The sequence below is a fragment of the Bufo bufo genome, chromosome 2 (assembly GCF_905171765.1).
Source record: "Bufo bufo chromosome 2, aBufBuf1.1, whole genome shotgun sequence".
Lineage (NCBI taxonomy): Eukaryota > Metazoa > Chordata > Amphibia > Anura > Bufonidae > Bufo > Bufo bufo.
This window is the reverse complement of record NC_053390.1, coordinates 468,722,763-468,794,851: the sequence shown is the minus strand read 5'-3', so window position 1 is coordinate 468,794,851 and position 72,089 is coordinate 468,722,763. Positions and strand designations below refer to the sequence as shown.

At 43.4% G+C, this 72,089-nt stretch overlaps 2 protein-coding genes across 2 annotated transcripts in view; both read right to left on the bottom strand.

The window, feature by feature from the left end:
* The window catches only part of LOC120990934 (protein-lysine 6-oxidase-like), an 11,139-nt gene extending 3,826 nt beyond the window's left edge, over positions 1-7,313 (bottom strand). Inside the window, exons 1-5 of the mRNA XM_040419825.1 lie at positions 7,211-7,313; positions 6,478-6,586; positions 951-1,088; positions 712-868; positions 424-519 (exon numbers count right to left, since the gene is read on the bottom strand). Coding sequence (XP_040275759.1) covers positions 424-519; positions 712-868; positions 951-1,088; positions 6,478-6,586; positions 7,211-7,313 — 603 coding nt within the window. The remainder of the gene's footprint in view (positions 1-423; positions 520-711; positions 869-950; positions 1,089-6,477; positions 6,587-7,210) is intronic.
* Positions 7,314-43,422: 36,109 nt separating this feature from the next.
* On the bottom strand, positions 43,423-52,641 carry NMRK2 (nicotinamide riboside kinase 2). The gene is made up of 8 exons (XM_040420424.1): positions 52,501-52,641; positions 50,693-50,783; positions 50,395-50,443; positions 50,124-50,283; positions 47,613-47,684; positions 45,788-45,894; positions 43,695-43,780; positions 43,423-43,612 (listed from the first exon to the last, which is right to left on the bottom strand). The coding sequence occupies exons 1-7, from the start codon at positions 52,527-52,529 to the stop codon at positions 43,695-43,697; spliced, it is 594 nt and encodes a 197-aa protein (XP_040276358.1). The 5' UTR covers positions 52,530-52,641; the 3' UTR covers positions 43,423-43,612.
* Between the last annotated feature and the right edge of the window lie 19,448 nt (positions 52,642-72,089).

Sequence of the window (72,089 nt, the reverse complement as noted above, 5' to 3'; positions counted from 1 at the left end):
AGGGGTTAGTGAGGACCTGGTATCTCTCCTAAATTGCCTGTGATAGCAAGTACTTTTTTCAATTCTGCAATTCTGGGGCATCTTTTCTCAAAACTCTGCATTGGGCCATTCCTCTGAATTAGTACATATCTTAATGAAAAGGGGATGAAAACACCCACCCAGGAGGAATAATAGAGTTATGGCACAACTTATTACAGTAACATAATACAACATAATACACTTGATTAAAGAAGTATTTCAGTGTATTATATGAGCGATCAGATTTGCTGTTTTTTATACATATAGATGTACTCCAAAATAATGCCATAAAAATACTTGTCTGACAAAAACAAGCCTTCATACAGCTATATCCACAGAAAAACAAAAAAGTTATGTCTTTTCAAATGCGGAGATGAAAAAAAAAAATTGCTGTCTATTACTCACCTTGAGAATATATTTTCCTGGGAGTACATCCGTAATATCAATCCACTGACAATCAATGTTGGCATGGTAAGTGTCATAACATCCTGGGCTCAGTCCCTGGAACATATATGTATAAATATATATATATATGAGCATGGCATTATGAGTGTATTTGGCCAAATGCGGTTAATTACATTGCTTCATATATCTTTTGATACAATAAGGCCTTTTTGAACACACAGCCATAGGTATAATGTATAAACTAACGTATTTGTTTTTCTAACTATAAATTCGGCAATAGTGTATTACCTGGGTGTGTGCTGTACAGGCATATCTTCTCCTTACTCCTAAATCACAGGAGGTATCCTCCAGACAGAAGCTGGCCTTATGACCCTCTGCCACCTTTTGATGGGTCGCTGAGTCCAGAAGGTCATAATTACTAAAGGAATCCATGCTGTGATAATGCCTTTTAATGAATAAGACAGGGAAACACATTACTATAATAAAAAAACTTACTATCGTATGTTCCAACAGTAATAAGTACTCACTGGTGGCAGCTGTGCCATTCCCATGTGTGCCTTGGCTTCACTGGTAAGAAGTCTGCTGTGCCACGGTTTTTAACTCTTTGAGGGAAACGAAGTAAAACTCTAGAGCTTATTTCTAAAATACCTGGTGAGTAGGCTGATCTAGAAAATAAGGATACGATGAAGATAATGAATCCCAATGAAACACTCTTTCAAGGGGTTTTCCAGGTGTTTAACACTGATAACCTATCTATATACCTCCCATAGAGGCAGACCACATTACTGCCACTAGAGAGAGCTTAGTACATAGAGACTACAGCTTTCAATAAGTTCAGTAGTAACGGTATACATTTCCATGCACTGAGCTCCACCTAGTGGTGGAGGCAGGTAGCCAATTTTATAATTTACTGTGTGAAGTAGAAGATTTATCAATGTATTTATGCCTCAGAATGCGCTCCATATTTATGTTCTACTTTTTCCAATATAAAAGTCTGATAAACTGGAGAGGCAAAATGACTTTTCCTTAAAAATTTCTTCTTAATAAAAAAAAAAGGAAATTCATTATTGGGAAATTGGGAAACAGGGTGAGGCAGGGGGGCTATACTACTATGGGGCGTTATTGCGACATAAGGCCTCATGCACATGACCGGTGTTTTTTGCGGTCCGCAAAACGGATTTCCGTTGTTCCGTGATCGTGACCGTTTTTTCTTCCGTGGGTCTTCCTTGATTTTTGGAGGATCCAAAAAGGAGGACATTAAGGAAAAAGTCATTTTGGTGTCCGCCTGGCCGTGCGGAGCCAAACGGATCCGTCCTGACTTACAATGCAAGTCAATGGGGACGAATCCGTTTGACGTTGACACAATATGGTGCAATTGCAAACGGATCCGTCCCCCATTGACTTTCAATGTAAAGTCAGGAGTCCCTAATATACCATCGGATCGGAGTTTTCTCCAATCCGATGGTATATTTTAACTTGAAGCGTCCCCATCACCATGGGAACGCCTCTATGTTAGAATATACCATCGGATTTGAGTTAGATCGTGAAACTCAGATCCGACAGTATATTCTAACACAGAGGCGTTCCCATAGTGATGGGGACGCTTCAAGTTAGAATATACTAAGAACTGTGTAATAACTGCCCCCTGCTGCCTGGCAGCACCCGATCTCTTACAGGGGGCTGTGATCCGCACAATTAACCCCTCAGGTGCCGCACCTGAGGGGTTAATTGTGCGTATCATAGCCCCCTGTAACAGATCAGGTGCTGCCAGGCAGGAGAAGGCAGACCCCCTCCCTCCCCAGTTTTAAATTCATTGGTGGCCAGTGCGGTCCCCCCTCCCTCCCCTGTATTTACCTGCGATGTCTGTGACCGGCCGGGCGCTCCTCCTACTGGTAAGTGACAGGTCTGTGCGGCGCATTGCTCATAGCACAGACCTGTCACTTACCAGTAGGAGGAGCGCCCGGCCGGTCACAGACATCGCAGGTAAGTATATGGCCACCAATGAATATAATACTGGGGAGGGAGGGAGGGGGGCCGCACTGGCCACCAATGAGCTAAATACAAGGGAGGGAGGGAGGGGGGACCGCACTGGCCACCAATGAATTTAAAATTGGGGAGGGAGGGGGTCTGCCCCCTCCTGCCTTGCAGCACCTGATCTCTTACAGGGGGCTATGATACGCACAATTAACCCCTCAGGTGCGGCACCTGAGGGGTTAATTGTGAGGATCACAGCCCCCTGTAAGAGATCGGGTGCTGCCAGGCAGCAGGGGGCAGTCATGTACACAGTTCGTAGTATATTCTAACTTGAAGCATCCCCATCACTATGGGAACGCCTCTGTGTTAGAATATACTGTCGGATCTGAGTTTTCACGAAGTGAAAACTCAGATCTAAAAAGCTTTTATGCAGACGGATCAGCGGATCCGTCTGTGTGAAAGTAGCCTACGGACACGGATGATGGACGCGGATGACAATCTTGTGTGCATCCGTGTTTTTTCACGGACCCATTGACTTGAATTGGTCCGTGAACCGTTGTCCGTCAAAAAAATAGGACAGGTCATTCCATTTGACAGGAAACACGGATCACGGACACGGATGTACAATGGTGCATTTTCCGAGTTTTCAACGGACCCATTGAAAGTCAACGGAACAACGGACACGGATGCACACAACGGTCGTGTGCATGAGGCCTAATGCGGCTTTCATTATCATGGGCTTTAAATAGGTAACATTTGGTATTAGCAGTTTATGTACTCAGTATTAGAAAAAGCTTTCATTTTAGAGATTGAAAGTTAATAAATACAGAGTATGTGATATTAAAGGGAACCTGTCAGTGGCAAAAACCACCCCAAACTGCCAGCAGTACCTTCAAGTAGCCGGCAGTGTGTTTCTAATGATGATTTTCTTCCTGCAGTCAGATGCGGCTTTGCCGAACCGCCAGCTGTCAGTCACAGGAGAAGAGGCAGGGAAGGGGGCGTGGTTACCTTGACTTGAAGCAAGGAAGCCGCTGCCCGCTTGACTTCAAGAGTGACTCGAAAATAGCGCGCTCAGGGGATAAAAGATCGTTTTTTCCAGCTTTTACCACATTTGACTGCAGGAAGAAAATCATCATTAGAAACACACTGCCGGATACTTGAAGGTACTGCTGGCAGTTTGGGGTGGTTTTTGCCGCTGACAGGTTCCCTTTAAAAAAGGCAAAGAAATAAGTCCTAGGGATCAACACTGCTTGAAAGCTTATTCTCATCTATTGCTTTCATTGCTGAGATGGGAATAAACTGAGTAAGGCTGGATTCATGTCTCTGTATCGGAGATCTGGTGCAAATGCCGGCTGTTGGCTGGACAAATTACCGTTGCACGCAACAGTTTTTGTCCGTCCGTAAACTGGAATCTATGCCGGGAATCTGCTAGATCACCGCCATACTTCATTGCAATCAATGGTTATCCAGTGGTAAAATAGAGGATCCGGCAGATTGCTCTGTGCCAAAACAACCTGCCGGATCTACTAACTGAGATGTGAATGAAGCCTATGGCTAATTTCACACTAGTGCTTGTCAGATCGAAACAGCCTGCTGGATCTCTTTGTATCCAGCATTGCTGGAAGCTACAGGGATGCTGTCCACTGCACATCAGAGCCTCTGATAGTAGATTAATGCTAAATTGCATAGGAAGTCATATTATACTGTTCATTTTAGAATACAAAGGTTAGAATTAGGTGATCAGTTTAATAAAAAATATATATATAATCTGATAGACCATTAAACCTTCATATGTGTTCCTAAAGACGTTGCATGGGGGCCCTGACCCCCATTTCTGTCATTTGCCCATCATTTAAGTCTAGGGGAACCCACAGCCAAAAGAGCTGCTTTATATTTTGGCTGTTTCTGTATGTCCAATAGACTTTTTACCCCTCTATATAATAACAATGCCACAGGAAGAGAGCACATGATGTCTCTCAAAATTCACTATTCTTCGGTCATGAAGCTTAGGCGGTGTGCTAGCTCTCTTCTAAGAGACCAACTGTGTATGGAGACTTTTTAGCAATGCTCAATGAGGAAAAAAAAAATATGCAAAGAGGTATCTCCCATGGAAAGAGAACCATCTCATTAGTGCCACCTTCCAGATGCGGATCCTTAGGAGTCAAAGTCTGACTTTTTAACAAGCCTTGGATGGATATTTGACTTGGCTATTTTCCATTTTTATGTTCCAAGGCTTGTTAAAAAGTCAGACTTTGACTCATAGAGAGCCATGGAGGTATTAAAAAACCAAGAGCCTTATTTATACATATCAGTCCTTTAGGCTGAGTTAACACGGGCGAGTATTCCGCACGGGTGCAATGCGGGAGGTGAACGCATTGCACCCGCACTGAATCTGGACCCATTCATTCTATGGGGCTGTTCACATGAGTAGTGATTTTCACGCATCACTTGTGTGTTGCGTGAAAATCGCAGCATGCTCTATATTCTGCGTTTTTCACGCAACGCAGGCCCCATAGAAGTGAATGGGGTTGCGTGAAAATCGCAAGCATCCGCAAGCAAGTGCGGATGCGGTGCGATTTTATACGCACGGTTGCTAGGAGACGATCAGGATGGAGACCCGATCATTCTTATTTTCCCTTATAACATGGTTATAAGGGAAAATAATAGCATTCTGAATACAGAATGCATACTAAAATAGCGCTGGAGGGGTTCAAATTTTTTTTTGAAATAATTTAACTCATCTTAATCCACTTGATTGCGGAGCCGGCATCTCCTTCTGTCTTCATCTTAGCTGTGTGGAGCAACAGGACCTGTGGTGACGTCACTCCGGTCATCACATGATCCATCACATGATCCATCACCATGGTAAAAGATCATGTGATGACCGGAGTGACGTCACCACAGGTCCTGTTGCTCCACACAGCTAAGATGAAGACAGAAGGAGATGCCGGCTCCGCAATCAAGTGGATTAAGGTGAGTAAAATTATTTTATTTATTTTTTTAACCCCTCCAGCACTGTTTTACTATGCATTCTGTATTCAGAATGCTATTATTTTCCCTTATAACCATTTTATAAGGGAAAATAATACAATCTACAGAACACCGATCCCAAGCCCGAACTTCTGTGAAGAAGTTCGGGTTTGGGTACCAAACATGCGCGATTTTTCTCACGCGAGTGCAAAACGCATTACAATGTTTTGCACTCACGTGGAAAAATCGCGCGTGTTTCCGCAACGCACCCGCACATTTTCCCGCAACGCCCGTGTGAACTCAGCCTTAGTCTCGGAGCTAGTCAATATTCACTAAACTGAAATTAGCCATTTTTATACCCTAATCTGGAATTCTATTGAACTGTCAAATTCATGTCAATTTGTGAGTTTAAACTTAGTGAGGGAAATTTATCAAGACGGGTGTTCCCATACGCCAATCGTGATTCGTGTGCAGATGCCTCTTAATAAATTAGATGCATGTCTGCCCTGACGTCTGGCACAGTCTTCAGCTATAACGTATGCCAATTTCTGGCATAAGTTATAGTAAATCTCCTGGGCTGCACTAAGGAGAGAAGCTTAAAAAGTAAAATTATTGTGCACACATGGCTTGTGGCGTAAAGACAATAGTAAATGTCCCTCATTGTGTATTCTAATTGATTCCAAATCTTAAACCTCTGACCACTTACAGTACACATGACTGTGTTATACATCCATACCAGTTCTGTGTGGATCCAGAATAAAGTATTAATGTTATACCATGGTGATATCCATGTGTCCAAGTGATGCTATATTTTGCCCTGAGATTTTATATATGTAGTCTTTGAAGTTTTGAGTGAAAAAATCCTGCACGCTCTATTGGATGGAGGCTGACTTTTCTTCACAGGAATGAATGTAGATATAAGAAACCTCAATATATTTTTTGCAACTCTAAGCTACAGGTAAATGAATGGGGAAAAAACAACTTAAATGTTTATCTGTTTCCATCGCCCTACAAAATTTTGAATGTGTATAGACACATTTGGTGAATGAGGGCTTACTGTTTCCCTACAGCAGCACAAAAAAGAAACTTTGACCATGCATTTTCTCACACCTGGCTAAACAGTTTTCTTCTGCTGCACACTGAAGACTGTACAAAGGAACCCTCTGGATATACGTGGCAGTTTGGATGAAAAGAGCATCAGGAACCAGATCAGGAAGTCCTATGAATGCAGAGGTAAATGAGTGCAAAATACACAGCATTTGTAACAATCAGCAGTACATTCTTCACCAGAAATGTTATGGTATCCTTCGTTTACTGTATGTGTTTTTTAATTCTAATTAATGTGTTCCAAAAATAAATCTTGCCTATTTACGCATTAACATTGCCCACTGATCAGCCTGTTTGTTTCATGGAATAATTGCACCAAAATAGTGCTAAACAGCTGAAAACCAAGTATTCCTTATATCTAAGTGTTGCCATTTCATGATCCCACAGTTCAAGATCATCATGCCCAAAATAGGTTTAAAATGTTCCTGAACATATAATCCTTTTTTGGTTAGCAAGACTGTAGTGCTCTTTAGATGACCAGAGGATCTTCTGTGGGACCCACACAATAATTGGTCTCAGGAGGACTGTACCATTAGATCATTTGTAAGATGAAATAGTTCAGTATAGCATAACTATATTACTGTTCAGTTAGCATGATGTATAGTTACATTTGCACATCACCCAAGCATAGTGGTGCTGCTGTTTTACAGCATTTGGGTCTATTGGCCATCTGCACCCCCTATAGCTACTGCCACTCATTCTATGTATCAGTAAACAGTTAAATGACTCATCCTACCATATTGATAGTGTCTTGTTCCAGGTCGCCTGCCTGTTGGGATCAAATTGGACTGTACCACATTCCTACTTCTGTAAGGGCTCCTGGGTTCATCTCCTGCCATTCCCTGTATGGCTGGTGGAGACCATAGTGGGTGGATAGGTGTCACTACTTCACGAGAAATGTCATTTAAATTTGCAGGGGTTACATCTCTCTGATTAGAAGTTGTGCCTAGAATAAGTTCACTATGAGTGACATCATTCCTGTTGGTAACAGTTCTTTGAGCAGGAGAACTTCTCTGTAGAGCTTCATTCACTTGTGGAGTAAGACTGTGACTTATTTTATTAGGCTGCAATGGAGTTATTTCATTTCTCCATGAATTAGTCCATGGAGCATCCTCGCTTGTTAGTACAGGACTTCCCTTTGTTACAGAGTTTCTTGGCGTAACCATATTCTCCCTAGCATCACTTCTTTGTGTAGGTATTCTTTGCATGGCTTCATTCCTCTGCGTACTGGTTGCCTCTGTGAATCCAACCTGGTAAGTAGTGGGTTGCAGTTCTCCTTTGACTAGTGTTGGATATACTCGTGTGGCATCATTTCTCTGGATCATTTCCCTGATATCACTTCTTTGTGTTGTAGAAATTCTTGGCACTTCCTCACTTGTGGAAGTTCTCATTGTAGCATCATTCCTTTGAGTAGGAAGCTGAGATACTACTCGGTGTTGGTCAAAGATGCCTTGTCTACTATCACTGCTTGCATCTCCTTTCTGTGGTCCAGGATACCTCCTTGGGTTAGCATGATTACGAATCTCAGAGATGTAGAAAGTACCGACTCTATGGTCAGAGCCTGAACTCTGGAGGCTAAAAATTCTCCCATTAGACTCCCAGCGAAATCTTCGACGCCAGGAACCTCTTGGTCCATCCTGATGTGCTCCACGAGAGAAGAGCAGTAGAAGCAATGGAATGAACAAAAAAGGAGGCATAACTTAGTAAAGTGGAGCCAGACCAGCAGATTCCCTTTCTTGATATTTCTTCCTTGAGGCTACACTGGTCATCTATTGATCTGTTTAATACTGCACTTGGACTTCCTCTCAGATCTTTTTGTAGTTGATAGTTCCTTGCAATCGTACTTGTGAGGGGTATTGTGATTCATAGGATCGCCAGTCCTCAGATATATCCTGTAAGATGTAGTTATTCTATCTTCTTGCACATAATACTGTCTTTTCCTTTGTGAATGTAACCTCTTAACTCACAAGTCCACCACCTCCTCCCTCTACAGATAACACCTCCTTTCTCTCATGCTCTTATGTGGCCTCCTCTCCTGTCTTCTCTGTACACACATAACACCTCTACAATAAAATGTTGCACTTCAGTTTGAAAGGGCTGCTAAAGTAAAACACATAGTAATCCAATTTGAAAATGTATCGCTCAACATAATAGATCTTCAGCAAGATACAAGAAGCTTTTTAGTCTATATGTCATTATATGGAAAGAGCTGGTCCTCTCTTCAGATTCCCCAGAATGACAGAACCAAAATATTCTCTTCCAAATGGAGTAATATATTAATATAGTTACCCCTCGATAATTCATTCAATTAATACATTTAATGCGTGGGTTTACAAAATCTCATTTTTAAATTGAATGGTGGTAACAAATTACTGTTCTGGTTTGTTGTAAAATCTAGATTAAAGTTATACAAATCTAGGCTGTTCATCAAACAGCATAACCGTTTATTCTTAGTTTTAAATGAAAAGCATATCAATTCTCCCCTAGAAGTATTGTTGTGAGAAAAAAATACCCAGTGTGTGACATATAAAATGCAAGGTACAATAGGGACTTATAGCAATTTATTGGTATTATATTATAAATCCATCCAGCACAGACCTATTACGTTATGTTTACATGCTGGTAATTCTTTTTCATTCTGTGCCTAAATTCTGATAGATATTTGCTAACATTCTGTAAGCAATGCATGCGAAGGAGGTAAATATATAGAATAAGACGGCTATGTTCACAAGTCCTTAACTATTTTTCTGGAAATAGTGACAAAACAAATTCAAATCTTTGGGATTTTACAGTGAGGGCCATGATTTCCAAATGAAAGAAGGCCAAGAAAAATGCTGAATCTGCCCAGACTAGCTTGCCATAATTTCTCTTAAGGGGTCGATGTACATCACAAGTAAGAAGTCAGAGAGCATGCAAGATGCATTAGATATTTCTAACCCCACAATAAAGGATTGCTTGTTCACTGTTGGAACTTATAGGACCAATATAATTTCTTATCTTCTGATAGGATTATCTTCTATGGCCCAGTCTTACAGTGGGTGAAGGGAACATATAAAACAAGAAGAAAGGGAACAATAAAACATTATGAGGGAACAAACTACTACAGGAACTAGTACTGAATTTCTTTGAATGGTCTTCCATACACCAAGTTTTCTCCATTAGGGGATTATGCTCAGTAGTTTGTGTCACAAATCATACAAAATTATTTTTTAACTTTTTGTTCTAGATAGCACTATTCAAATAACTTTTTTTTACTCATCTCTGCTGCAATTTTGATTCATCATGAAATGGTGGTTTTGCAGAATTTGTGTGGCTACTACTGACATGGTAAAATCGAAAATCTAGTTAGCTGTAGATGCAGTGACCTGGGAGGGGAGAAGGAGAAGACAGGATTGGCCGTGGTGGAGAGAATATGAGTAGTAGTAGTAGTGACAATAGATGTCGTCACTCTGTCTTCACTGATGTGAGGGGCATACCCTTTCTTCCCCTTGGGGCACACCCTGGTTTTGGGGCTCCTGTCTGATGTTAGGTGGGGTTCACTTAGTGTAGGTGAGTTTTGAAGTGCAAGGCAGGGCTCCCTCAGAGTACTGGGGAGAAGTGATGATGTGAAAGTGCACAGTAGTAATGCAAGGCAATGACGATGCTGGTTTTGTGGGTAACCAGTCTTCTGTACTTTACTGAAGAAACTTAAGCAGATATTTTTCACTTGCAGAGTTAGCTGTCTCTTTAGATTACACAGTTTTCGGAGTATTCCCAAGGCTGTATATGGAGATATAGGCCTTACAATGAGTACCTTTCTGAGCCTCTTTCCAGCTAATCCAAGCAAACTTCCCAATTTGGCCAAAGGGGTGCAAAGTCTCTCTCACAATAAACTCTCACTCTCAATATAGCACTACAATGCCCAACTGTGGGGTGTAGTCTTTTAACAGGTGGTTAGTCTGTCACAGCAGTATGGCAGTGTGCCTGAAATGTTTCCCTAACCAAATGCAGTAAAGTCCACAGACTCAATACATACCTTACCTTGGACTGATGTTTTGTCCATGCACTTTCCCTCTGTAATGGCCCTCAAACTTCTGCAAAGTCCAATGCTTCTTTCTCCCTGAGCCTGACACAAGTTTCCAGTCACTTTTCTGGTCAGTCTCAGCATGCAGGCTGGTGTAACCCTGTTTGCTATGGTTATGTAAGGCTAGCTTCAAATCCGTGGTGGTGGTTCACAAAAAAAAAGATGAAATACAGATGCATGCAGCGTTATTTTGTCTAGCAAAGTGCCCGTATTCATTCTGGAAACCCAACAGATTCCATTATACTGAATGGGATCCATCATGCACTGGCAATGTCTGGCATATGCCGGATCCAGCGGCTCTGGTATTTTGTAACTATGCTGAAACAAAATACCAGAATCAGTCTACAAATGTACATGTAGGCTATTTAATATAGGTATTGGATAACTTTGTACTTAAAAAATGCAGTGAAAGTTCAAAACGGTGATCCGTTTTAACCCAACTTTAAGTTTTCAAATATCTGCTGATTTTCAGACTCTGCGCCGAACATCTAGGACAATTTACAGTACAATGCATTTGAATGGGTTTTTTAAAACCCTATCCACATTATGTAGCAGATTTATGGTGTAGAATTCTTTTGATGGAAAGAAAAATTTAACATGCAGCGCTATTCCCAGCACCAAAACAATTGAATCCTCAATGGAACTCTGACAAGTTGAAAGTGTCCACGTGGCACCAGTTGCATCAAAAATCAAAAACAGTCAATGTTAAATATATGCAAAAATCTGTGGAGAGATCTGGGATTGAATGCATGCTCTACATGTATTTTAACAAGGAAGCATTTGTACTGCAGTTCTACACTTATGTAGGAAATGTCTTATGTACCTATTGTGCATTACCCTTTATGCATTTTTAAGGGACTGTATTTTTTGTCCAGCTGCCTGCAGCACTGAATAGACTAATCGTATTCTATGTTTACTGACCTTTTCACAATGTTTGTTCACACTTCTCTATACACACAATTCTTTTCTCTAAGAATCTGCCTTCCTCCCTCAGTCGGTATCTCACCATCCTGCTAACTTTTTTAGTCTACGTTGGCTTTGAAAAAAGGAATTGTAGAAATGTTCCTAGTTCTACAACCTTTAGTATAGTGTGACAGGTCTTTTACAGTTGCCGACTTATTTTTACAGACTCCTCGAATAGTTTAGTTGCGTCTACTGCATATATTGTTTATATGATTTATTATTCCTTCAAATTATAGTTAGAAGCAAAGCATAGAAAAGCAACAGGATTTTATTTAAAAAGTATATATTATGACTTGCAGGAGGCACTCCATCACATGGCTGCTTTTTAGATGAACTACTGCTAAAGTTTTGCTTTTTGCCAGCCATACCTTATATAAATGTCTGTCTTTGCATCAGAGGAGCGTGGATGGATGGTGGACAAGATCCGACACTGGCAGTACTGGCTCTCCATCTTCTCCGTGAGCGACAGCTGGCATGTCACTTGTGAGGTACGACAGAAGGGTGGCCATCTTTGATTAGGCCACGCTCTATTTCCTGCATATCACCAGCCACAGACTTGAACTGCACACTTATAATGCCAATTCACGCTGATCATGCCCTCTGCTGTTGAACTCCTCATCTCGCTGCCTACATATCCACAGCATAAATCAAGACCATTGGGTCCAGTATTAGGGGGCATAAAGCATAGGTCCCAACCTGAGACAAGATTTTATGGGACTTGGCCTCAGTTTTTCTTATTTTGGATCAGCAGACTGAGGTATTCATACAACCACTGTTTTGTTGCCTACTTATTCTTACAAACAGATATCCCTAGTTTTATTCAGGAGCATTAGACTGAGTTGCTAAAAGTAAATTATTGACTTTAAATAACATATTTTCTTATTGAAATGAATCTATGATGCTGACCACAATCTGGATATACTACCAGACAGAACTTCCTTGTATATTATATTATTGACCACTAGGTGATGCTGCTGCGCCACATAACTGACAACTGACTTTTTATATTACTGAACTGTACTTTTTTCTCTCTTTGAGGGGACATTCTTCTCATTTCTAAGACGACCCTTCTACAACTTCTGTTTTACTTATATTTTTCTTATGGATCATTTCATGGATAAGGCCAGCTCTTTTAACAAGGGTAGGGGGACCATCAAAAGGAAAGCTGACAAAAATGCCTCAACTTCCCCAGGTCCTCTGGATGATCTTGCAGCTGCGAGAGCTATTTCTGATTTTATTATGCCTGCCACAGATGCACAATTTTCAATCATCACTGAATAAAATAATCACTCAAGTAACGGATCATGGGAACCGCTGACAGAAGTTGAACCAATGGTCACTAATTTAGAAGATACTACTCATACTCATAGATCTCATCTTGTTGATGCTGCAGGTACTATTAAAGGGGTTGTGCAAGAATGGTGGGGCAGTTAGCAAACCACCCACTTGGCCGGACTTGGAAAGATGTATTATATTGCAGAAAGCGGGCACCACAATGTCAATATGAAAACTAGAGGGTGCTGCCCATGTGCACAAGCACACATTTTATTGATATCCAAAACATGAAAACACAAAAAAACATTAAAAACCATTAACAGCAATATTTCATGAGAAGGAGAAGGGTTGAGTTGCATTTAGATTTTTATTCCATCCAAAATAGTTATAATGACATGGCCAACGTTTAGGTCCCACCCAGACCTTGTCCATCCAGTTCAGCCTGTTATCCTGCAAGTTGATCCAGAGGAAGGCAAAAAAAAAACTTTGTGAGGTAGAAGCCAATTTTCCCCACTTAAGGGGAAAAAAATTCCTTCCTGACTCCAATCAGGCAATCAAAATAACTCCCTGGATCAACGACCCATCTCTAGTGGCTATAGCCTGTAATATTATTACCCTCCAGAAATACATCCAGGCCCCTCTTGAACTCTTTTAGTGAACTCACCATCACCACCTCCTCAGGCAGAGAGTTCCATAGTCTCACTGCTCTTACCGTAAAGAATAATTTTCTATGTTTGTGTACAAACCTTCTTTCCTCCAAACGCAGAGGATGTCCCCGTGTCACAGTCACAGTCCTGGGGATAAATAGCTGATGGGATAGATCTCTGTACTGACCCCTGATAGATTTATACATAGTTATTAGATCTCCCCTCAGTCGTCTTTTTTTCTATAGTAAATAACCCTAATGTTGATAATCTTTCAGGGTACTGTAGTCCCCCCTTTCCAGTTATTACTTTAGTTGCCCTCCTCTGAACCCTCTCCAGCTCTGCTATGTCTGCCTTGTTCACAGAAGCCCAGATCTGTATACAGTACTCCATGTGTGGTCTGACTAGAGATTTGTAAAGTGGTAGGACTATGTTCTCATCACTGGCATCTATGCCCCTTTTGATGCAACCCATTATCTTATTGGCTTTGGCAGCAGCTGCCTGACACCGGTTTTTACAGCTTCGTTTGTTGTTCACAGAAATTTCTAGGTCCTTTTCCATGTCAGTGTTACCCAGTGTTTTACCATTTAGTATGTACGGGTGATTTGCATTATTCCTTCCTATGTGCATAACCTTACATTTGTCAATGTTAAACCTCATCTGCCACTTATTTGCCCAAACCTCCAATCTATCCAGATCCCTCTGTAGTAGTATACTATCCTCTTCCGTGTTAATTACTTTACACAGTCTAGTGTCATCTGCAAAAATTTATATTTTACTGTGCAAGCCTTCTACAAGATCATTAATAAATATATTGAAGAGAAAAGACCCAATACTGAACCCCTGAGGTACTCCACTAGTGACAGGGACCCAATCTGAGTGTGTACCATTAATAACCACCCTCTGTTTTATATTACTGAGCCAGTTACTTACCCACATACAGACATTTTCTCCCAGTCCAAGCATTCTCATTTTATATACTAACCTTTTATGTGGTACAGTGTCAAATGCTTTGGAGAAGTCCAGATATACGACATCCATTGATTCGCCGCTGGCAAGTTTAGAACTTAATTCCTCATAGAAACTGATTAAATTAGTTTAACATGACTGATCCCTCATCAAGCCATGCTGAGATGGCGTTATTTGCTTATTGTCATTGAGGTACTCAAAGATAACATCTCTTAGAAAACCTTCAAACAGTTTAGGCTACTTTCACACTTGCGTTAGGAGCGGGTCCGTCTGGTGTCTGCACAGACGGATCCGCTCCTATAATGCAAACGCTTGCATCCGTTCAGAATGGATCCGTTTGCATAACTGTTTATTTCAGATCTGATTTTTCACTTTGGAAAAATCAGCATCTATGACCACAAGTGCGGATTCCCAGTAATATGACCAGTGCGGCCTCCCCCTCCCTCCCTCTTCAGTATTAAATATGACCAGTGTGAGCATGCGGTGGCAGTGTCTCGGCCTTCTGGGTGATTGCCGTGACATGGTTGCCACGCATGTTGTTGCCTGCGGCAACGTGTAGCTTTCTATGCTTGTGTGTGCACTTCCCCTTTAAGTGGCTTTCTTCCCTTGTCTGGTGTTGGAAGGGTTAACTCCCTTCCTAGTGTTTTGTTAACACTGGGTTTATGTGTGTGTGTGTGTGCCTCTGCTGGATGCCTGAAGCTGGGGGGTACTCCAGCCATGGTGTATGTTGGAGCCATCCTCCTGGTCTTCATATTCCATCTGTCCAGTGAGGGCCACCCTTGTGGTCATAGATGCTAGATGTTCTTATGGTGTCTCACGTTTATTGCAGCTATGGGAATCCTGGGTTCCTGTGTGGTTTGTGGTGTGTGCTGTGTCCTTTTAATGTTGGTGTGGACACCAGCACTTGTGCACGGGTTCCAGTCAGTGTGTGGCAGGTAAGTGTGTTACTGGTTTCACTTATCTGCCATCTCCTTATAGCTGTATGTGTTCCCTTCTCCTTGCAGCCTGGCCTCAGATAGAGACTCCTGTTCCTCCATGACTGGGATGAACAGGTTGTCTCTCCCCTGCTCCTAAGTGAGGGATTACCAGGGCGGGTTACTAGGGTTTCTAGGAATCCTGAGTATGATATGAGTCGCCCTACCATCGGGGTCCGCTCATACAGTGAGGAATCAGGGAGAGGATTAGAGACGCGGTAGGAGGTGACCTGCTCCCTTATTACTCCTTTTGGCCAGGCTGATCCCCTTTACTCTTTGACACCGCACGGTGGGGGGTTTCTCCCACTCCCGTCGTGACAGTACCTCTCACGATTAGATTTTCGGATGCTTTTAAAAAATATCCCATTTTGTTGCTGTATTTTTATTTTTGAGGACTTTGTCCGAGTTAGTTAGGCCTATGGCCTCTCTTAGTTGGCTAAATTTAGCTTTTTTGAAGTTTAGTATTTTTGTTCCTCCCTGAAGAAATACTCTTTTGAATGATAATTGGAAGGTTGTTACTTTATGGTCACTATTTCCCAGGTGTCCCCCAACTTGCACATCTGTTGTTCTGTCAGGTCTATTGGTTAATATTAAGTCCAGTATGGCCGTCCCTCTAGTCGGGTCCTGAACCAATTGGGAAAGGTAATTGTCTTTGGTTATTGCCAAGAACCTGTTTCCTTTATGAGATATTCAAGTTTCAGTTTCCCAGTCTATATCTGGGTAGTTGAAGTCCCTCATAATAACCACCTCATTATGATTTTCCGCCTCGTCTATCTCGTTTAGTATTAGATTTTCTGTGGACTCTATTAGGTGGTTTATAATAAACTCCTATTAGTAATTTATTATTGTTTTTGCCTCCATGTATACCCACAGTGACTCCACATGTTCATGTCCCTCATTTATATCTTCTCGGACTGTGAGCTTTAGAAAGGACATTACATAAAGGCAGAACCCTCCCCCTCTCCGGTTTTGGTGATCCTTTCTAAACAGACTGTAACCTTGTACATTACCTGCCCAGTCATAGCTATCGTCCAGCCATGTCTCAGTTATTCCCACTATGTCATAGTCCTCCTCACACATCACTAATTCCAGTTCCCCAGGCTTCTGGCATTAGTATACATACATTTAAGAGGTTTATGTATATTTTTTACCCTACACCTTTCCTTCTGAACTGTTCTAGTCCCTCCATCCATTCCTCCCCAGTCCCATTACCTTGTCCCCGGTCTCTATCTGCACTATCTTCCCACCCTCTAACGTAATTACCCTCCTCCCCAGTCCCTAGTTTAAACACTCCTCAAACCTTCTAGCCATCTTCTCCCCCAACACAGTTGCCCCTTCCCCATTGAGGTACAGCCCATCACTACGATAGAGCCTGTAGCCAAGAGAGAAGTCAGCCCAGTTCTCCAGGAACCCAAACCCCTCCTTTCTACACCAGTTCTTGAGCCACTTGTTAACCTCCCTAATCTCCCGCTGCCTTTCTTGTGTGGCTCGTGGTACCGGTAGTATTTTGGAAAATACTACCTTTGAGGTCCTTGCCCTAAGCATTTGACCTAAATCCCTAAAATCATTTTTAAGGACGCTTCACCTGCCTCTAACTTTCTCATTGGTTCCGATATGGACCATGACCGCTGAATCTTCCCCAGGCCCTCCCAGTAATCTGTCAACCCGATCCGTGATATGTCGAACTCGAGCGCCAGGAAGGCAACACACCGTTCGACGATCCCGGTCTGTGTGACAGATCGCCCTATCTGTACCCCTAATAATTGAGTCTCCCTCTACCAGCACCTGTCTGGCCTGCCCTGCTCTCCTGGTCCCCTGCTTCCTGGAGCTGACATTCCCCTGACTGGCAGAGGAAGTGTCTGGCTGTAGCAGTGCTCTCCCTGAACCAACATCCCCCTCATCTGCCAACCTTGCAAACTTGTTGGGGTGGGTCAGATCAGGGCTTTCCTTCCTGGTACTCTACCCTCTACCCCGCTTTCTAACTGTTAACCAGCTAGCTACCTCACTTTCCTCAGCCTCCTCGCTACCACCCTCCCCCACATCTACCCAATAGAGTGCTTGCTCAGTGAGCAGCAAACTCTTTTCCAAATTGTCAACGTTTCTCAGTTTTGAAATTCGCCTGGTTAGATACTCGATGTGCGATTCCAAACGGGCAATTTGCTCACATTTTTAACAAAGATACGCACCCTCAAACGGCTGTTCCAGGACTTCATACATTAGACAAGATGTGCACTCGACTGCGCTGTCAATAATGGAACACATACTAAATAGGGAATTACGCAAAGAAAAGAGAAAAATACAATATAGTGCAGTAATAAGAATCTAACTTACTGTAATCCTCTCCTAAAGTCCCTGAATCTCAAGTCACGTAATCTAAAGTCACACACTTATCGAACACTCACAAACTCGCGTTATTTTCCTGCTTGTATAAATGCAGATCTCAAACCAGCCTGCTTTTTTACCCCTCTGGCTTCAAAGGGATTCATCACGGCCTAAATACACGTATAATAGATTTACATCATAGTGAGTCACGCAGGACTACAAGGCAAAATAACTCAAGAAATCAGAAGTACAAAATCAGCATACGTTCAAAGTGTGATAAGCCGTTACATACCTGCATACTGTATAAGAGCTTCCCTGTGCCTCCCTACACTGTCTGTAGTGATCACTTACCGCTCACACAGGCATCGCTCCTGGTTCATTAGTCAGCACACTGGGAATGCAGCGGGGAGGCTCACTAACAGCATCACACTGGTCAGTGAGCATATAGATAGTGAACAAGTCCATATTTTATAAAAAGGGGTAATGTATGTATACTTTATAAACACATAAGACTCTTTTCTTGACCAGGCTGTGAGGGAGCAGGGCAGGCAGAGGCCCGCAGCTCCTGCACAGCCCATGTCTTCTATGCTAAAAGAAGACGGATGTCCCTTAGGCTACTTTCACACCTGCGTTCGGTGCGGATCCGTCTTGTATCTGCACAGACGGATACGCACCGATAATGCAAACGCTTGTATCCTTTCAGAGCATTATTTTTTTTTTTTTAAGTCTAAGTCAAAACGGATCCATCCTGACTTACATTGAAAGTCAATGGGGGACTGATCTGTTTTAAATTGCACCATATTGTGTCAGTGAAAACTGATCCGTCCCCATTGACTTACATTGTAAGTCAGGACAGATCCGTTTGGCTCCGTATCGTCAGGCGGACATCAAAACGCTGCAAGCAGTGTTTTGGTGTTCGCCTCCCGAGCGGAATACAGGCACAACGGAGCCAAACTGATGCATTCTGAACGGATCCTTATCCATTCAGAATGCATTGGGGCTGAACTGATCCATTTTGGGCCGCTTGTGAGAGCCTTGAAACACCAGTGTGAAAGTAGCCTTAGCAAAACTCATTTGAAAGGGTGCTGCTAAGGGACATTTCAGCCCTAGTTTTCTACTAAAAATAAACATTTTCCCTAAAAAAAAGTATATTACAAAAATGTTCCCTGTCAATATCCCTACACATTAGCAACAAAAAAAACTCTCTAAGGCTACATGCACACGACCGTATGACATCCGTATGCCATCCATTTTTTTTTTGCGGATCCATTGTAACAATGCCTAAAATGGACAAGAATAGGACATGTTCTATTTTTTTTTTTGCGGGGCTACGGAACGGACATACTGATGCGGGCAGCACACAGTGTGCTGTCCGCATTTTTTGCGGACCTATTAAAATGAATGGGTCCGCATCCTGTCCGGAAAAAAAACAGAACAGACACGGAAACAAACAAAGTTTGTGTGCTTGTAGCCTAAAGTTAAAGTTACAGCAGCGTCTATGGGGTCTGTAGGCTCCATTCGGCTCAGTTATGTACTGAATCTGTTCTTTCTGTTGTTCTACTCCTATAACGGAGCAGAAGAACGGAAAGGATGAACACTGATGTGAACTCAGCCTTACTGGCGAATGACCCTCCTGTTTTTTTACTTCTTGAACCCCCAATCACAAGTCCTGAGTATGATAGCACTCTCATGCCTCCCCTGTATTTGAATAGGTAGGGGTCCATGCAATAAACCTTCACCATCTCATGGGGGTTATTCTGGGACCCAAAGTAGTGTGGAGTTAAAAAAAAAAACTTTGGTAACAGCTTTGCACAGGATGGACCGAGGAGTGTGGAGTGAGATTGGCCTTTATGTTATTAGTTAATTATTTGGTTTACAATTCTTTTTCTTTGCTTAAGATTTCATGTGGCTGTGATGACTCCACTGCCATATCTCCCTCGAGGTGTTCTCGGGTGTTCATCTTGGTCTAGGGGGATATTGTCTAAATTCAGACATGGTGTCCCTTAATACAACCACGAGGATCTCTATAGCCTTTCAGGCTTCCCCTAAGTGAACTGAGCATATTAAAAGGAGAAGGCCCTGACTATGGATTACTTTACAATTAACCATGGAGGAGTGACACGATTTATCAGATTTGCCCTGCTGATCAATAAATCTGCCAACTTAAAGGGGATGTCTCACATCAGCAAATGGCATTAAGTTAATCATGTATAGAAAGTTAATACAAGCCTCTTACTGATGTATTGTGATTGTCCATATTGCTTCCCTTTGCTGGCTCGATTCAATTTTTCCATCGCATTATACACTGCTCGTTTCCATGGTTACGACCACCTTGCAATCCATCAGTGGTGGCCGTTCTTGCACACTATAAGAAAAAGCACCAGCCTCTCTGGGGGCCAAGACTGTGGGATCGCACACAGGCCAGTGCTTTTTCCTATAGTGTCCAAGCACAGCCACCACTACTGGATTGCAGGATGGTTGTAACCATGGAAACTAGCAATGTATAAGGTGATGGAACAATTAATCCAGCCAGCAAAGGAAGTAATATGGATAATAACAAGCTATTTGCTGAAGTGAGACAAAACCTCTTTAATATTCTAATGTTCCAGAGATGACTCTACCAAGATATCTTGCTTGCAGCCTAATTTCTGTGTTATTGCTATCCTCTTCATTTATATGCTGTATGACACTGTACTTTACAAATGGTTTTGTCAAGTTTGTTTAATTTAAAAGTTAATAAAACTGTTTAAAAACATTATTAAGAGGAGTTCAACTCTTAGTAGCTTTGGCCCTACTTATGCCATCACAAACTGGAAACGCCAGTATTGATAAATTTGCCCTTATTGAGTATAAATGTTGTTACCTGGATGTCTGTATAGCATTTAGGTGTGTCCATTTGTTTCAACTTGTTCTTTTGAATGAGTCTTAAGGTGGAAATGGACAAGAATGGTGCATGCTGCTATCATTGGTCCATGCCCAAAACTTCAGTGTAAATTTCACCATTTATTTTAATGGGTCCGTCTGCTATGCAGGTGCATTCCAGATAGTAGATGAAAATTACTGTTGTCTGAATCACGGTTTACTCAAGTGAATAAATATCCTGTATTGACTTAGGGTCAGTTGCGTGCCCCCCCCCCCCCCCCCCCCATACTTTAAAAAAATTGTACCCCCTCACAGTAGTATTGCCCTCATTGTACAACCTTCACAGTAGTTTTGTACAGATGTGTGCCCCCTCACAGTAGTTATGCCCACATTGTGCCCTCTCACAGTAGTTATGGCTACATTGTGCCCCTCTCACAGTAGTTATGCCCTCTCTGTGCTCCTTTCACAGTTGTAATGTCCTCTTTGTGCCCCCTTCACAGTAATAATCCCCATTGTGCCCCCTTCACAGTAATAATCCCCATTGTGCCCCCTTCACAGTAATAATCCCCATTGTGCCCCCTTCACAGTAATAATCCCCATTGTGCCCCCTTCACAGTAATAATCCCCATTGTGTCCCCTTCATAGTAATAATCCCCATTGTGTCCCCTTCATAGTAATAATCCCCATTATGCCCCCTTTATAGTAATAATGCCCACTGTGCCCCCTTCACAGTAATAATGCCCACTGTGCCCCCTTCATTGTAGTAATGCCCTCTGTGTCCCCTCCATAGTAGTAATGCTCTCTGTGCCCCCTCCATAGTAATAAAGTTCTCTGTGCCTCCTCCATAGTAATAAAGCCCTCTTTACCTCCTCTGTAATAAAAAAAAAACTAAACAAAAACACAGTAACTACTCACCTTGTCCCGTTCCTGAAGCTCACATACAGTGGATATAATAAGTCTACACACCCCTGTTAAAATGTCAGGTTTCTGTGATGTATAAAAAATGAGACAAAGATAAATCATTTCAGAACTTTTTCCACCTTTAATGTGACCTAAAACAAACTGAAATCTTTTAGGTGGAGGGAAGGAAAAATATAAAAATAAAATAATATGGTTGCATAAGTGTGCACACCCTTAAACTAATACTTTGTTGAAGCACCTTTTGATTTTATTACAGCACTCAGTCTTTCTGGGTATGAGTCTATCAGCATGGCACATTTTGACTTGGCAAGATTTGCCCACTCTTCTTTGCAAAAACAATCCAAATCTGTCAGATTTTCAATCGGATTCAGGTCTGGGCTCTGGCTGGGCCATTCAAAAACTTTAATCTTCTTCTGGTGAAGCCATTCCTTTGTTGATTTGGATGTATGCTTTGGGTTGTTGTCATGCTGAAAGATTAAGTTCCTCTTCATGTTCAGCTTTCTAGCAGAAGCCTGAAGGTTTTGTGCCAATATTGACTGGTATTTGGAACTTCTCATAATTCCATCTAGCTTTACTAGGGCCCCAGTTCCAGCTGAAGAAAAACAGCCCCAAAGCATGATGCTGCCACCACCATGCTTCACTGTAGGTATGGTGTTCTTTTGGTGATGTGCAGTGTTGTTTTTGGGCCAAACATATCTTTTGGAATTATGGCCAAAAAGTTCAACCTTGGTTTGATCAGACCATAACACCTTTTCCCACATGCTTTTGGGAGACTTCATATGTGTTTTTGCAAAATGTAGCCTGGCTTGGATGCTTGTTTTTTTTTCGTAAGAAAAGGCTTTCGTCTTGCCATTCTACCCCATAGCCCAGACATATGAAGAATACGGGAGATTGTTGTCACATGTACCACACAGCCAGTACTTGCCAGATATTTCTGCAGCTCCTTTAATGTTGCTGTAGGCCTCTTGGTAGCCTCCCAGACCAGTTTTCTTCCCGTCTTTTCATCAATTTTGGAGGGACGTCCAGTTCTTGGTAATGTCACTGTTGTGCCATATTTTCTCCACTGTGTTCCATGGTATAATGCCTTGGAAATTCTTTTGTACCCTTCTCCTGACTGATACCTTTTAACAATGAGATCCCTCTGATGCTTTGGAAGCTCTCTGTGGGCCATGGCTTTTGTTGTGGGATGCGACTAAGAAAATTTCAAGAAAGACCAACTAGAGCAGCTGAACTTTATTTGGAGTTAATCAGAGGCACTTTAAATGATGGCAGGTGTATGCTGACTCCTATTTAACATGATTTTGAATGTGATGCTTAATTCTGAACACAGCTTCATCCCCACTTATAAGAGGGTGTGTACACTTATGCAACCACATTATTTTAGTTTTTTTTGTTTTCTTCCCTCCACCTAAAAGATTTCAGTTTGTTTTTCAATTGAGTGGTACAGTTTGTAGGTCACATTAAAGGTGGAATAAGTTCTGAAATGATTTATCTTTGTTTCATTTTTTTACATCACAGAAACCTGACATTTTAACAGAGGTGTGTAGACTTTTTATATCCACTGTACCTTTCTTCCCTGCAGGCGCAGATTGCTCTGCAGCACTGTGTGGGCAGAGCTTATGCAGATTTCCAGGCTGAAGGCTCCGCCCACACAGGCTGGCAGCACGATCTGTGTCTGCAGGCTGAATGGTGCAGCGGGGAGAAGTCTTCCTGCTTCACCATTCAGAGCACCACCCCTGACGAAGCTGACTGGCAAAACCTAAGTCGGGTGCTACACGAGGAACTATTATATATTTTATGCCTTTTAACATATACGATCTTGTGAGTATAATAAATACCTTTGGGAAACCAATCTTGTTGGAGCTTCACTATTGTGCGCCATAATCTCATTACAGCGGTTTTGGATGTCAATTGGTGCATCGACCCCTAAATTTATTGTGTGGCTGTATTGATGGAAGCGCTCATTGCATCTAGCACCCCCCTGAAAGCCGGCACCCCGGGGCGGACTTCCCCTTAGTATGCCTCTGCCTAACGTACAGCCAAGTGGTCAGGTTTTTGCATGCAGTTTTGGAAGCCAAAGCCATGAGTGAATTAACAAAAGAGTTTCCTTTTTGATCCTATCCTGATTTTGGCTTCCAAATTGTGTTAGGTTACATTCATAGTTAAAGGGATTCTGTCATGAGATTTGAGCCCTATAAGCTAAAAATATGGCCAGGTCCGTACTAATAACATGAATCCTAAACTGCCCTTATTAAACCTGCTTGTGGCTCTATTAGCCCAAAAAACTGGTTTTTATAAGCTGTCACTCACCTATCTAAGGTGCCCAAGGGGTTTTACGTTAACCCAGGGTGCCCGCCCGCACCCCTCGCCGTCTGGTGCCCAGCGCCGCCTTCCTCACCTCAGCCCCGCCTCCGCAATCCTCCCGTCCCTCTGCTAGATCCGTCGCCTGCGCACTAGGCTCAGCCTGATGCGCCGCGGACTCCTGGCAGCTGCTTCGTTGAGCGAAGTGCGCATGCGCCGCCTGATGCGCTGAAATAAAACCCCTTGGGCACCTTAGGTAGGTGAGTGACAGCTTATAAAAAACTGTTTTTTGGGCTAATAGAGCCACAAGCAGGTTTAATAAGGGCAGTTTAGGATTCATGTTATTAGTACGGACCTGGCCATATGTTTAGCTTATAGGGCTCAAATCTCGTGACAGAATCCCTTTAAACTGCAATCAGTTTCCAAGGTAAGTTTTAAATTTATATGAATGGAGTAACTGAAAATAACGTGAATTTAAGTAACTTGTAAACAGAATAGCGCTTTAAGTTACAGCTCATTTCAGTCCAAATGTTTTATGTTCTTTTTCTTTGTGAATATATAAAACATTTATTATTAATGTTTCTTGGAGTAATTAAAGTGCTTCAGTTTTGCAGGGTTATTACATTTTTTTGACTACTGACAGTCCTCATGACTCTCAGGTTCATGTAATTCCAACGTCTTTCCCCTCTTCCCTAGTTTAGTGGAGGTGTCATATTCTCTATCTGTCATGCTAAGAACGCAGGCAAAATAAATATAGCATGCTCTTCTCTGTACTTGATTATACCAGTTTTGTCTGACTGTGTCAGTACAGGAACCCACAAGAAATACATTGGTAGATGACTCCTGTACAATGATTGATTTGCTAGAAATGACTACACCAATTTGAGTAGAAGAAATTGCACCTGTAAGGCCAGTGTCCTTAGCTGACCCATCTGAGTGCATTTTACCACAAAGTAGTAGTTTGTGTTTCAGCTGAAGGATAGCATTTATGTGATGATTTATCTGCTTTTTGAGCTGTAACTAAAAGCATATACCATGCAATACGCTGCAAACACAAAATAAAGTGTTCTCTTTTAAAGGGGGGAAATGCAACACGTAGATATTGTTTTCACCAGAACTTTTTTTTTTTTAAACTCGTTTTATTGAAGTTTCAATAAAAGGCATACATTTAGGCATCAAAAACAAAACTGTAGCAGCCCGCGCAGGGGAGCTCCAGGTATCATGGCATTTTACATGAAAATCACATATGGGCAAATACAGTAACTCGGAATAGGAGCATATACAAGCGAATAAGCATATCATCATGCTTCATAAAGCACTGAGCCAGGCATTAAATACATCATTGCACAGTATTCATCAAAGGGGTGCATCATGTAGACCTTGCTTATATAGAGTGCATGTGCATGGGTTGCAAAGTCAAAGGTGAGGAGCACCACTCCCCCCATACCTTTTGAAATTTCTGCGGGCACCTTCTATGAGTGTATACTACTTTCTCCATAGACATGGCTTGATTCACCAGTGCTTTCCATTGATTGACAGTTGGAGGCCTGTCTGCCATCCACCTCAGCGCTATTGCCTTCCTAGCCATGAATAAAGCCTCTCCTAAAAATATCCTCTGGTGATGTGTCCACTGCTCCTCATCCAGGACTCCCAGGACACAAACTTTAGGACAAACAGCTAGCTGAGCAGGGACCATTGTTGAAAGAACGTCCACAACCCCACCCCAGAAGGCCTGAATATAGCTGCATCCCCACATCAAATGCCAGAAATCAGCCCTTTCCTCTTGACACCTATGACATCTACTACTGGGAGACCTTCCCATTCTATATAACCTTAGAGGAGATAAGTAGCTCCTATGGAGGATAAATAGCTGGGTTAGTCTGTTGTTCACTGAAGGGGAAACCCTAGTGGGCACCAGCAGAGCCTCCTCCCAATCCTCGGCATCAAATGTAATGATGGAGTCTCTCCACTTTGCCTCTACCTCCAGAGGTTGGAGTGCCATGCGCTCTCCCAACAGATGAGTATATAACACAGAAATTACTCCCCTGGGACCCTGTGACCTTAATACCCCTATCAAGGGATACTTAGAGATGTTCTTACTCTCACCTCTAAATTGAGCAGTTAGGGCATGCCGCAACTGAAGATATCTATAGAATTGTGTATGAGGAATCTCAAACTTCTCTTGCAATTGCTGTAGAGATCGCAAAACGCCTCCTATATATAAGTCCTCCAAGGTCCGAATCCCTTGCTCTTTCCAATCCGCTGCTCCCTCCAAATTCACCAAATGTGGAAACATAGGATTATCCCAAAGAGGAGCAGTATCTGGCAAATCCTTGTATGAGTTAAGTTTGGCCGCCCTCCAGACCTGGTTGGCTAACCTATGGGCAGGGAGAAGCCTACCAAGCACCTGATTGGGGGCTTCCAGCACAGGCCACAAAGTGGAAAGGTTAAGATACTCCCTCAGCCAGTATTCCGGTCCCGGCAGTTCCCCCTGCCCCACCCATGCCGCTATGTATTTCAGCTGACTAGCTAAGTAATACAGAAAAAAGTCAGGCAGGGCCACTCCACCGTGAAGCTTGGACCTCTGTAGGACGTTCAATGAAAGCTTCCTCCTAGCTCCCCCCCAGACAAAAGCAGCTGTTATCTTGTGCAATCTGTCAAAGAAGGTTTTAGAGACCGGGGCGCATGCGTGTGACAGGAGATAAAGACCCTTCGGAAGTAAAACCATTTTGACCAAATTCAATCTACCCATTATCGAAAGCGGTAAGGACTTCCATGTTTTAAATTTGTCAATGAATAAAGATTCTATAGGGTCTATATTTCTTGCCACTGATACATGTGGATCCCTAGTGATCACAATGCCAAGGTATTTAAATTGATCCACCACTGGTAAGTTAAGTAGCCTTTCGGGCCAGTCATGTGTCCAGAGGGGCATGATAGCAGATTTTGTCCAATTTATGTGCAAGCCCGAATAAGTACCAAACCTCTCTATCACTTCCATCGCACTTCGGAGGGTTCTCTCGGGCTCATCCATAAACAGGAGCAAATCATCAGCGTAGAGCCCTATTTTCTCTACTCTATTCCCTCTAGAGATCCCCAGAAAGGCCTCATCCTGTCTAATGCGTAGCGCAAGATGCTCTATCACAACCGCAAACAGCAGCGGGGAAAGGGGACAGCCCTGCCTCGTGCCTCTGTGAAGCGCAAAGGAATCAGATTGAGTGCCATTCACTAGTATATTTGCTTTAGGGCTCTGATACAGTATTTCAATCCAGCTTACAAACTGAGGGCCAAAGCCGAAATCTCTTAAAATCTGCAGCAGGAAGGGCCATTCCACAGAATCAAAGGCCTTAGCAGTGTCTAGGGACGCCAAGGCCCACCTCCTACCTTCCGCCGCCCCGATCTGCGCTATTACCTGCGCCCTTCTAATGTTATCAGAGGTCGTCCTGCCCGGCATAAATCCAGCCTGATCCTTATGTATTATGGATGTCACCACTTTATTTAGGCGTGAAGCCAAAAGCCTAGTCAATATCTTGTAGTCTAAATTTAACAATGAGATTGGTCTATAGGACCCACACTCATTTGGATCCTTGTCTGGTTTTAAAATTACTACAATGGTGGCATCATACAGGGAATCAGGTAATAGACGCCGCCGAATCGACTCCGAATACAGTTTAAGGAGTTGGGGTCCTAGGATATTGCTGTATCTGACATATACTTCCACAGGGATCCCATCCGGGCCTGGCGCCTTCCCTTTAGGTAGATCCTTAATGGCTAGTTGAATCTCCTCCAGTGTTATATCTGCATCCAACAACCGTCTATCCTCCGCGCTAATCTTAGGGTGGGACACCTCAGCAATATAGTCACACAGCTCTCCAACAGTATATTGAGCTGAGGAACTGTAAAGCGACTTATAAAAGCATTTGAAAGTATCTAGAATACCCTCCACTGATTCCAGCAGCTGCCCTCTAGAGTTTAATATGCGCAGAACAGGGGGGGACATCTGATTGGTTCTTGCAATCTGGGCGAGGAGTTTGCCCGCTCTATCCCCAGATTCAAATGACTGCTGCTTCATGAAGAACATTCTGCGCTCGCTTTTTTCTTTAATGTGCAGCATATAAGATCGACCCCTCGTCATCCATTCAATTCTATTCGCCTCTGTGGGATCTAGACAAAAAGAGGCTTCTGCCTCCCTACACTTGGTGTGTAGCTCAAGCTCCTGACGGGCAGTGCACTTTTTTACATAAGAAATGGAGGACTTCAGGCAGCCCCTCAGGTAGGCCTTCAAGGTGTCCCACAATAACAAACCTTCCGTCTCATCTCCCTGCATCTCCAAGAACACCTCCAGTTGGTCAGGAATCCTATCATTCTGAGTAAAAAGCGTGAGCCAAAAGGGGTGAATCCTCACCTTACCCCCCCCAGAGGCGGCACCAGGGACATTCAGACGCGCTACTATTGGAGCATGATCTGAGGGGCCCTGTGGCACATAGGTAATATCAATCAGATCTGTATACACTGTGGCATTGCCCAAGACATAGTCGATTCTAGACAGCGCGCCTCTAGCGGGGGTGAAGCAGGAGTACTCCCTCAACCGTGGGTTCCTAAGTCTCCAAAGGTCCAGCCATCCCAATTCTGCAGCAATTCTAGTTAATGCAGTGACAGAGGAGGATTCATTTATCTGCATCCCGGGTGGGCGGTGCCTGTCTAGCTCCTCCCCCATGACCATATTGAAGTCGCCCATGCAGATTAATCGGGCCGAGGGATATTGTGCTGCAAATCCCAATGTCGTCTGCAAGAGTGAAACCCTGGCCGGAGGGGGGTTGTATAGGTTAACAATAACATAAGGCACATGATTAATAAACCCGTACACCATTACGTATTGCCCCTCAGGATCTACAGCAGTCTGCTGTGGCTCCCATATTAGGCCCTTACGAACCAGTATTGCTACTCCTCTAGAGTGTGAGGTGCCATACGCCTGCATAGACCATTGCACCCATGATTTAACTATTCTGTGCCCAGTGTCTGGCGTCAAATGAGTTTCCTGAAGTCCCAGAATGTGAGGGCAGTATCTCCTGACATGCGAGAATACCGCGATCCTCTTATTTGGTGCGCCCAATCCTCTCACATTCCAGGACGTCATTGTTAAAGACCCCATGGCTCAGCCATCAATACATCTACCATACTAATGAGGGTCACTCTGTCAGATCCAGCACAGTACCCCACTTTCCTAAGCAGTCTCTTCGCCTCCTTAGCCCATGATAAATATGCAGATGCCCATGCCTTAATCAACAGTATAAACATAGAACATAACATATGATGAATTAACAACTCTAGATATTCATCCAGTACAACCATTAATGCGTTAGTTTCGTGGTAACGTGTTCGGGGACCGGTACGGCAAAGAAGTTGTTCAGGCCCATACCGGTGGCCGGACATTCCCTGTACATGTTGTAGTACAGCTGTAATTATTAAGAGGAACAGCGGATAACAAAATATATAATGCACAACCGGGCCTCATACCAGCTATTAATGAACAACAGTAGCCAGCATTAAAATTCTAGAAGGCCCAGCGGCTGAGAGTGTCCGTGGCATACAAGTGAGAAGGAGAACACAGCATCACATACACTTGGACACTGCGGCAGGTACCATATTACTCAGTACAATACCCCATAATACTTGCTGCGCAGTCCCAATGTCCCGGTTAGCGCGGTCTTGGGCGCCTGGATAACCAGTCCTCTGCTTCCTTTGGATCAGTGAAGAAGAGCGGTCTGTCCCCATCGATCACGCGGAGACGAGCTGGGTAGGCCATCGAATATTGCAAATTTAATTCACGGAGACGTCTCTTTACCGAGACAAAAGTGGCCCTCTTCTTCTGCAATTCCGCAGAAAAGTCCGGAAATAATGATATGTTAGCGTTGTCGTACATCAGCGCTCCTTTGCATCTTGCCTGACTTAGGATTAAGTCCCGGTCCTTCCAGTTGAGCATACGGGCCAGCAATGGTCTCGGCGGGGCTCCCGGGGGAGGTGGTCTGGCAGGAATCCTATGCGCTCTCTCCACCGCGTACGCGGTCGAGAACGCGGCATCGGGAAACTGGGCCTTGAACCATGCCTCCAGGAAATTAGCAGGATCCCTTCCCTCCGCTCTTTCGGGAATACCTAGAATCCGCACGTTGTTGCGGCGGGACCGATTCTCCAGGTCGTCGCACTTCTGCCGCCATAATCCCACGGATCTCTCCACCTCCTGCAGTCTTGTGTCCAGGGGCCTAGTATAATCCTCCAGCGCCGACACCCGATCTTCCGTCTGCTTAACCCTCTCTCTCAGCTGCTGTACGTCCTGCCTCAACAGGCCCAGGTCCACCCGTACCTCCTCGATCTTACACGTGAGAGAGGACTGGCAGGAGGAGATTGCCGTTAGAAGCTGCTCCGATACTGCTTTTAGGGTAATTTCTGGTTCCCCAGCATCATCAGGCTCTATCTGTTGCGCGACCTGCCCGCGAGTCGCCGCACGTGGAGTGGCGGGAGGGCCGGCGCCATGCTGGTTATCTTGGCGGGCATATTCCTTCAGCTTCTCAGCTGCCGATTGCGCCTTGCTGGGGCCCATTTCGAGCTGCCTGGGCTTCCTCCTTTTCCTCTGCACTTGCCACTCGGTATTTGGCATAGACAGCTTGGCAGGATTGATTAGGATTTAGTACAGGGAACGGAGCCTCTCTCAGATGCGTGCGTTCATGCCGGCAGTCAGCCACCAGAACTTTTTAATGCACATTACCTCCCCATGTGTAGAGGAAATATAAAATATAAAAAGTATATTCTGCAACTTAAAGTAAAAAAAAAATATTAGTTAATATAGTGCTAAAATACTCCACAGTACAGGGGTTCAGTAAATCACTCCTAATACCCGAGCCAGCTCCAGGTTCATGTGGGCCCTTGGGCGCTAAAGTCTCAGTGGGCTCCCTTACATAGTGATAACTCTCTGAGTACAGATAATGTAGTAGATATCACCTGCAGTCCTATGTAACAACACAGATAACACAGTGATGACTATCTGAGTACAGAAAATGTAGTAGTGTTACCTGCAGACCTATGTAAAACCACAGATAACACTAGTGCTGATAATGTGGTAGTGTTACCTGCAGTCCTACGTAAGATAACACTAGTGCTGATAATGTGGTAGTGTTACCTGCAGTCCTATGTAAAACCACATTTAACACTAGAGCTGATAATGTGGTAGTGTTACCTGCAGTCCTATGTAAAACCACAGATAACACTAGTGTAGATCATGTGGTAGTGTTACCTACATCCTTAGTGTGCCTCTCCCACAGGACTCCATGCTGGTGGTGCTGCCTCCTCTTCCATCATCTTCTTGCCCCGCACAGAACGTCCTGATGCAGCTGCGTCAAGGCATAGGAACACTGTGGGCATGGTAATGGTGACACACAGGGAGAGATACAGACACACACATAGGGACAGACACACACACAGGGACAAGCACAGGGAAAGACACATACATATGGACAGACACTTATACGATGGTGAGATCGTCACAGCACCTGCTGTGTATGGGGCAGGCTCACCGCCGCAGTCCGCTCCATACATTGTCTCAGCACCGCATAGTGAGTGGGGCACAACACTGCCAGCATGGCCCGGCTTATGATAAGCTGGGCCATGCAGGCAGCCACCTGGGACAACGGTGAAAACCCAGTGACAGCTCAGGCTTCTTTCACATCACCGTTCAGCCTTTCCGTTCTCCTGCTCCGTTTAGGAGCAGGAGAACGAAAAGGACGGATTCGGCACATAACTGAGGCGAACGGAGCCTACTGACCCCATAGACTATAATGGGGTCAGTTAGGTTTCCGCTCAGAAGATGATTTTTGAAGCGGAGAAAAAAGTCCTGCATGCACAACTTTTGTCTCAGCTCCAAAATCATCTTCTGAGCGGAAATCTAATGGACTCCATTATAGTCTATGGAGTCCTTAGGCTCTGTTAGGCTCAGTTATGTGCCGAATCCGTCCTTTCCGTTTGGAAAGGCTGAACGGTGATGTGAACGAAGCCTCATATTGATCCTTTCTATACGGGCCCCCTTCTCTCTCTGTACAGGGAACACTGACAACTGTTGCGGTCCTCATCTTTTGCAGCCCGATTTACGGACCCAGAATTACGGTCTTGTGACTGGATCCTAAAGGTGGGTCATCAGCGACACTTGGTGCTGACAGCAGCGCTGAGTGACAGTAACTACTGACAACACCTACTAAGGACACGCTCTAAAGATTTAGCATGAATAAGTACTACTTGTCCATGCTAAATCTTCAAGCGTGTCCTAATTAAAAGTAAATGGGACATCATGGGAGGAGAGTGGAGCTGGCTGAGACTCACTACTTGGCTAAAGGTAAAAGCTCAGTCACTGTGACATGGCTGAGCCTGAAGGGGTTAAAATTAAACAACTGGACAAAAAAAAGAAAAGGACCTTACTAGTTTGAAGACAGGCCAGCAGCAAGCAGGACAGGAACAAACTCTGCAGTGATCGGAGAAAGGCAGGAGTAGCCACACTGAGTGGTCACCCTCTAGTGATCACAGAAGAACTTGGGGCATGTCAGGAGCACGGAGGACTGCAGAAGGAGGATCGGGTTATTTTCCTGGGACCCCGGCCCCTCCTTCTGCAAGTCTCTCTCTCAAGGCTCCCGAGCTCTCTTCCCTGGCTGTGTGAGGAGGCGGGGCCAAGGACGCAACATCTCAGACTGGCACAGTGAATGAGAGGCAGGCCACTGCCTGCATGGCCGGGCTTATCATAAGCCAGGACATGCAGACAGATGCCCGGGGCAGTTAGGACCTATGCAGCTGCAGGAGTGAGCAGGCACAGTGGGCCCCCCAGGAGCAGTGGGCCCCGGCAGTTGCCCGGGTGCTGACTAGTGTTGATCACGAATATTCGAATTGTGAATTTTAATCGCGAATATCGGCATTCCGAGAATTCGCGAATATTTTCAATATCGCTAAATATATTCGGAATCGTGAATATTCAATTTTTTGTAAAATACCAGTTCATGCGAATTTTTATGTGAATATTTTATGCGAATTTTATGCGAATTTTCGCATTCAAGAATTATTTTCTTGAATGCGAAAATTCGCATAAAAATATTCACATAAAAATGCCTGGAGATCATGAATTCGCGAATTCTCGAATATATGGCGAATATTCGCCCAAATATTCGCAAAATATCGCAAATTCGAATATTGCCCCTGCCGCTCATCACTAGTGCTGACGCCGGCCCTGCCTAATACCCATTGACATAAATGCCACTAATAGTGTTTACTAACTGACAATTTTGATTTCCTGGACGTCCTATGGCAGCACAAAACAAATGGGTTTTATCCCCTAGGTACAATCAGAAGAGACAGCAGTAAACAATTAAATAATCAATTAATCAGACACTTTATAAGGAGCTTATGAACAGACACACATCGTATTTCTCTTTTCTCTAGGTATGAAAAAACATGTCTGTTTTCACAATCCCTTTAAAAGGGAGTCTGTCACCTCATTTTCACCAATATAACTAAGAGCACTGCCCCATAGAAGATTGCAGACACATTCCAGACATAGAAAAAAATGTGGGGGGTTGAGCCCGCACAACCTGCCTGTAGGTGCAGATCACTATGGCGAAATACATATACAAACGGAAAATGCAAATGTGATCGCACACTACATCCAGCACTCTGCGCGTCAAGGTCGTCTCATTTGAGTGGTCCCTAACTCTTGTTCCTACCTGTTTATGGGCCATGACAGCCACATAAAGTCCAGGGAATGCAGGTCAGCATGCAAGCCAAGTACACTCTGCTTTTAACCCCGTCCGGTGCCATTACAGCTTTCATCGGATCCAGGGATGCAAGTACCAACATGCATGCTGAGCCCACCATATACTTCTCCTGGAGCCAAATGGCTAATGGTAGGTTCTTTATAAGCAGACTCAGTTTTATACTGACTTTAAAACTAGCCTCCAGGACAGATTGACTGGTCAGGTGTGCTTGACTCAAAGGAGATCGCCACGCCTCCAATATATGCTACAAAGAAAAAAATGTGGGGGGTTGAGCCCGCACAACCTGCCTGTAGGTGCAGATCACTATGGCGAAATACATATACAAACGGAAAATGCAAATGTGATCGCACACTACATCCAGCACTCTGCCCTCCATGCTGGATGAGACATTGGTGTACATTTTGGCCAAAGCGTATTAAGCCACTCACTGCGTCAAGGTCGTCTTATTTGAGTGGTCCCTAACTCTTGTTCCTACCTGTTTATGGGCCATGACAGCCACATAAAGTCCAGGGAATGCAGGTCAGCATGCAAGCCAAGTACACTCTGCTTTTAACCCTGTCTGGTGCCATTACAGCTTTCATCGGATCCAGGGATGCAAGTACCAACATGCATGCTGAGCCCACCATATACTTCTCCTGGAGCCAAATGGCTAATGGTAGGTTCTTTATAAGCAGACTCAGTTTTATACTGACTTTAAAACCAGCCTCCAGGACAGATTGACTGGTCAGGTGTGCTTGACTCAAAGGAGATCGCCACGCCTCCAATATATGCTACAAAGAAAAAAATGTGGGGGGTTGAGCCCGCACAACCTGCCTGTAGGTGCAGATCACATTCCAGACATACATGTGTGCACTTTGGGTCTTTATTCCATGTCCAGAAAAAGCGCTTTCACTCCTGACTCGATTTCTAACAGCTATATCTTCTGATATAGTGGATATAATGCTATTCTGGTATAGTTTGAAAGGTTGGGATGCCAGCTTTCAAACAAGGTCAGGCCCATATTTCTAGCTGGTAACAATCCTAAGATATGAGCAGCTAAAGCAGCCCTCCCCTCTTCAGCCTGGTTTGCTTTGGGCACATGCAGCAGCAGAGCTGGGCACTTAGGAGCTGTTTTCCAGCAGAAAGTGCTTTTCCTGGACATGGAATAAAGGCACAAAGTGCACACAGGTATGTTTGCGATGTGTATACAATCTTCTATGGGGCAGTGCTCTTAATTATATTGGTGAAAAACAAGTGACAGACTCCCTTTAAAGAACTTGGAGTGTTTTGTTATCCAAGCCATATCAGAGAGAGGGGTCTCTGTCCCTGGGCTTGTAGGTGTTTAGTGTGCTGCCTTCCCCTGTGTGTAGTTTGCACAGCGCACACTGAATACGCAAACTGTGTTGGCTCCCTCCCTCCCAGTTTCGCATAACAGTCGTTGCGGATGTGTCGCTGCTGGGTTTGCTGTGCCGGGGGCCAGTGCCTGCGCGGGAGGCTGTGGGGAGCTTTGTCTGTATCACGCATGCGCTGGGGTCTGCCGACACATCACAGAAAGCAGGGCTTATCTTCCACCGTCTTCAAAGGCCAGACGTGCTCTGTCAGCCTGCAGCGTTCCATCTCAGAACCAGGCCAGAAAGAGAAAAAGCAAATCTAGACACACACTGTGTAACCAGTGCCAGCTGTTTCCTGATGACTGTTCCATTGATATCTGCTCTCAATGTACTTCATCTCTGCGGTCGGGTCAGATGCAGCCAGAAGTTTTCCTATCCTGGTTTAAGGACAAAATGGAAAAGGTCTTTGATGAAGTGTTAACTGTGCTGAAATCCAAAAGACCTAGGAAATAAAAAGTATTCTTACCCCCAAGAGGTTTTCGTCATCTGAGGATTCTTCTGTGTCTGAGGGGCAAATCATCTATTTTAGATGACACAGACGATTTATTCCTCTTAGGGCCCTTGCCTTCTTCTTTGGGAACGAAGGACTGGTACTGTGGAATTTTTCTCTTGGTTTCAAGAAAATTATTTCCCTTTTCTTTGTTTAGGGAATCTAAAATCTTCTCCAATTGAGGTCCAAAAAGAGAATCCAGCTGGAACAGAAGACTGGAAAAACGTTTTTTTTTTTAAAATCATAAATCCCCTGGTCATTGCTTGATCCATAGGGCCTGACGTGCCTCATTGGTAAGTGCCAAAGACCTAAAGGAAAATTTCATAGAGTCCAGAGGAGCATCGCATAGAAAATCAGAGGCTGACTTCAGGAGCGGCATATTGGACAGTATTTCTTCTCTGGGAACTGCGTGAGCTGGCTTAACAAGATCTGTAAAACGCTAGCCACTGGGACTGTAGAACAAGCGGCTTTACAACGGCTTTTTTTTTTTTTAAGGAGGGACGCGTCAATTTTGACGTAAATTTGTTTTCCCTTAGTCCTAACAGCAGCACAAGTGGGGGTTTGCCCCTGTGAAGCTGGTCAGAACAGGCAGAATTTTGATTGAACAAAAATCTCTGCCAAGTATATAATTGATTAATTAATTGATGCCACCCCTATATAACCCGCCCCTTGTCTGGACGGGATTGCTTTCTTTAACAAGTAATCCACACAACCCAGAGGGTGGGAAATTTGTGTGCTGCTGTTAGGACTAAGGGAAAACAAATTTACGTCAAAATTGACGCTTCCCTTTCGTCTTAACCAGCAGCACAAGTGGGGAAGTAGCAAGGACCTTACACAAATTTGGGAGGGCAAAAGATCTTCGTGTAAGCATATATACATACATATAATCTCCCTCACTCTAAGGGAGCGCAGCACTTAGAACAGAGCAACACAGCAAATTGGTAGTGCTTCACTACACCGCCTATGGTCACCGCAACTCTGAGGTATTTTTTGTGCGCTGGATAGATGGGAACATGAAGGTAAGCATCCTTCAGATCTATCGTTACCATCATGTCTCCTGGGTTCGGGATGTTTAGAACTGAACTAATGGTTTCCATCCGGAAACGCTTCTTTCTGATAAAACGGTTTAAATAGCGTAGGTCGATGATCATACGCCAATCCCCTGATGGCTTTGGGACCAGAAATATCGGAGAATAGACTCCCCGACCTTGCTCGCGCGGAGGAAGTTCCTCCAGTGCCCCCTTTTGTACGTACTGCCGTACCGAATCCTCCAGGACTAACTGCCTGGTGGGAGTCAAAACCCTCGTCAGGATGAACCTCTCCTGAGGTAGGGAAATAAAGTCGATCTTGTACCCTGATGTTATGACCTCTAACACCCATGGGTGTGTAATTTTTTGATTCCAAAAAACTTGAAATAAAGGACTGGAGGATTGAACTGAGGGTTTGGGGCTGGAACAGCAGGTGGGGACGGGAAACCGTTGGGCTGCTAAGAGTCATGGTTCAGCCCTGCGGTTTCCACGACCTCTACCTCTTTTATTTCCTTCAGGGCACCTCTGGGTCCTGTCTCCCCTCTGGAACCTTGCTGGTCTACCTCTTCCTCGACCCCGAAAGGATTGTTGAGGAAGGGACTTCCCCTTTTTATCAGCGAGGTCCTCCATTAAGCGATCCAGCTCAGAACCGAATAGCCTGCCCGGCTCATAGGGAAGAGAGCAGAGGTTGAATTTTGACGTGTTGTCTGCTGCCCATGGCCTCAGCCAGAGGATGACTGCTGGCCGAAGAAAGTGCCATAGATTTAGCAGCTAATTTTAGCTGCTGCTGGGATGCGTCCGTCAAAAAATCTATCCCTAACAAAAGGGTCTTGAACTGGTCCAGAATATCGTCTCTGGCAACCCCAGTATCCAGATCAGACTGGATTCTGAGTGTGCGGGGGCGGACAAAATTTGAGACCTCACTGCCGGCAATAGCCACAGAGGCAGAGGCGGCAGCAGCAGTGTAGTTACGTCTGAGCGAGCATTCTACTCGTCTGTCTAGGGGGTCTTTTAAATTACTTCCATCGTCAGAGGGAACTAAAGCTCTAGAGAGCTTAGATATTGCCATATCCACTTTAGGAGGCGGAAACCAACCCTGCAAATCTTCCTCCTGCAGGGGAAACATTAATTTAAATCTTTTTGTCAGGACCGGACCTTTTTCCGGGTGTTTCCATTCTATGGCCATTAGTTTTCTCAAAGACTTGTCCACTTTGAAGGCCCTTGGCCCCCTATACTGGACTGGATCAGTTTTTCTGGATGACACTGGAGAGACAGATTCGGTATTGCAATGCATTTGTCAGACGGATCCGCATGACAAATGCCATCAGTTTGCGTCCGGATTGCATCCAGAACTGCCTGTCGGAATCCTCTGCCGCAAGTGTGAATGTCAGTTATGGGGACACTGATTGTAACTGTTATGGCGGCTCAGTATAAGTGATAGGGATCATGCAAATTACTGTGATCGGCCCAGGAATCCATGGGTCAGCCACAATTACCAGGCCAACCTTGGCTTCCCTGACCAGATAATTCATGTCTGGGTGTAGAAAGATAGACACAAGAGTTATAGATGGAGTAGCTGCTACAGGTAGAGGGGTGGGGGGTGGGTCCAGCCTGTAACTCATCTCTGTGCAGTGCAGCCAGGATTGTGTATCAATAAAGTTATGTATTCAAGAAACAAGGGAAGAAAGTAAACAGATCTGCCAGGATAATGTGATGTCTTTCAGGGAGAAAGGAAAGCTCAGACATGAAAAACAGGTATTAGGGCATATGGATGGAGAGGGGTGTTAGGCGCACATAAAAATAATTTTAATTTTGGGACCAGACAACCTCTTTAAGAGCTACACTGGTCACGTGACCAGGATCGCTGGGCAGCAGTGATCCCATAGAAATGAATAATCACTGCAGCAGTTGCAAGAAATTCAGCATGGTGTGTATGAGGCCTTACTAGCCAGGAAAGCACATATTGGTTAACCCTTTAATGACCAGGCCTAATGACTAGTCAATTGTTATGTGATTTAGCACACATAGTTCAAAACACTCGTAAACTTTTTTTTGCACTACCAAAATAACTTTTGCAGCTTTTTATTACATAACACACAGCTTAATGCATTTTTTTTAAAGTCATTTTTATTCAGACTACAGCTCATTTACAGTAAATATGCAAACTATTATATTAGTTCCCTATATGTTTTAGAGCATTTTATTATACAATATGTATAGTTTCACATGAATAGGGTGATATTTTAATGGTTTTGGTTGGTGTGGGCTTTTTTTCTTCTATGTATTTTACTATTTCTTCTTTTTTAAATATATTTCTGCTACAAAACCACCTTTGTGGGACACTGACTTATTGTGCACTTTTTTTTTTATCATTACTTTATTTTTAAAATATACAATTTTATTTAGCACTTTTTATAGTTCTCTTTTACTTGTAATTTATTTATTTTACAATTTTTTGCTAACTTTCTTTTTATATATTTTCCCAGCACTGTATGACCCCAAGAGGTCTTTAACCCTTAGGCTACCAGCACCGTACATGTACGGCACTGGTGTGATTTGTAAACATGACACCCACTCGCACGTGCAGTGGGACTCATGGCTGGCAGATCGCTGCTGTTACAGCAGAGACCTGCAGCTAATTACCGTGACCAGCAATAATGTCGATTGCAGTAATTAAATGCCTATGCCCCGTGTGTCCAATCCGGGCATAGGTAATTGCGCGGAATACTGTGAGCCTTAGGCCTCATGCACTCGACCATTTTTTTTGCGGTCCGCAAAAACGGGTTCCGTTTATCCATCCGTGGGTCTTCCTTGATTTTTGGAGGATATACGGACATGAAAAAAAAATGCAAGTCAATGGGGACGGAGCCGTTTGACGTTGACACAATATGGTGCAATTTCAAACGGATCAGTCCCCCATTGACTTTCAATGTAAAGTCAGGAGTTAATATACCATAGGATCGGAGTTTTCTCCAATGCGATGGTATATTTTAACTTGAAGCGTCCCCATCACCATGGGAACGCCTCTATGTTAGAATATACCATCGGATTTGAGTTACATCGTGAAACTCAGATCCGACAGTATATTCTAACACAGGCGTTCCCATAGTGATGGGGACGCTTCTAGTTAGTAGTATATTCTAACTGTGTACATGACTGCCCCCTGCTGCCTGGCAGCACCCGATCTTTTACAGGGGGCTGTGATCAGCACAATTAACCCTTCAGGTGCCACACCTGAAGGGGTTAATTGTGCGTATCATAGCCCCCTGTAAGAGATCAGGGGCTGCCAGGCAGCAGACCCCCTCCCTCCCCAGTTTGAATATCATTGGTGGCCAGTGTGCGGCCTCAGTCGGCCCCCCTCTATTGTAATTTCATTGGCCGCACACTGGCCACCAATGGTAATACAAGAAAGGGAGGGGGGGGGGGGGGGGGCGATGGAGGCCGCACACTGGCCACCAATGATATTACAATAGAGGGGGGGGGGGGGGGGGCGCACTGGGTTAATTGTGCAGATCACAGCTCCCTGTAAGAGATCGGGTGCTGCCAGGCAGCAGTCATGTACACAGTTCGTAGTATATTCTAACTAGAAGTGTCCCCATCACCATGGGAATGCCTCTGTGTTAGAATATACTGTCGGATATGAGTTTTCACAAAGTGAAAACTCATCTCTGAAAAAGCTTTTATGCAGACGGATCTTCGGATCCGTCTGTATGAAAGTAACCTACGGCCACAGATCACGGACGCCAATCTTGTGTGCATCCGTGTTCTTTCACGGACCCATTGACTTGAATGGGTCCGTGAACCGTTGTCCGTCAAAAAAAAATAAAATAAATTGGACAGGTCACTGCAAAACGGTGCATTTTCAGATTTTTCCACGGTCCCATTGAAAGTCAATTGGTCCACAAAAAAAAGGAAAACGGCATAACGGCCACGGATGCACACAACGGTCGTGTGCATGAGGCCTTATTGAGTAGGCTAACCGTATTCAAACTGCAATTCTTATTTTGGCCACCAGATGGCAGGCCAGGATAAGAAATGAGCAAACTAAAGCTAATAAATTCTTGATTTATAAAAAGTAATAAGCTCATATAAGGCACATAACGATCAATTTTTTTTTTATTAATTAGTTTAAATCACCCCTTTCCATATAATAAAAAAATACCTAAATACACAGAAAAAATAAATCAGTTTAAGTTTATTTTTACACTATTTAGACGTAAAGAACCTATACATATGGGTATCTTTGTAATCGTACTGACCCAGAGAATGAAGGGCATGAGTCAGTTTTGCCGTAAACAAAACGCTGTGGGAACAAAATCTGTAAACCTGTGGAGGGATTGCATGTTCTTTCCAATTCCACCCCATTTGGAATTTTTTACCGCTTCCCACAACATTTTATGCCATATTAATGGTGGCATTAGAAAGTACAACTTGTCCCACATAAAAGCCCTCATTACAGCTATGTAGAAACAAATAAAACGTTATGGCTTGGGAAGAAAGATGAAAAACCTCCGGTAGCTAAAAGACCTATGGGGAACACTGAACTTTTATTTTGCACTTTTAATATATATCTGCCACGTAATTTGTCCATAAAAGACCTTTGGGGACACAGCCTTTTTTTTGCACTATTTCCACTGAAACATCCAAAAGGAGCCCCACAGTCACAGGGAAAACCAGCCTGCTGAGGGGGGCTTTGTACAGGGCAGAGCTGGTGAGGCTCTGCAGTCCTCTGCCCCCAACAATCACATAATCGCCGGGTCTAAACTGCACAGTGCGCCGCTCACCTGTGTGAGAAGGAAGCACTGATACACTGCTTCTGCCTTCTCCTCGGCTCCCCCACTGTCTGACAGCCAGGGACCCGTCCTGCTCCAGTGCAGGAGCTGTAAGCCTGCAATTGTACGGTTCTGGGCAGAAACAGCTGATCACACGATTAGCTGTGTTTCTGCCCAGCAGGATAGGGGCCACAAACCATGGCTCTGGGGGCCGTATGCAGCACACAGGTTGTGCACCCCTGCGCTATACTGAACAAATCAAGTTTTTGAATATCTTGTTTCCATTTTTTTATAGTTTGTAGATCATTAACATGTCCACCATTTAATTTCCATAATTCCACAACTTTTCCTTCTTAGTGTTGCAATTTCAACTTCAGGCCCCCCATCAGACTGGAGGTGGCATGGTCCACTGCAGCCAGTCATTGGCCTAAGTTGTATATTTATATATGTACTAGAACGGCAGATCACTGCTAGTGACGCAGCATTCTACCACATGTGGCCGCAGCGGTCACTGCACACCAGGACCACCAGAAGTGGAAAGCGAACAAAGGTAGAGAGGGAGGGGAGGAGGAGTGTGGTTTGGATATATTGGTTAAAATGTTTTAACCAATATATGCAAGCCAAACCTCTTTCCCCCCACTACACTTGTGAAGTGCAAATAGAGGCCACATTACATAAAACAAAACCCTATGGAACATGATCATGCAAAAGACTTGGTTATATCAGTCAAACTGGCAAAGAATGCCAGGCAACTTAACAAAAGTATAATGGGTGGATGGCACAATTTAGGTCATCATATGGAGAATTTAAAGGCCATGTACACCTTTGGGGCAATTTTTTTATTATTGCATTATACTTTTGAGCTAAAAATCATTTTTCAATTGGTCTTTATTAACAATATGGAATCCTTTTTTCTGTACAGAGCTAAAATGCTCTACTAGCTGCCTGTGTATCGTTTGTCCTTTCCATCTGATGAGCAGACTGACTTCTTATGTGTTCTCTCACATCAAACACTCATAACTCAATCCTTATCTCATACACATGACCGTATGTATTTTGCAGAACAGAAATATGGAGTGAAGTGAATGGTTCCGCCCAAAAAAAAATAATTAAAACCTTGACACAGAAAGAATGTATGTTCGTGCGCATAAGCCCTTAAATAAGCGTTTGATCTCTTAGTAGTTTACATATAAGGGTAATTAGATAACCAGCAAAGTGAAAGTACCAATCACAGTTTGAAAAACAATTAACCCTTTGTGACTGAACAGCTCAATATTTTTAATAAAGGCCAATTGAAAAATATGATAGCCCCAAAAAATTTTTTTCTCAATTTGGTGTACATACTTTAAAGAGAATTTGTGACCAAGAAATGCAGTGCAAGCAGCATGTTATAGAGCAGGAGCTGAGCAGATATCGTTTTGTGGGAAGAGAGCAAGTAGAACTTGTAATTTACACTTCAAAATCTCTCTTTATATGGGTTCCGTTGTACATGGGTATACTTATAAGATTAATAGCCATCTCTGTATACACACAGTTGTGGTGGGTATAGTGGGAAAAGATTCAGTATATCAACCTGCTCAGCACATCCTGCTTTATAATACACTACTTGCAGGTTGACTGCATTTTGTGATGAGGTCTGGCGATATTGGCAGAATGAAACATGTAGGGATTATTCTGTACACCTTCTGGTGACACATAACGGGTCTCATTAGGGTTACTAGTGTCAGCCATGCAACCAGCCCATTTCTTTTCCCCACCCTCCAATCTGGAACCATGAAAGCAAGACTACCATGTAATATGGTATTACCATGTAATATTGTTCCATGTACTCTTATCACAAGATTCACATACACTGCGCCTTGGAGGTACACATGGAGATTATGGTATGGTTTATGTTGGCACATAGCTGTATATATGGTCATGGTCCATTCAACCAATGTCAGTGGCCCAGCAGTCTCATTAGTATACACTTCAGTGTAGGTTAAGGGGCCTTATTTATTCTGTTCAGACAATACCAAAGTGTGTAATACCCAAGCATTTATATATATTTTTTTTTTAAGTGATGCAGGTTGTGTATCTGGCCAATTAGAATGCAAAATGGAATCTTCTCATTCAAGTCATGTGCTTTTGAAGTATATGGTACCTGGAAGAGCAGGTATATTATGCAGTATTAAATCAAACGACAAGATACTTCATTCAATGATATAATAGTACAAGTATAAAATTAACAGTAAATAAAAACAGATGACTGACGATAAAAAAAAAAACTTTCAAAACAAGTTTCCAGCTAAACTTAATAAGTTAAAATTATATACAAAAATCCTCAGTTGTTACACAACTAATGGAGGCAGTTACAGAAGGAGTCCTTAAGGTTTTAGGTCCTGAAAGGAAAACAGAAAGAAAAATAAAAAAAAGTTTTAGTACTGAAGCATTAAAAGCAAAGAAATGTCAACATGGATTCACCTAGGAAGCATTCAAGAATCTGTTCTGGATATCTGTATATACTTGGGTGAATATTTCATTCTTTGAGCGAAGACCATCAAGAGCCACTACAGAGGGGAAAGAAATTAATAATCTTAAAATGAGTAAATTCAAAGTCTAAGTTTGCATTATAAGTGTTCTTTTTATGCTACACAAGTGGTGTTATGTTGCACATTATGGTGCATACCATAAGTTCTGATAGATTCACATTACTTTTCTTCTGGGGCTTAGCCGGAAGGCGAAATCCTCCAGAGCCTGTCCGATATAATAAATATAGTTGTGCATGATTTATTAAGTGGCCGAATACTGCACATTAGGGACATCTCACTCCAGTCCACAGGAGATAAAGACTGGTAACAAATGCTAGTCTTGTTAATATACCCCCTCCCCCTTGTATTTTGCCTAAAGCCTCATTCACACGTCCGTGCTCAGGTGGTCAGCGATACATCTGTGAAGGATCTGCGTGTTTTTTTGCTGTCTGTTTCACCCAAATTGAACAGCTGAAAAATAACTTTCAAAAGAAAGTCTTAATGACCTGTGAAACACTGATGGCATCCGTGGTTTTCACAGACCCATAGACTAACGGGTGTGAAGGATCCGTGAACATGCACATCTGTGCTAAGAACACAAATTCCCGGACCATGCCAACACTGATGTGTGAATACACACATTCAAATGAATGGGGACATGTGCTGTCCGTTGAGAACATGTACAGCACATGTCTGTGAAACACTGACATGTGAATGAGGCTTTATTCATTTTTAGTCAGTGATTGGGAGCTAAACCAGGGTTGGAGCCTCCACAGACATAAGGTATAAGGGAAAGATCTGCACCTCTTGTGCCTCACAATCACCGATGTGTGAATAAGGCCTCATGCACACGACTGTTGTGGTGCACATCAGAGCTGCATTTTGTTTAGCGGCTCGGGTGCGGACCCATTCACTTCAATGGGGCCGCAAAAGATGCGGACAGCACTCCGTGCAAGTCCCTATTGACATGGGCCACTTTCACAGCTGTGATTTGGCTGATAGCTGTACATTTGGAGTGATAGCTTGAGTCATGAGACCCATCCAAAGTTTTTTGCAAATCTTTCCAGCTTTAAGAGCCTTATTTACATAAGTTAAACAGCCATATAACAGCTTCTTTACAGATCGCAAAAGGCATTATACAATGTATACTTTGCTCATTTTAGAGTACAGTGAGGAAAAGTATTTGAACAGCCCGTGATTTTGCAAGTTCTCCCACTTAGAAATCATGGAGGGGTCCAAAATTCACATTGTAGGTACATTCCCACTGAGAGAATAAAAAATAAAATAAATAAAAAAGTCATAAAATTTCAGGAAATCACACATTGTATGATTTTTTAAGAAATTGTCTTGCACTGCTGAACATAAGTATTTGAACACCACCTGAGAAAATCAGTGTTAATATTTGGTACAGAAGCCTTTGTCTGGAATCAGAGGTCAAATGTTTCCTGTATTTCTTGACCAGGTCTGCACACACTGCAACAGGGATTTTGGCCCACTCCTCCACACAGATCCCCTCTAGATCTGTCAGGTTCCGGGGCTGTCGCTGAGCAACATGGAGTCTCAGCTCCTTCCAAAGATGTTCTATTGGATTTAGGTCTGGAGACTGGCTAGGCCACTCAAGAACCACAATTGTCTCTGGTGTCTTGACAGTTCTTTGGTCTTGCCCATGGTAGTTAGCGTCTGACGGGGTGGACAGGGGTCTTAAAGGAGCTCAGACAGATGCTACTAAGTTAGATTAAGGAGTGGAGTAGAGGTGGACTTTTTAAAAAGGCACAGTAACAGGTCTTTGAGAGCCAGAATTCTTGTTGTTTCTCAGAAGTTCAAATATTTATGTTCAGCAGTGCAAGACAAATTCTTTAAAGATCATACAATTTTTTTTTAATTCTGTCTCAGAGTGGGAATGCACCTACAATGTGAATTTCAGACCCCTCCATGATTTCTAAGTGGGAGAACTTGCAAAATCACAGGGTATTCAAATACTTCTGTTCCTCACTGTAAATAGCATTTTCCATTCCACAGAAGCACAGTTGTAACTGAAATACATACCTATACTCACACCACTTTCTTCCATCTCTTGTCTGTGTTTCAAATACATTGGCCAGACATGACCATCAAATAACCCTGGTGGGTCTGGAATAGTGTAGTTTCTGCCACTATATGGAGAGAGGGAAAACCATCAGATACATATACATTCAGGTATTTTATGGCAGATTACAAGGATGTGCCAACACAAGTCTTTGTGGGGAAATGCTTCTGAAGTACAGATAGGGGAATGGGGAGCAGGGGTGTTAAGAGGGCATGCTAATACAGCATCTCATGTCAGCAGTTGTGGTCAAACATTAGCAGTTGGCCCCAAGTGGCTGTTTCCTTTAGACCATTTTCAGACTAGTCACTTTTGCAGCAAACTACAGTACTATGTATATCAGGGATCAGCAACCTGCAGCAATCCAGCTGCTGTAAAACTACAACTCCCAGCATGCACACTTGGCTGTTCTTGTAACCCCCACTGTGCTGACTGCATTTGAAATGTAGAAAAAGGTTATTTATTTCAAGTGACTTGACCAGTTAAAGGGGGTTGCCTCATCATAGACAATGGGGACATATTGTTAGGATATACCCCCATGTCTTAAAGGTTCGGGTCCCACCGCTGGGACCCGCACCTATATTGGGAACAGAGCCCCGCAAGGTGGTGGCTGGAGGACTCTGGTCCGGCCACCAACCCATAGAAGTGAATGGGAGCGCAAACCGCATGACTGGCCACCGTTCCCATTCACTTCTATGGGGTCAACGGAAATAGCCGAGCCAGTGCTCTATTTTTGGCGGCCCCATAGAAAATGAATGGAGGGTGGCTGCACATACAGTGCGCCCTCCTTCACTTTCAGGGCTCTGTTACCTATAAGACAATGGGGGCATATCCTAGTGATATGCCCCCATTGTCCATGATGAGAATACCCCTTTAAAGGAGGATTCTGGGAGTTAGTGTCACAATACCTGTAGTGCCAGAGGTTGCTGATCCCTGATGTAAAGGAATGATTAGCAGATTTCATTCTAAGGGCATATTCACATGGCTAAGGCTGCACATATATTAGTTGTGTCCAGCCAGCTACTTCTGGCTAGCATTTGGACACCATATACTGGATGTGGACAGCACTTCAGTGCATAGATCAGGCCCAAGTAACATTTTGGGATTACAGATTCATATTAATCCTGAATCAACCGTGTTTTTTTCAACCAGCAGAAATAAGTGTCAACATTCCCTTACAGACCAAATACTTGAGGCAAACTGTGCTAAAGTATTGATTCAAATCTGCTGCAGATTTTGAATGCATACCATTTTGCAGACTGGACGATTCACAGTGTGAATGGGGTTTTTAAAAAGTCAGAGCAGTTTAGTTTTTCCACAGCAAAGAATATGAAGAAAACGTGTGCACGCAAATAATAAGGTGTATTCACACTGCAGTGTTAGTCTTGTGGACCGCAACCTGCAAAACACGGACACATCACAGCGAGACCAATTGACTTCAATGAATGTGCAAGATGCGTCCAAAGATAGGAAGTGCCCTATCTTTTGTGACATGGCTCCGTATGTTTGCCTGTATCTTGAGGATTGTGTACCCATTGAAGTCAATGGATCCACATCACAATGCAGGGTACACACATGCAGCTGGTGTTCATATTTTGAAGATCTGCAACCCACAAAACAGACAGCTGTGGGAATGCACCCTTACACTCTAGGAAGTGCAACACTCCAATTCACTGACTGTTTTATAGTTCCCTGCACAGTGAGTGGCCATGAGAATTTCTGTTTATGAAAAGTGCTGTAAAGGGACCCCTGCCCCTTGCTCACATGGACACACACATTAACACTAACCTGCGCCTCCTCTTGCACTCTTCATATGGAATGCTTAAATAGTAACGTTCTGAGCACATGTTTGCCAGTAACCTTTAAGGGAAAAAAAAAATAATCTGAGCACCTCCACCGTTCTTGCGGCAATACACAAGTTAACATATTAGAATTCAGTGCAATAAAAAAAAAAATAAAAAAATATGAACAATTTCACAAAAAAAAAAAAACATCTTAAAAACAAAAGATTCTCCCATTTTTAGCAGTCAGAACATGCGTATGTTGATAGACTGCATGAAGTAACCACTCTCTACTAGGGTTGGATGATATCAAAAATATTCTAACGATATATCGCAATAAATGCCCATTTAGAAGGAAAAAAAAAAAAAAAACACTTGGGGCCACAAGGAGACGTTATACTGTATGGGGCAGCCGCAAGGAGACGTTAATCACCGATACCAATTAAATAAATAACATTTATTTTGTGACCACTGACCAAACAAAAGTCCAAAAAACAGCCACCAGCCTCTGATCAGCCCAGCCCCCCAGCCTCTCCCTCTCATCAGCCCCCTCTGGTAAATCAACCCCCCCCCCCCCCCCCCCCCCCAGTATCAATCATTGGTGGCAGTGGCCAGTTCCGATCGGAGTAGCAGTGTAATGCTGGGGCTCCGATCGGTTACCATGGCAGCCAAGACGCTACTGAAGTCCTGGCTGCCATGGTATGTTCGTGAGCAGCATTATACTCACGTGCGCCATGGCCGCCGGTCGCTCCTTCTGTCTGTGCGGCGCATTGCTAATGCTTATAGCATTAGCAATGCGCCGCACACAGACCTATGAGAAGGAGCGCCTGGCGGCCACGGCGCACGTCAGTATAATGCTGCTCACCAACATACCATGGCAGCCAGGACTTCAGTAGCGTCTTGGCTGCCATTGCTAACCAATCGGAGCCCCCAGCATTACACTGCTGGGACTCGGGTCGGAACTGCCCACTGCCACCAATGATGATGAATACTGGGGAGGGACTAGGGAGGGGAGCGCACTGCCCACTGCCACCAATGAAGAGTCAGAGACTGAAGAAAATTCCCGGCACCCGACCTCTGAGAGGACGCTGTGATCCGCGCAATTAACCCCTCAGGTGCCACACCTGAGGGGTTAATTGCACAGATCACAGCGTCCTCTCAGAGGTTGGGTGCCGGGAATGCGAGTCACAGAATTCCTTCCCCCACGCCGAACTGCTAAGAGCGCCGCCGCAAGCGGCCAGCAGGTATCAGGGACATTTGCACAAGTACTCTGCAAATGTCCAGTATCTGTTCATGCTGGGGCGGGCGGCCGCGGATAGAAGCGGTCAGCGCACATGACCGATTCTATTACATCACGAAATACCGCAGTAATTAGGAAACTGCGATAGCCATATCGCCGTTTTTTTAATACTGCGGTATATCGTGATACCGGTATATTGCCCAACCCTACTAGTATTGAACTAACTTGTGGTTTCAAGCTCAGCATACAAGGTTTGGGTTATCTAAGAAATCAGTTATGATTCCGCTACCACGGATCATAACGGAATTCTTAGATAACCTGAAACCTGTACGCCGAACTTGAAACCACAAGTTCGCCAAACACTAGTCCTTACCGAACGTGTGCTGTGCAAAAGGCCTGACTAAGGTTGGATGATCAATCTGCTGCAGGGATAGACAATATTTGGCTCAGTTGACAAAAAAAAAAAAGTTTGTCCACCACTGCGTTAGGCCGTGTCCCCACAGACAAACCCCCCATTGCTAAACTAGAGGTATTACGTTTCGAAGCAGTTTATAACTGTTCCTATGTGCACTGACATTAGTCAATGTGGGCCAATCACAGTATTTGTCGTGGAAGCTTTCCCCTTGTATTTTGCACCATTTCTTTCATTAACAGTAGTGCCGATCTGGTCATGCCAAGACCCAACAGCTCTGCTGATTTGCTAGCAACATAATGCCTACTGAGCAACAAGCTTGTGTGATGGCAACATCTCACAGACCAAGCAAGACTCATCTAACCCAAACGTAAAACAGTCATTTATGATGCAGCAAGTTTCTGTCTGACCATGGGTCTACTGTACTCATTGTCCTTAGGGACCTGCTCTTACAGTATGAACATTAAAGGGGTTTTCCCACCAAGACAACTTATCGCCTACCCACAGGGGTTTAACTCTGGGGCATGTGCTCTAAATTTGAATGAAGCAGAGTAAAGCTCTCAGCCAACTCCAGCAGCAGTGTACATACAGGACCACCACGATTCAAAGGTTAAAATGACATCCCCCAAGGCAAAGTAAAAAGAAAAAAAGTCCCTGCCAAAGTGTTAAAATGCACTAAGGTCATGCAATATACTGTACTTCCAAAATCAGTTCTAACAAAACCTTTAAAATCCAAATTATTCCAAGAACTGCAAGTGGGTTCCCCCATTCTGAAGTTTACAGAAATCACAAAGTTAAAATATGGTATGCTGTGATTTTAAAGCTACATTGCACAGTAGTGTAGTCAGAATATACAAGACTATTACTTGTGATTGTACAGCAGAAAACCCTCCAAAATCAGTATCTGCACATCTTCAAACTCCGGACGAGATGGGGCAATTCCATGGGATCTGGCGAACTTGACAGGATTCTCAGCCCAGGCAGTTACTGTATTCACCATTGCTTCCATATCAATGGCAGTTATCACTGTAGAGCAAACAAAGACTTAGAAAAGACACAGAACGGCATCAATATAGAAATAATGAAAAAAGATACTCAATATACATTACTGCATCCTACAGCGAACACAGTTCTTACCATCCCATTGTTTAAAGCCATCTTCACCAACTTCTATCTGATCTGGTGGCTGAAACATAGTGAGCAATAAAAATGCTGCAAATAATGCAGCGGATGCACACAAAACAGGAGAAGACTAGATAGACAGAAATAGAGTGTCTCCAAATAAAATGTTTGCCACATTACTTGAGAAGTCCATACCATGCTAACATGTAACAGGATGGATTAAAAAAAAAAAAAAAGTAAAAAAGCCTAGGGAAGTATAACAGGAATCAGATGAAAGGCTATAGGCCATGGCATGTGAACAGGTTATACTTACCTTGAAGAAGTCATCCTGATGGATCACACAACAATTCGGAAGGACACTAACAAGCCGTTTCGTCAGTGTGGTCTTACCACCATTCGTAACTCTGAAGAGAGAAGAAACTGCTAAGTTACACGGCCCAACAGCTTCACAGTCCCAAGTCATACCATTCATGAGCAGCATTAAAGGGTCTCGCCTGACTTCAGCAAGTGGCATTTATCATGTAGAGGAAGGTTATACAAGGCACTAATTACTAATGTATTGTGATTGGAGTTATTTTTCCATTACATTATACACTGCTCGTTTTACAACCATTCTGTCCATCAGTGGTGGTCGTGCTTACACACTATAGGAAAAAGCATCGGCCCTGGTGGTCGACACCGCAGGATCGCACATAGGCTGGTGCTTTTTCCTATGGGTCCAAGCACGACCACCACTGATGGACAGGATGGTTGTAACCATGGAAACAAGCAGTGTATAATGCATGCACCCACATCACTCTCCACCTGAAAATTCTGAGGGAAGTGCTCACTTTCATGAGACTCCCCCCATACAGACTCCTGCTCTTTTCCAATGGCAGCAACTTCTGGCACTCAACAGCTGGTGCCAAAATGCATCTAGAACATTTTATATAAATAAAAATAACACAAAATGTAGAAGAGCCCTTAAAGTCACACTCTTACAAAAACTGGAGTAACCGCCCGGGACAGAAGTAAAGATACATGGGTTACCACACAACATGCAGTTTGAAAAGGTTGGCAAGGATTTTAAAGGGAACCTGTCACCAGGATTTTGTGCACAGAGCTGGGGACATGGGCTGCTAGATGGCCGCTAGCACATCCGCAATATCTAGTCCCCATAGCTCTGTGTGCTTTTATTGTGTTAAAAAACTGTTTTGATCCACATGCAAATGAACCTGATATGTCCTGTGTCCGGAGAGGAGCCCAGCAGAAAGGAGCCCAGCACCGCCCCGCGTCCTCCGAATCTCCTCCTTGCTGGCGTCAGAGCTGGATCGCTGAAATCTCGCGATGCACGAGCTAGCGCATGCGCAGTGTCGGCATCATGTTCATTCCCTGTGCTGGCATCAGCACAGGGAACGAACTACGCATGCGCTACCTCGCGCATCGCGAGATTTCAGCGCTCCAGCTCTTTGACGTCAGCAAGGAGGAGATTCGGAGGACGCGGGGCGGTGCTGGGCTCCTTTCCGGATACAGGACTCATATCAGGTCATTTGCATATGGCTCAAAACTGTTTTTTAACAAAATTAAAACACAGAGCTATGGGGACTGGGTATTGCAGATGTGCTAGCGGCCATCTAGCAGCCCATGTCCCCAGCTCTATACACTAAATCCTGGTGACAGGTTCCCTTTAAGATAAAATAATTTTGCCAAAAAGGGTTACGTTCCTCTTTGGGGTATGCTGTGAAACACTGATGCGAATAATGCATTTCTACTGGAAATAAAGGAAGTATTTCATACAGCTATGGAAAGTATACACATTTGGCAGCAGAAGCTCGTTACTATAGATAAGATATAGGCAGAGGACCAGAGAACAGCCCACACGGCGGGAAGAGGACGAGCGCGCGGTGACCAGCAGCCACCCGTTCAAACCTCCCGCCAGGTCTGACATACTTCACGCGTCCGAGCCGCCAGCACCGATTATCACGCTCATTCACTAAAGGAAGATCTAGCTCCCACTGATACTACTTTCCCGGCCACTTTTTAGTGGCATGACAGGCGATATCCAAGCTACATGTGCAGTGCGGCAAATAAAATAGCCCATCAATAAATAACCATCACACAGCGTTCAAATATTAAACTTACCCGCCGATACCGATGACAATGCGCCGCATGATGCCCCTTCAGCTGATCCACAACACACTCCTTGTCTCCTTCTACTGATAGTTCATTAAGAAAATTGCCCGTCCCAATTATATTTATACTCCGTCTCTGCTTACGTCACTGACTGAAAAAAGGCGGCGGCCAATAAGCGGAGGGCACGAGCCTGCACTAGTTGTACGCAGGCTTGAAGTGGTCGCCACCTGTCTGGTGCGCATCACAGTCATGCTTGTATATTAATAGCAGTGGGCAGTGTGCCCTTACCCTAAATTAGTAATGGCTGAAGGGAGAAAATGTCAAGAGTTTTTCCACCCCTCAGCGAGACACAGGGAAATGTGGCGTTTTAGAGGAATGTTTTGTTCCAGCTGCCATTGGTCTCCATAGGTGTTGTGGAGCTGACTTATGTCTGTTTTGTAGGTGGCCTATGCCTGTGTGGTGCACACCTGCAATGACCTGTCCAATAGCACTGTGTGGTAACCGTCTGAATGTGGTACAGCTAGCAGCGGGGGACTTGTGTAAGGCTACGTTCACACTAGTGCCTACAGTCTGCTTTTTATTTCATGTTTTTTTACAAGTTTTTTTATCCAATGGTTGTTGAATACAAACAGAGAACTCACAAGTAACGCATGGACTTACATGGAGCTGTATTTTTCTGCTTCCCATTCATTTCAATGATAGAGTCAGCTCGGATTGCGCCCCAAGATGGGGCATGCTGCTTCTTTTTTTCCATGCGCTGTTTGCCATTGATATGAACGAGAGGCTGTTTGGAGGAGCTGATTTTGAGGCGGGAACACTCCAAAATCAGCATAAAAAAAACCCTGTGTGAACTGACCACAAAAGGTACCTGCACACGGTGCAGAAAATCCGCTTGAAATCTTTCTGGTGCGGATTTGGTACCTATTTTCCGCAGCTCTATCGCTTCCATTGAAAAGGGTGAAATCTCCACAAGAAGACGCAACAATTGACATGCTGCAGATTTCAGAGTCCATGCAGTGGGTCAATTTCCGCATGTAAGAAAAAAGCAAAGTGCTTCTGAAATTTGCCTAATCTCATGCACATTTCTGGTACTGTATAAGCCTCATTTACACGTCAGTGTTCCACACACGTGTGCTGTACGTGTTCTCCACGGATAGCACACTTCCCCATTCATTTTAATGTGTGTATTCACACATCAGTGTTTTAGCACAGTCCATGGGTCAGTTTTTTTTTAGCCTGGATGCAGGCTCTATTTCGCCCGTGTTCACGGATCCATCACATCAATTATAGTCTATGGGTCTGTGAAAACCATGGATGCCATCTGTGTTGCATCTGTGGTTTTCACGGACCCATAGACTATAATGGACGGGATGGATCAGTGAACACGGACAAAATCGAGCCTGCATCCAGGCTAAAAAAACAAAAAACGGACCCACGGACCATGCTAAATCACTGATGTGTGAATACACACATTAAAAATGAAAATTGAACAATATGTCCTTCAGTATGAATGAGCACAGTTCTGTTGAGTGGAGATGTGATGGAAAACTAGTGTCAGCGCTTGGAAAAATTACAGGAGAAAAAGAGTTGTCAGAGTTCAGTAAAAACAGACAGCCCAATGTGCTCAAATAACAAAATAAGCCATACTTACCATTTTCCTCCCTGCTTCTTCCTGGCTGCAGCAGTGACATCCCGGGCACCTAGGTCACTGTGCAGCCAGTCACTGGCCTCAGCAGTACAAGGGACATCACTGCTGCGGTCAGGAAACAAAACAGCGGGAAAAATGGGGTGGAATTATTAAAAAAAAAAAACAAATTCAACACAGTTTTATGGGCTTTGCTTTTGAAGCATTTCCTATGCGGTAAAAGTAACCTGTTGCTTTCATTCTCCGGGTCACTACAATTACAACAATAGCACATATGTATGTATAGTTTTTCTTGTGCTTTAATTCTGAAAAAAATAAAAAACTTTGTGGGGGGATGTTTTTTTTCTTTGCATCACCATATTCTTACCCCCACAACTTTTTTATTATTGTGTGTGAGGGCAATCTGTACTTTTCATTGATACTATGACGTCTGGGATCTTGGAGTACCTCAATGACAATAAGCAAATAACGCCATATCAGCATGGCTTCATGAGAGATCGGTCATGTCCCACTAATTTAATCAGTTTCTATGAGGAGGTAAGTTCTAGACTTGACAGCGGCGAATCAATGAATGTCGAATATCTGGTCTTCTTCAAAGCATTTGACACTGTACCACATAAAAGGTTAGTATATAAAATGAGAATACTCGGACTGGGAGAAAATGTCTGTATGTGGGTAAGTAACTGGCTCAGTAATAGAAAACAGAGGGTGGTTATTAACGGTACACACTCAGATTGGGCCACTGTCACTAGTGGGGTACCTCAGGGGTCAGTATTGGGCCCTATCCTCTTCAATATATTTATTAATGATCTTGTAGGCTTGCATAGTAAAGTATACATTTTCGCAGATGACACTAAACTGTGTAAAGTAATTAACACTGAAGAGGACAGTATACTAATACAGAGGGATCTGGAGAGATTGGAGGCTTGGGCAGATAAGTGGCAGATGAGGTTTAACACTGACAAATGTAAGGTTATGTACATGGAAAGGAATAATGCAAGTCACCCGTACATACTAAATGGTAAAACACTCGGTAACACTGACATAGAAAAGGACCTAGGAATTTTAGTGAACAGCAAACTAAGCTGCAAAAAACAGTGTCAGGCAGCTGCTGCCAAGGCCAATAAGATAATGGGTTGCATCAAAATGGGCATAAATGCCCATGAGGAGAACATAGTCCTACCACTTTACAAATCACTAGTCAGACCACACATGGAGTACTGTGTACAGTTCTGGGCTCCTGTGAACAAGGCAGACATAGCAGAGCTGGAGAGAGTTCAGAGGAGGGCAACTAAAGTAATAACTGGAATGGGGCAACTACAGTACCCTGAAAGATTATCAACATTAGGGTTATTCACTTTAGAAAAAAAGACGACTGAGGGGAGATCTAATTAATATGTATAAATATATCAGGGGTCAGTACAGAGATCTATCCCATCATCTATTTATCCCCAAGACTGTGACGAGGGGACATCCTCTGCGTCTGGAGGAAAGGAGGTTTGTACACAAACATAGAAAAGGATTCTTTACGGTAAGAGCAGTGAGACTATGGAACTCTCTGCCTGAGGAGGTGGTGATGGTGAGTACAATAAAGGAATTCAAGAGGGGCCTCGATCTATTTCTGGAGTGTAATAATATTACAGGTTATATTTATTCGATTTCTGGAGAAGAGTCGTTGATCCAGGGAGTTATTCTGATTGCCTGATTCAAGACGGGAAAGATTTTTCCCTTAAAGTAAGGAAAATTGACTTCTGCCTCACATATTATTTTTTGCCTTTGTCTGGATCAACTAGATGGACAGATGTCTTTTTTCAGCCTTAAAAACGGTGTTACTATGTAACTAGTGGTCTGAATGTTAGAAAGGTGCATGATGATTTCCAACTGACACAGGACAGGAAGTCAGTTACTTCTGTATTCATTCCTATGAGACTGATATTGAGGCTCCCATAGAAATACATAGACAAACTGACTTCCTGTCCACACATAAGATGCTGTCTTATTTGGAAAGTCAGAGTGTTGGTCACATGACACAGCCGAGGATCAGAGGGGGATAACGCACAAATACAGACACTGGTAAGAAAATTACATTCACTATAGTTTACATTATTTACCTTTTTAATAGGTCAGAGAAGAAACCTTTTTGTTGTAGTGCTTCTTTAAAGGGAATGACAATGTAGGGAGCAGTGAAAAATTCACCCGTCTCACTGTCTCTAACTATTTGCACTAAACAGAGTCCCACAACTGGTTGACTGTCCCTTCTTAAATACATGTAGATGTCTATATGGAAGGAAATGAACAAAAGCTCTAAATCTGTTTAGGCTTTAGAAGCACTCCAATATCAATTAGGCAAAAAATAATAATAATGGCCCCAGAGGGGGGAGTGTCATTGTATTAAAACATAACTTTTAATGTTATCTTGCAAATAAAAAATTATGTGACCCACTGTGATACACAAACAAACATATAGTAGAGGACCAGGAATGGTACCCTAAATGCTGGTAGAATAAATAAACCTGCTCCACCTAGTAACAGATGTGAGCAGTCTAACCAGACCCTTGTAGACAGTGGGATCAGCCAGGAAGGATATCCCAGACACACTGTATGTAAACCGCACGGGAAGTCGCAATCTTACTTGGTATCTGTATAGTAGATGCAGATCTGGGCCCTGTATAACCCTACCAATTGGGGAGGGGGCTATTTTTCTACTGCCTATCTATACAGAGCACCCGCCCCGAAAGGGGCGACCCCGTCCGGATACCTGTCCCTACCTTGGACCTGATCCCTAAATCACATGAAATGGCCAGTGAAAGAAATTCCGATGACCTCCCGACGTAGCACGTTTCTGTCTGTGTCGACTCTTCAGGGAAATAGGTACAAGAGTGGAAAAAGACAGAGAAAAACCGAAGGTGTGTAGCCTGTGGCTAAAACACTGGATCAAGCACTTAAGCTTGCATCTGCTGCCCCTTGATGATGGGGTGCAAAGTAGCGGTAGTCCTATGCTATACGGTCAGGAGGATGTAATAATCCTATGTGTAATAGAACCCCTATGATTGGGGGAAATAACAACAAAATCTACCAGCCGCAGTGATGCATATAACCAGTGGACTTTAAATAGTAGCGCCTCACCAGAGACACGTCCCCCACCCACCATAAACCTCGGCGTGTGACGTCAGGCGGGAGCGCCGCGCATGAGATCCGGCACGGGCACTGCGTGTGACGTCAGAGGCCGACGACGGGATCACGTGGGAGGGGCGGTACAGGGGGTTGCCTAACTACACGGGTAAGCAGGCAGTCACGTGGGACACACAGTGTGTGCATCCATAGTAACCTATATAATATATGGCCAAAACAGGCCAATGGCATTTAGTGCAGGGAAGAAGACAAGAGGACATTATTGATGCATCTGAAACGAGAACAATAAGCAGTTTTAGATAAAACAGGTATAGTTAAGTCTTTCATTCATGCCATATGGGGCTGATGTTTTTAGATGAAAGATCCATCGTGATTCACACTGGAGGAGATTCCTATCCCAATTTTTCCCTCTGGGAGGAGGTTTGACAAGGTCAATGCCCATGAACCTTAACTGGGCTCTGCCATTGTGCTCAGTGTGCACATGTTTGGCTACCGGGGTATCTCTTTTGTGTACAATGTCCCCCAGATGCTCACCAATCCTCCTCTGGAATTCACGTATGGTTTTGCCAATCTACTCCAACCCACATTCACAGAGGATGCGATATATAACTCCCCTGGATTTAAAGAGGACCTTTCACCTGTATAAACTATGTGAACTGAGTATGCTGCCATATAGAGCGGCGCCCGGGGATCTCACTGCACTTACTATTATGCCCGGGCGCCGCTCCGTTCTCCCGTTATAGGCTCCGGTACCTTTTGCTTTTTAAGTTATAGTCTTCCCTTGTCCTGTGGGCATCTCCTTCTCCTAGGCTGCAGTGCTGGCCAATCGCAGCGCACAGCTCACAGCCTGGGAGGTTTTTTTCTCCCAGGCTGTGAGCTGTGCGCTGCGATTGGCCAGCGCTGCAGCCTAGGAGAAGGAGACGCCCACAGGACAAGGGAAGACCCGCCTACTATAACTTAAAAAGCAAAGGTACCGGAGCCTATAACGGGAGAACGGAGCGGCGCCCGGGGATAATAGTAAGTGCAGTGAGATCCCCGGGTGCCGCTCTATATGGCAGCATACTCGGTTCACATAGTTTATACAGGTGAAAGGTCCTCTTTAAAGTTAATAAAATGTGAGATGGGGTACATCCTGCCCGTGACTGAACTGGTGAAGGATTTTGTGGTCATAATGTGCTTACATGCTACACAGTTGCCGCATTTATGACTACCTACTAAGTTAGACCGCAGCCATGTTGAGTGTGTCACAGTGGAGGAAAAATGGCTGTGGACCAACTTATCACGTAGGTTGTGACCACGTCTGTACGTAATCTGTGGATACTCCCCCAATACATCCTCTAGGTCGGGGTCCATTTTCAGGATCCCCCAATGGCGTTGCAGAATATTTTTGACTTGTTTAGATCCTCTGTCAAATGTAGCGATGATACATAGCGCCTTAGCAGCAGGATTACTGGGCTGATTAGGGGTAAGTAAAGTAGATCTTTGTCAAGTCAAGGCTATCTTGTAAGCGGATCTAAGGACATGATCGGGGTAACCCCTTTGTAAAAATCGTGCCCTCAGGTCGGTTGCTTGGGCCACAAAGTCTTTTTTATTAGAACAGTTTCTCCTCAGGCGGAGATATTGACCCCTAGGCATCCCTCTTTTGAGTGGGAGAGGGTGGCTGCTCTCCAATCTCAGAAGGGAGTTCGTGGCATTCGGTTTTCTATGGATGGAAGTGTCTAGTTCACCTTTGTCATTCTTGGTAATCTTGATATCCAAGAATGGCAAACAGGTGGAATGTGTCTCACAGGTGAACCTCATCCCGATCTCATTTTGGTTCAGATGAGATACAAAGGACTCAAACTGAGCAGGGTTACCATTTCATATGATGAATATATCATCGATATATCCCGCCCACAGCCCAATTCTAGACAATTCATCCGGGTCCCTGTCCCCAAAAACCAGGGTCTCCTCCCACCAGCCCAGGAATAGATTTGCATACGAGGGAGCACAAGGGCTCCCCATCGCGGTACCCCTGAGCTGGTGGTAAATTTTATTATCAAAGGAGAAGAAATTCCTGTTCAGGGTGAATTCAAGGATCCAGACGATGAATTGGCTGTGGGCGCGATATTGGCAGCCACGAGATCTTAGAAAGAATTCTACTGCCGCCAAACCCAATTGATGCGGTATTGAGAAGTACAAAGCCTCCACATCAATGCTTGATAGGAGACAATCATCCTCAAGTGTCAGACCCTCCAGCTGCTTTAGGAGGTCCGTGGTATCCTTTAAATGGGATGGCAACATATTGACAAATGGGGCCAAGACTCGATCAATATAGATCCCCAGATTTTGGTTCAGATTATCAACCCCTGACACTATTTGCCTCCCTTTCAATGGGGATGTCCCCTTATGAATTTTAGGGAGACAATAGAAGGTGGATCTACGGGGATGCAAAGGAAGAAGAAAGGTATACTCTTCAGATGAAATGACCTTAGAGGCCTTAGCCTCATCTAGAATGGACTTTAATTCCCGTTTATACATATCCATGGGGTCTCTCTCCAGGATCTCATAGGTCTCTTTGTCAGACAAGAGGTTCTTACACATATTCTTATAGTGCACTGAGTCGATGACCACAATGTTTCCCCCCTTATCTGCAGGTTTGATGATGATTTGGGGGTCATTAGCTAGAGAAGAAATAGCAGTGGTCACCGACTCAGCGCAATTGGAATAATGTAAAGAGACTCGTAGATCCTCCAGGTCTTTAGTGACCATGTTGAGAAAGACATCAACACATGAAATTTCACTAGAACTAGGTGGCAATTTAGTGCTTTTAGATTTTAGATCTGTAAAAGGACAAAAACCTGAAGTGGAGTTATCTTCCATATCGAGGGAATGTAACAGTTGTACATCCCCCAGTAACTCGACTGGAATCCCTAACTCAAGACATTGACGTCTATCCATATGTTTAAAGTGTTTGTGCCACCTCAATTTACAGATGAACAGATTCAGATCTTTAACTGCAGTGAATCTGTCAAATTTCAGGGTAGGCACAAAGGAAAGTCCTAGTTCTAAAGTGTTAATTTCGTCCTGAGTGAGGAGGCGTGAAGATAAATTAATTACCTCTGGTCCTGAGGTTGAGCTGGCGGCAGTTGTGCACGACTGTGGAGAGGGTAGTCCAGAGTCGGACTGGGTTGCCCTAAAAAACGGTTATCACGTCCCCGATAGGGGCCCCGGAAACGGCCTCTTCTCGGTGTGCCTCTATTGGGATACTTGTTTGTCTTAGGGCCTGTTTCACGTTCTGAGTCACAGAAGTCTGTCTCAGTTGAAGACCTCTCTGAGTTACTCTGTTTGTTTTCTCTTTTTGTGTTATTCACAGAAGAATAAATGCGATTCTCCTTGAAATCAGACAGATCCCTTATGAACTGGCGATGTTTTCTTTCCTTGAGGTGGTACTGATACTTCTCAAGGGTAAGTTGTAACTGTTTCTCTCTATTGGAGAACTCAGCCTCCTGTGAGAAGGTCTGCACCACCTCAATATGTTCAGTCAGTTTCTGGTTCAGGATGTTCAATGTGCCCTTTTCCTCTTCCACCAGTAGCCTCATGAGTCTCAGGGAACTGTTAGAGGCCTCAGGTTCCCATTTGGTCATGAAACCGGGATTACGTGAACGAGCTGCTGGCAGAAGGGAAATGAGAAGACCTCTAGGGACAATGTTATTTTTAATATAATTGTCCAGACTCTGGACCTCCCACCAAGAGGTAATTTGTTCCTTATATACCTGTGTTAGATCAGTTAAGGCTGTGTGAAAGGAAGGCAAATATTTTTTCTGGTAAAATTGTTTGTCAGAAAATATATCTTTAGCTTCATGAAGCCAATTATCAGCATCAAAGCCTGTTGCCAAGAACCCTGCCATGCCAAGGAAGGAAAACTGACAGAAAATGAACAAAAGCTCTAAATCTGTTTAGGCTTTAGAAGCACTCCAATATCAATTAGGCAAAAAAATTATAATAATGGCCCCAGAGGGGGGAGTGTCATTGTATTTAAACATAACTTTAAAATTATCAAGATTACCATGTTCTAATAAAAAAGACTTTGTGGCCCAAGCAACCGACCTGAGGGCACAATTTTTACAAAGGGGTTACCCCGATCATGTCCTTAGATCCGCTTACAAGATAGCTTTGACTCGACAAAGATCTACTTTACTTACCCCTAATCAGCCCAGTAATACTGCTGCTAAGGCGCTACGTATCATCACTACATTTGACAGAGGATCTAAACAAGTCAAAAATATTCTGCAACGCCATTGGAGGATCCTGAAAATGGACCCCGACCTAGAGGATGTATTGGGGGAGTATCCACAGATTACGTACAGACGTGGTCGCATTCTACGTGATAAGTTGGTCCCCAGCCATTTTTCCTCCACTGTGACACACTCAACATGGCTGCGGTCTAACTTAGTAGGTAGTCATAAATGCGGCAACTGTGTAGCATGTAAGCACATTATGACCACAAAATCCTTCACCAGTTCAGTCACGGGCAGGATGTACTCCATCTCATATTTTATTAACTTTAAATCCAGGAGAGTTATATATCGCATCCTCTGTGAATGTGGGTTGGAGTACATTGGCAAAACCATACGTGAATTCCGGAGAAGGATTGGTGAGCATCTGGGGACATTGTACACAAAAGAGATACCCCGGTAGCCAAACATGTGCACAATGAGCACAATGGCAGAGCCCAGTTAAGGTTCATGGGCATTGACCTTGTCAAACCTCCTCCCAGAGGGGGAAATTGGGATAGGAATCTCCTCCAGTGTGAATCACGATGGATCTTTCATCTAAAAACATCAGCCCCATATGGCATGAATGAAAGACTTAACTATACCTGTTTTATCTAAAACTGCTTATTGCTGTCCTGTCAGATGCCGACGACAGTATTTGTCCTCTTGTCTTCTTCCCTGCACTAAATGCCATTGGCCTGTTTTGGCCATATATTATATAGGATACTATGGACGCACACACTGTGTGTCCCACGTGACTGCCTGCTTACCCGTGTAGCTAGGCAACCACCTGTACCGCCTCTCCATATCCAGCGCAGTACCGCCCCTCCCACGTGATCCCGTCGTCGGCCTCTGACGTCACGCGCGGCGCCCGCGCCGGATCTCATACGCAACGCCGTGCCTGGGTGACGCGCGACGCTTCTTTCACTGGCCATTTCATGAGACTTAGGGATCAGGTCCAAGGTAGGGACAGGTATCCGGACGGGGTCGCCCCTTTCGGGGCGGGTGCTCTGTATAGATAAGCAGTAGAAAAATAGCCCCCTCCCCAATTGGTAGGGTTATACAGGGCCCAGATCTGCATCTACTGTACAGATACCAAGTAAGATTGCGACTTCCCGTGCGGTTTACATTCAGTGTGTCTTGGATATCCTTCTTGGCTGATCCCACTGTCTACAAGAGTCTGGTAAGACTGCTCACATCTTTTACTAGGTGGAGCAGGTTTGTTTATTCTACCAGCATTTAGGGTACCATTCCTGGTCCTCTACTATATGTTTGTTTGTGTATCACAGTGGGTCACATAATTTTTTATTTGCAAGATAACATTAAAAGTTATGTTTTAATACAATGACACTCCCCCCTCTGGGGTCTATACGGAAGGGAAACACAGAAGGAGAAAATAATAAACTAGTGACAGAGCCGGGTCAGACCAAGAGAGACAAAACTAAGCTGAATCAAGAAGCATAAATCCGATTCAGAACCACCTCAATGTCAATTCTAGGAGAGCAGATAGGGTAATCAGAAGTAGACAAAATCAGATACAATACCAAGCCAGGGTCAAAACCAGGAAGAAATGTTAGGGTCCTAATCGTCAGGCTATAGTCTAGGTCAGGGTTGAAATAGGTCACAATCAAGTAACGCAGCAGAAAATGGCTAGTAAGGTTTTCTAGAGGAGCAAAACCACATCACAGGCAACGTGTGGCCAGTATTTTGCCTGTTTAAATATACTACGCTTCCTGATTGTGTGAATGCACCCTAACACACCTGAAAAACCCCTCTAGGGTGCATTCACACAACCATATGTATTTTGCGGTCCTCAAAACAAGGACCTGCAAAAAAAATGCGGATGACGTCCGTGTTGCATCCATTTTTTGTGGGTACGCATTGTTACAATGCCTATTCTTGTCTGCAAAACAGAAGAATAGGACATGTTCTATCTTTTTTGTGGGGCTGCGGAATGGACATACTGATGTAAAGGCAGTTTTGAACACTCACAGCTACAAAGAGCACTAGGTAGGAGCCGGTGAGGAGTACAAACATAAATTTTGTGGTGCTTATATCACCATGTGTAGTGTAAATGAAGCCACATCTAGTGGTGAAACATGTTGGGGGAGCTCTAGTTTGATCTTTTAATATTAGGAGTGTGATAGATACTGTGTTTGAGTGGTGATAACTGCAGACTCAGCATACTTGGACACACTAGCGGCAGAAGCTGCACTTAGAGTGGCGCTAATAGGGAATCCTTCCCAGCGATATACATGAGGTTATCCTTGAACACTCTTTGTGGCAGCAGTGATATTTAGGCGGCGTTAGAGGGAATCATCCCAAAGCAATTTAGGACGCACTTATGGGAATTATCCCAGTTTACTGCCGATAGTATCATCACAGCACCTTTACATTTTAAAAAGTATTTTCTTTCTTTTCTTTCTCCTGTTCTGTATTAGTTTTTATTGATAGAAATAAACGTTACGTTTTACTTGACCAGAAACAGGAGCTTTGTAGCCTTAGGCTATTTGAACCATATAATTTCAAAATCCTGGGTCCAAAAGGGTCTATGAAAAATAAACATCCTCTTGATGTCTCGAGATGCCTCCGGATGTATGTGGATAGATCAAAGGAGTTCAGGAAAGATGAAAATCTTCTAATCCTGTTTGCCGGTAAGTTTAAAGGCCGTAAGGTATCTAAACCATCCATCAGTCGATGGATTAAGGAGGCTATTAGGGAATCCTTTGTTTCCCAATTTCTGGACCCTCCGGGATTTGTGAAGGCCCATTCTACTAGGGCCGTAGCTACTTCTTTTGCCGAGAGGAGTCTTCTTCCTCTCGACATGATTTGCAAGTCTGCCTCCTGGAGCTCTGAATCAACACTCATCTCCTATTATAGATTGGATGCCAGATTAGCTGAATACTCGGCCTTTGGGCAGACTATACTTGATTCTGCCAGGCATGAGGGCCCTCTCTAGGGGTTCTTCTTGCTATCTCGCCATCTGTGCTGCTGGTAGGACATAAGGGAATCGTTAATTTCTAACAATAATTTGTTTTCCCTTAGTCCTAACAGCAGCACACAAATATCCCACCCTAGTAGGTCTATTTTTTTTCTTGCTATAACACAGTGGGCGATTCCCTTATTTATAGGGGATACTTAATTGTTTTATTGGACTCATTAATAATTCTGCCAGTCCTACCAGTCTACAGGGGGGGGGGGGTTAACCCCATCTGTGCTGCTGTTAGGACTAAGGGAAAGCAAATTATCATTAGAAATTATCGATTTTTGACAGATTTTCCATTTTTATCCATTTTTTTCTTTAACACATCGAGGGTTGACAGCCAAACAAAACTCAATATTTATTACCCTGATTCTGCTGTTTACAGAAACACCCCACATGTGGTCGTAAACTGATGTAAGGGCACACAGCAGGGCGCAGAAGAAAAGGAGCGCCATATGGTTTTTGGAAGGCAGATTTTGCTGAACTGGTTTTTAGATGCCATGTCCCATTTGAAACCCCCCTACACCCTTACAGTAGAAACTCCCCAAAAGTGACCCCATTTTGGAAACTATGGGTTAAGGTGCCAGTTTTATTGGTACTATGATTTTTAATTGCTCTATAATACGTTTTTTGTGAGGCAAGATAACCCAAAAATGGCTGTTTTGGCACTGTTTTTATTTTTTACAACAGGCATGCTCAACCTGCGGCCCTCCAGCTGTTGCAAAACTAAAACTCCCATCATTCCCTGACAGCCTACAGCTCGGCATCGTGGGAGTTGTAGTTTTACAACAGCTGGAGGGCCGCAGGTTGAGCATTCCTGTTTTACAACATTCATCTGACAGGGTAGATCATGTGCTATTTTTATAGAGCAGGTTGTTACGGATGTGATTATATCAAATATGTCTACTTTCTTTGTTTCAGTTTTACATAATAAAACATTTTTTTTTTATTATGTTTTTTGTGTCTCCATTTTCTGAACGCCATATTTTTTTTAATTTTTCTGCTGATCATCTTGTGTAGGGACTAGTTTTTCGCGGGAAGAGTTGACGTTTTTATTGGTACCTTTTTTGGGTACACATAATTTTTTGATAATTCATTATTACATTTTATGGGGCAAGGTGACCAAAAAATAGTTTGTTTTGGCAGTTTTTATTTATTTATTTTTACAGAATTCACCTGAGGGGTTAGGTCATGTGACATTTTTATAGAGCAGATCGTTACGGATGTGGCAATACCTAATATGTATACTTCTTCTTATTTATTTAAGTTCTACACAATAATAGCATTTTTGAAACAAAAAAAATTATGTTTTAGTGTCTCCATAATTTGAGAGCCATAGCTTTTTTATTTTTTGACCGATTGTTTTAGTTAGGGTCTAATTTTTTGCAGGATGAGGTGACTGTTTGATTGGTTCTATTTTGGAGGGCAGACACCTTTTTGATCGCTTGGTGTTGCACTTTATGTGATGTTAGGTGACAAAAAATGGCTTTTTTGGCACTGATTTTATTTTTTATGATGTTCACCTGAGGGGCAATACCTAATAGTTTTAGTGTCTCCATTGTCTGAGAGTCATAGTTTTTTTTTTCATTTTTTGACCGACTGTTAGTTAGGGTCTCATTTTTTGCAGGATGAAGTGATGGTTTGATTGGTACTATTTTGGAGGGCATACGCATTTTTGATCACTTGGTGTTGCAATTTTTGTGATGTAAAATGAAAAAAATTGCTTTTTTTGGCACTGTTTTTATTACATTTTTTTACGGTGTTCACCTGGGGGGTTAGATCATGTGATATTTTTATAGAGCTGGTTGTTACGGATGCGGCAATACTTAACATGTATACTTTTATTAAACGTTAACACAATAATAGCATTTTTAAAACAAAAAAATTATGTTAATGTCTCCATGTTCTGAGAGCTATATTTTTTTAATTTTTTTTGTGATTTGCTCATGTAGGGGCTCATTTTTTTCGGGACGAGGTGATGGTTTTAATGGTACCATTTTGTGGGACATATGCCTTTTTGATCACTTGGTGTTGCACTTTTTGTGATGTAAGGTGACAAAAATTTCATTTTTTTATACAGTTTTTTTTATGGTGTTTATTGGACGGGGTGGATCATGTGATATATTTATAGAGCCGGCCATCACAGACGCGGCAATACCAAATGTCTTTTATTTTTATTTTTTTCTATTTTTAACATTTTGTTAAATTACGTACCGGTAATTGGGGATTTTTATTTATTTTTTTACATGTGAAACTTTTTACATGTGAAACCTAGTTTTCATTGATATCATTTTGGGATATATATGACTTTTTCTTCAAAAGGAAGGCAAAATTACCCAAAAAAATTAATAAATGAGTCGGCTGTTTTCTTGCCCACTATGGCCTTCACTGTACAGGATAAATACTTTTATATATTAGTAATTTGGGTATTTTCAAACACGATGATGGTAATTATTTTAATTTTTTTGTTGTTTATATGTAAAAGGTGGAAAGATCACTTATATCGTAGACTGCAGTAGTTTACTAGTAAGATCTGTGAAATCTATGGAAAAATGTGTGCCTGCAATAAGGAACTTTTCTATTGCAGGACTGGAAGCCTTCGCAAGGCTCTTAGTTGCCATAGAAATCTAATGTCTCCAGCAGTGTAGTCACAGATGCGCAAATGAACCCTCAACTGCTGTGCTCACAGTGGACATTGGCATCTGAGGGGATTAAATGTCCGTGATTGTAGTTGTCTCTGATCACAGACTCTGCTGGCTCATGTCTAATGTATAGCAGCAGGCGGCCTGAATGGTTGCGGAGTCCACTCAGATCTTGAACAGTCACAATCTGACATCAGTCATAAATAGCTGGCGTTCCTTATATATAAATGTCTCCCAGAGATCTTTCATTGATGTCTTGGAGGACATATTATGCACCAAAATGTGGTAAAAAAAAAAAATTTGCATTTTTAGAAAACAAAGAGCTATATATATATATATATTTTAAATTGCACAGTTTTTCCAAGGAGCCCTTAAGCAGTTACCAAAAATGATTTTGGTAGCCCAACAAATGAAAAGGGGCCTGTTTAACCATCATGTGCTCTATAAATGTGTCTCGTCATCAAGACCTGGTCTGGTCATTTGGGGTTAGTGTATCTGTGGATAGAATATCTGATTTTTAAATATTATATAGTATCACAGATAATGCATTTTAAATTATTCAGTAAGCCAGATAACAAGTTAGTGTAACAGCGATTATATCTGGAATGATCCAGTTGTACCATGAAAAATACATTAAAATACTTTATTTTGACAGATAATTTTTTTCTTATAAATGTGACATCAGAATTAGAATCTCTTACCTATACCACGGTAGTACGGTGTCCTTTCTCTTGGTATTAACAGAACTGGTATGCTACAGATGGATCTGCAGCGACCAAACCACATGAAAGGGTAACTTATCAAGTATATAGCTTTCATGCCAGTAGAAGACCTTACTACAGCTTATCTAGTGAAACAGCAGTAGACTTCTGTGTCAGCATTTCCATAGATAACTGCAGCATGCCTTCTGCAGACGCTAAAAAGGGAACACTGTCATCTGCGATTTTTTTTTTATATATTTATAACTAAAATGTACCTATCATTTTAACAAACTTCTTAGGATGCCTTCACACACGGCAGATTTTGTTGCAGAAAATGTCTGCGTCTATAAGTCAGTTCATTCACCTGAATAAGGCTTGCAGAAATCCATGTGCTTGCCATTAAAGCAACCCCATTCACATGAATGAATAGATTTTCAGCTGCAGACATATCTGCAACAAAATCTGTCGCGATTGAAGGCATCCTTAGGCTGGGTTCACACGGGCGAGATTTCCGCATGGGTGCAATGCGTGAGGTGAACGCATTGCACCCGCACTGAATCCGGACCCATGGGGCTGTGCACATGAGCAGTGATTTTCACGCATCACTTGTGCGTTGCGTGATAATTGCAGCATAATCTATATTGTGCGTTTATGACGCAACGCAGGCTCCATAGAAGTGAATGGGGTGCGTGAAAAGCAAGTGCGGATGCGGTGTCTATTCACTGTATTATTTTCCCTTATAACATGGTTATAAGGGAAAATAATAGCATTCTTTAATACAGAATGCTTAGTAGAAGGTCAATTTAGGGTTAAAAAATGAAAAAAAATTAACTCACCTCCTCCTCTTGATTGCGTAGTTGCCGATCTCTTCTTACTTCTTTAATCATGAGCTGCCGGCTAAAGTACCTGTGGTGACGTCACATCACATGGTCCAATCACATGGTCCATCACCGTGGTGATGGACCATGTGATTGGACCCTGTGATGAGCTCAGTGACGTCACCACAGGTCCTTTGACAGGTCCCGAAGAAAGAACAGGAGACCGGCAGCTACGCGATCAATTGGAGGAGGTGAGTTAATTTTAATTTTTTTTTACCCCTCAATTGACCTTGTACTAAGCATTCTGTATTAAAGAATGCTATTATTTTCCCTTATAACCATGTTATTAGGGAAAATAATTACATCTACACAACCTTGAACCCAAACCTGAACTTCAGTGAAGAATCTCGGGTCTGGGTACCACATTCAGTTTTTTATCACGCACGTGCAAAACGCACTCGCGATAAAAACTGAACAACGGAACGCAATCGCAGTCAAAACTGACTGCAATTGGGTACCTACTCGCGCGGGTTTGCCGCAATGCACCCGGGACACACCCTGAGCCAAAACGTGACGCCCGTGTGAACCCAGCCTTAGGCCTCTTTCACACGAACGATACGGATTGGCGCCAGATGTGTTCAGGGTGCATTCAGTGAAACTCGCACCATTTTGCAAGAAATTTCAGTCAATTTTGTCTGCGATTGCGTTCAGTTTTTTTCCGCACGGGTACAATGCGATTTTGATGTGTTTTTTATGCACGTGATAAAAAACTGAAGGTTTACAAACAACATCTCTTAGCAACCATCAATGAAAAAACGCATTGCATCTGCACTAGCTTGCGGATGCAATGCGTTTTTTACTGAAGCCCCATTCACTTCTATAGGGCCAGGGCTGTGTGAAAAACACAGAATATAGAACATGCTGCGTTTTTTCACGCAATGCCTGAAGAAACGCTCATGTACACAGACCCATTGAAATGAATAGGTCAGGATTCAGTGCGGAAAACTCGCTAATGTGAAAGAGGCCTTCGTGACATGAGGCTCTGAGATCCCCACTTGTTGCTAAAGAAGTAGCTATCTAAAGATAATTTTACACGGACCAATATGTCAGGCATAAATCGGGAACAAACTATTGCAAACATTCCTGGTGATTGCCTGGTCATCAGTGGAGATGTGGTCTGCATTTACATGTAGAAATCTCATCTGCTGTATGGGGCCAAGTGATCGTTTGGGGCCAAGTGAAGCGATTGCTTCTCCTCATAGAGAATCATTGTTCCTGGGCAGCAGATCGCTGTTTAAACACCATGATCTGCTGTACAGGAACTATTATTTTTGGTGGCGGCAGAATGACACAATCATTCGATGAACAAGCCTCTGCTTGTTTAGCGGGTAATCTCCAGCACCTTTTACACAGGGCAATTATCAATCCATGTAAAAGAACCATAAAACTTAGTTTACTGTATGGAGCGAGCGAGCCAGAGTTCGGGAAATGTTTTTTTTTTACAGTAGAAATCAGTTTATGAAATTATGCGAAGTCTCCCGAGCCAATACATTCTAATACTGTACGGAGTGCTCACTCTGTACAGTATGAAGTTTTATGCGAATCTACTTCGGATATATATTTTTTTAATCAATACTTTTTTATTGATTTTAAACATACATGATAATCGTTAAAGACGGTTACACAGTCAGCGCTTTACATAGCCACATTGGCAGCACCAATTTAACCATCACAAGTACATCAATAAATTATCAACAGACAGTATAGTAAACTGAAGAACATACAGTGCAGACACTAGACAGGTACATTTATAGATATCATCATGTACATCAAGCATTCATTATGCATATAGAACCGTGTTAATCAGGAGACGGTATTGCAAGCGGGGAAGATCTCCATGAGCTCCATTCCCTCTCAAACTTTGTAGATGCATGTCCAGCCCTTGCTATAACTTTCTCATGTATGTAAGTGGAGTTGAGTTTACGGGTAACCTCTGTTAAACTAGGGACATTCTGTGATTTCCAATTTTGAGTAATAGCCAGTTTGGTTGAGAGAAAAAGATGTCCCAGCACCACCCTCACATCGCGAGGTATCTTATCTCAATCAATGTATAGAAGGGCCAATGAGGGGGAAGGTAAAAGCTGGACACTAACAGGTCCGAGGCAAGGGAGAATGTGGCATTCCATATACCTTGTAGCATGGGACAGGACCATAGAATGTGCTATAGTGTGCCTCTCTGCCCACACCCCCTCCAACATAAATGTGAGGAACCTGGAAAAATGTGGCTTAAGCGGTCAGGGGTGTAATACCACCTTAGTGTGGTTTTCATCAAAGACTCGTAATGCAGAACGCATCTAAGGTTCTTTGAAATAAAGGTAAAAGCTGAGGATCACTGTTCGTCAGAGAACGTTAGCCCAAGGTCTTTTTCCCAGGTGAGCAGTGGGGTCGTTTTAGTAAAAGATCCTTTGTCCCTGAGCATCATGTACAGAGGCCGAAGTCGTGTTCAGTGTGGCGGGGTAAGTGACCAGTATTTGAACACTTCTTGGTTACACACGAGATTGAGCGGGGAGTTAGCAGTAAGGAAGTGTCTAATGCACAGGTATTTATAGAAATCTATATTTGGGATCAAAAATTGTCTATGTAGGTACTCAAAAGAGCAGAGGGTATCCGAAGAGAACAACTTGGAGATGAGGTCTAATCCGCATGACGCCCAGGACGAGACAGAGATATTTGGAATAAGATGATTAAGTACTGTTATAGGAGTAAAGGGCGGAAAGGGTCCAGGCACCTGAGGGCACAATTTGTGAAATTGGGACCAGTTCTCTAGTGCCATGGATACTATTATCGGGACGGGTGGTCGATTGAATGTTGGGTGGAGAGCCGCCAATAAAAGGGTTTTAAAGCTGCTAACAGAAGATAGTGTTGTTTCCATGTGGACCCACTGTTTAGCATGGTTATCCACCCACCATTCCCTTAGTTGGGATATCTGCGAGGCCAGGAAGTACTCGTAAATATGTGGGAGACCCAGCCCACCTTGACGCCTAGCTCTCTGCATTATTGTGGTTGCTATTCTGGGTCTGTGTCGTTTCCAGATCAACGCATTGATCAACTGAGTACACTTCTTAAAAAAGCTAGCTGGTGGGGTGATAGGCAACGTCTTGAATATATATAAGAGTTTGGGGAGTGTAAACATCTGAAAGGATGCAATACGGCCTACCCAAGACATCTCATATTTGGCTAAATTAGCGAGGTCCTTCTCTAATAACCCTAGGAGTGGGACATAGTTTGCAGCGTATAAATTCTTGAATGACGCTGTCAGCTTTATCCCTAAATAGTCAATCTGGCTATCTTGCCAGTCTAGGTCAAAGGTGTCTTTAAGCGTCCTCATCTGGGTAGGAAGGATATTTATTGGGAGGGCCTG

Excerpts from the sequence above, each read along its gene's own strand:
- NMRK2 (XM_040420424.1), bottom strand. The coding sequence starts at position 52,529 with ATGCGGCGCATTGTCATCGGTATCGGCGG. Across the intron at positions 47,685-50,123 it reads TTTCTGCTGTACAATCACAA|GTTACTGGCAAACATGTGCT; the intron begins GTAATAGTCTTG and ends TTTCCCTTAAAG. Across the intron at positions 45,895-47,612 it reads GAGTGCAAGAGGAGGCGCAG|TGGCAGAAACTACACTATTC; the intron begins GTTAGTGTTAAT and ends CTCTCCATATAG.